This window comes from Procambarus clarkii, chromosome 44 (assembly GCF_040958095.1).
Source record: "Procambarus clarkii isolate CNS0578487 chromosome 44, FALCON_Pclarkii_2.0, whole genome shotgun sequence".
Taxonomy (NCBI): domain Eukaryota; kingdom Metazoa; phylum Arthropoda; class Malacostraca; order Decapoda; family Cambaridae; genus Procambarus; species Procambarus clarkii.
In genome coordinates this window covers 14314040-14386128 of record NC_091193.1, presented here as the reverse complement: position 1 = coordinate 14386128, position 72089 = coordinate 14314040, and the positions used below count along the sequence as shown (strand labels likewise).

General features: G+C 42.6%; 2 protein-coding genes across 2 annotated transcripts; both read right to left on the bottom strand.

Moving 5' to 3' along the window:
* Positions 1-55251: 55251 nt before the first annotated feature.
* LOC138350147 (uncharacterized) lies at positions 55252-56247 on the bottom strand. Its single transcript, XM_069300467.1, has one exon. The coding sequence runs from the start codon at positions 56245-56247 to the stop codon at positions 55252-55254; it is 996 nt and encodes a 331-aa protein (XP_069156568.1).
* Positions 56248-60801: 4554 nt separating this feature from the next.
* LOC123745130 (monocarboxylate transporter 13-like) lies at positions 60802-65630 on the bottom strand. The gene is made up of 5 exons (XM_069300432.1): positions 65077-65630; positions 63872-64142; positions 62088-62696; positions 61733-61924; positions 60802-61606 (listed from the first exon to the last, which is right to left on the bottom strand). Exons 1-5 carry the CDS (start codon positions 65518-65520, stop codon positions 61365-61367), a joined length of 1758 nt encoding a protein of 585 aa, XP_069156533.1. The 5' UTR covers positions 65521-65630; the 3' UTR covers positions 60802-61364.
* Between the last annotated feature and the right edge of the window lie 6459 nt (positions 65631-72089).

Below are 72089 nucleotides of genomic sequence, written 5' to 3'. Positions count from 1 at the left end.
GAGAGAGAGAGAGAGAGAGAGAGAGAGAGAGAGAGAGAGAGAGAGAGAGAGAGACGGACAAGTGTGAAACACACATATTAGTTACAAATAAATAAAAAAAAAGTATTACAGCAGAATTCCAACAGTCTAAAAAAAAAAAAAAAAGAGTACCATACCAGAACAATACAACAATAGTTCCACAACCCTACCAAAGAATTACAACTACAACACCTCAAAAAAAAAGAACTACACCACAACCAAAACAGTACCACAACCGAATCACAACAGCAGCTACCACGACACCAACGGCCTAAATAAACTCCAAGCTCGCCGACGACTCTCATTGGCGCCGGAAGATTTGCGTTTTCACAACGTGCGTTTCCATTTGTCATTCCGAGCGAATATGAGGCCCGGTGGCCCCCCACACGGCTCATGTTCGGCGGTGATTGGTCCCCTTGTGTGGGCAGCGCGTGACCCATTACTCGCTATTCAGACTTTTAGCGCTAATTTCCGCGAATGAATCGCAATACGGTGCCGTCGTGGTCATTTTACAGTGAAATTCTGCGTTAGTTTTAAGGTAGTTTTAGTCTTTGTAAACCCCGGAATATTCCCCACCGCCCTTTTCTCTTAAACCCTTTTTTACGTGGCATAGTGGAGAGACCGTCACTTTTGGGTGTGTGATGAAAAGCGTTCGAATCTCAGCCTTTATGGGAGGTACAATTCGTTGATCTGTTCGAATCTGTTTGAGAGGAAGTGTAAGAAACACTTGTAAGTACAGCCATAAGTGGTTATGTACAACCAAGAGTAGGTTAAATACAACCACATGCTACGTAAAGTATAACCCACATGAACCATACACACACCGAAGAGCACTATAAGTATAAACAGGAACAGAATAAGTGTAACCCAGGAAAGTGTCAATAAAATCAAGACAACTGTGAGTAGAAACAGTTTTTTGTATCCAAAAAATAACATTATACTACTAGCAACTGTGTATAACCACCAGTATAATTATAACCAACAGAGGTTGTAAGAACAACCAAATGTACTTAAATAAAACCAACAGCACAAATGTATAACCAAGAGAAATTTAAATTCAGCCAGACTTAAAACAAGTAATATAAATCAAAGTTGTTAATCCTCGTCACGGCCCTTGTGGACTTGTTCATTAAAAAAAAGTTAAATTAGAAACAAGTCAGAGAATTACGAGTTCCAACCAAGGGTTTTACTTGATAAGTAGAACCAAGAATACAAGTATAACCAGGAGATAGTGCTACCAAGAATATTTGCAAGTACAACCAGCATCAATGCAAGAATAATAAAAACACGTTCAATTACAACCAAGAATACGAAGAACCAGTAACAATATAAGTATAACGGAGAGATGCAGGTGATGAGTCACAATAACGTGGCTAAAGTATGTTGACCAGACCACACAATAGAAGGTGAAGGGACGACGATGACGTTTCGGTCCGTCCTGGACCATTCTCAAGTTGATTGTCTTGAGAATGGTCCAGGATGGACCGAAACGTCGTCGTCTCTTCACCTTCTAGTGTGTGGTCTGGTCAATAACGAAGAGATGTATAAGGTACAACCAAGAGACGAATAATGACACCACGCAGCTACATAGGTATAACCACAGAGCTGGAACAGTAACAGACAACCTGAACCTACAGTATACTTATATAACCAAGAGAGTGGAATTACAACCCTGGTTTGTATAACCAGGAAGACCGTAAGTATAACCAAGAGTAATGTAAGTACTACCAGGCGTTTTATATGTATAACCGAGATACATTTACATGCAATTAAGTGTCCAGCAAGTAAGTATAACTTACAGAAACGTATGTATAAGTGACAAGTAAAGTATAATAAAGAGTACTGCAAGTACAACCAACAGTTGTGTGCACTAATAAAAGAGTAATTTTAAGAGCACACTGTAATTACACACCTGTGTGAAGAGGAGATGTGTAAGTACAGTTGTGAGTACTATAAGGTCAAAAGCAACTCTGTATTGATAACCAATAAAAACAAGCAACTTTGTATTTATAACCAATAAAAATGTAGGCACCACCAGCATAAGCATACACTTCGCTTGGTATGTGTAAAGTAAGTGTAAGTGCATCCAAGAGCAAGTGTAAATGTAGCCAAGATAAATGTAATCACAACCAATTGTACAGTCAGCACATCCAGCTCGAAAGTAATTATAGCCAAGGGAAATGTAAATGCAACCAGGAGTTCTGTTGGTATAACCAAGCAAAGTGTATATGAACAACCAAGAGTAGTGTAAGAGCAACAAACACCACTTTAATTATAACGAAGAGGAGTGCCAGAACAACCAATAGGAAATCAGTTGAGTGCCGCATTTGATTAGCAATTGTGAAAAGACAATTTCTAAAATAGTAAATGATCCTAAACCATTTATTTTATTAGTATGAAACAGTTTCACTGAATAATAACGGCTTGATTCTCCCTTTATTGATAACTAGAAGCGTGTAGCTCCTTTTCGTTTCAATTACTGAAGTAAAGGTAATGCTCACCCCATGACCTTTGTTTGGTCTGAATTTATTAGTATTTAAATTTGTACTTTTTTGCTGTTTTTGTTTTTTCATTTGACTAGATGCAAAGCACTGTTAAAAAAACTTTTAAACACATGTGCTTCCCTCCTCTTCCTCTCCTGCTTGGATCCTTCCAGTTCCTTAATTCCTTCTCCTGCTATTGTCTTGTTCCTTTTAAATAGCTAGCTAGTGCTTCCTGCTGCTTCCGTCCGCCGTGGCTGCTTTCATTGCTACTTCCGGCAGTGCTAACTTTGCTTCTGGACTCCTTGGTTAGCGTTTTCGCAAATGAGGTTTCTCCTGTGAGAGGCCCATCCATGGTTTATTTACCAGCTTCTTGGGGTTTGGTTGTTAGGTCCGGGATGAGTTTTTCTTCGGTCTCATGATCATCATCATCATCTGCTGAACCAGGTTCTCACTCGGGGTTGTTTATGACTTTCCTCATTTCATATAGTTCTTCCCTCATCTCACACCTGGTCATTCCCCCTATACTTGACTGACAAGTTCGGCCATTCTTTACAGTTAATGATCTCCTGTTTCTAGCTCCAGTCCGGCCCTGTTATGGCGTTGACCTGGTCCATATCTTTCCACGCGCTCGATTTAAGGGGGGGGGGGGGGTTTAAAAATACGAAAGACATGAATGAACATTGTGAGAGGGAACGAAATAGACGGGTAAACGAGACAGTGGCAATAAGAGGTGCGAGCGAGACTGCCTGTCTCTCTCTCTGTCTCTTGGTCTCTTGGGGGGTTAGAAAATAAGGGAGAGGAGCGTGTAATTCCTTGTAATGCTGCCTGTCGTCAATATGGGCGTCACCCCCCTCAGTGATACAGACATTAGTATGCCGCTGACGTTATGCTTCGGAGCTCAGTGCCGCTGTTGTTTTTGTTGGAGAGAGAGATGGTGAGGAGGGAAGAGGTCGGTGGTGTGTTGCCTGCGCTGAGGTAGAGGTAACGAAAGCGTAATTGCACTTGCCTATCAGTGTCTACTGAGAAGTGAGGTCTGGCTCAATATGTCCTTCCTACTAGCCTTGTTATATGTGTTACGTTATAATTGAACTATTCTGGCGTTCGAACGTTTCGGGAGGTGCCTAACACTACTTCTTCTTTAAGTGCATTTTATTTGTTTACTAATCGTACAGGGTACGAGTATTTCCATTCATTTTTAGACACATTTGTCTTTCCAGCTTCAACTTATGTCATTTTGTCCTATATTCTCTCAAAATAAACCGGCTGCTCTGATCCACCAAGACTATTTCCCCTTTCTTGTATGTTTTGATCAGTAACTCTTCAGTTACTTATCCTTTAGGGATGAAATATTCATTTACCCTCTTAGCTCAGGCACCAAGTTTGTTGCAGACCTGTATACCTTATTCATTTTTTATTTATGCTTCATATTTTGAAGAAGTGGCTATGTTTAGCTCTTTTATGACAGATCGTTGGCCACATTGAAAAGAGGCAGGGTTGCAGGAACGTAGGTGTGTGTTTGTGTGTTGGACGAGCGAGAGAAAATATTGGAGGGGGAAAAAAGGCATTGCTGGAATGAAGAAGGCAGTGGTGGAGGAATGGAAGGGGAATAGTTGGCGAGGCAAAATGAGCTGGAGCTCGCTCGCCCTTAGTCATTTTTTTTTTTTAGGAAAGAACTGTTAGGTATAAGCAACACTTTCCTTCGCAGCACCACTACTCCAGCAGACCCCCCCACTCACCTTCCTAACAAGAGAGACTGGCAGACACCCACTCACCTTCGTAACAACAACAAAAAAAGAGACTGCAGCAGACCTTCGCAACATGAGAGACTCCAGCAGACCCCCACTCACCTTCGTAACAAGACACACTCCAGCAGACCCCCACTCACCTTCACAACAAAAAGACTCCAGCAGACACTCACTCACCTTCACAACAAAAAGACTCCAGCAGACCCCCACTCACCTTCACAACAAAAAGACTCCAGCAGAAGCACTGACACGCGACACTGACTCATCGAGGCACACCGAGCCCCATCCCGGCTAATGACGCCTACAAATTAAATTTGCACTTCTATAATTGGACACATTTCCAAGAAATTATTTGATTATCGGAAGAATTAGTGGAATTCAAAAACAAATAGATGAAAATGTTGCTGAGAAATGTCTGTCGTTTGTATGTGAATATTGATGCCATTAATTTGATATTAATTTGCTTATCCTTATTTTCGTTTAATACAATAACATAAACAAAAATTCCTCTCCCTCAATATATTTGGTTTTGTTAGTTTTATATATATTTTAGGCCTGGATGTTGTGTTTATCCAAATATGTTTTATATACAATAATTAATTACAATAAACACGTGATTCACCTAACTATAAGTATCCACGACGGGAAAATTAAACGAAAGTAATCCGAGCGCCTTCGTGTTTCAACACATTTGAAATTCGTGTTGAAACGCCAAAGCGCTTGGATTATTTTTTTTTTTTATACGTGGATACTTATGCAAATCTTAATATACAATGGACGATTAGCGAGCATCCTTAAGTCACCCGTCTCTCTCTCCGGCCTCCGCTATCACACACGATAGCCAAGTTGCTCTCTGTGACCTTAACTTTCCTCCCCTTTCAGCGTCGCTATTCATTTTTCTCTCGCGTTTAACATTTGTAATCATGGCATCTATTATAAAATTCATTAACACTGTTTTAAATGTTTTTGATAATTTAGATTATTTGTTGAGATTAATAGACTTATTCTAGAATTCTTTGGATAAATATTGGTAAGATTTCCGACAGACTGAGGGGAAAGGGGAACTATCAGGAGAAAGCGCCAAGCCATTTCGTCTATATAGCACTGGGAAGGGATCAGGATAATCAATTGGGATGGGCCGGGGGAAGGAATGGTGCCCAATTAATTGGACGGTTGGGGGACTGAACGCCGACCTGCTTAAAACGAGACCGTCGCTCTACCGTCCAGCCCAAGCCCGACTCATCAAGGAAAGTAAAACCGACTCGAATTACAAGACACTAAAACCCTACCTTAGAGCAGAAGGGAAACGTTTAAGACCTGGGAGTAATCATGTTGGTAGTTTTTGTACATAAAGATCACAATAAAGTTACCACTTCAAGAATAAGAAGTTGGACGACGATGGGTTGTTGTATGACAGATACAGTGGCATTGATGATACTTTTTAAATCACAAATACTTGTACGTATTCATACCTAGTAATTAACTGCTTCATTCAAAGCTATCAAACGCTAACCTGGAGTTCAGAATAATAAATTAAGAACTAGCTAAGTCTGTCATTTCTTAATAACTTTAATGAAATTCCTAATTTACTAACATTAAAAAAATATTAATCGTCAAGGAATCTTGATTTACAATAAGGTCGGATTAAAAATTTCCCAAGTGATTCTAATGTTTGAGTTTACAAAATTCTTTGAAAAATTTGTAATAAATTCTGTGAGACAAACAGGCAAACACCTTAATCAGAGAATTAAAGAACGCCAATATACCATAAGGGCAGGTTTAGCGTCAACCACATTGTTCATTTAATAGAATTTAACCACTCAATTATTGGATTAATTTATATTGAATTATTGAATGTAAATCTGTTACTGAAAGAGATTAACTGAATCTTCATGTATTGAAAGTAGTAAATTGGGTAATATAAATTAGGTTCAAGATTGTACGAGTTACTTAACTTCATTATTGGTAAGATTTGCAATAAGTATTAAGTTATATAAATGTGAACATAAAATGGGTGAAACTGAGTGAAATTTGTCCATTTTTACCATTGTTCAATTAACGCATTACTATCTAATGTTAATCTACTCATATGTGGTTTATATATCTAGAAAAACACACTTGTATTATCTATACGTAGTGAACTTCAAAATGAGTTACGTAGCGAAAGCAATCGTTGTTTTCGTTCAAGTGGATACTAACAAGTAACTAAATCCAGTGATTTATTTGTTCGATTCTTCCTTCATACATGCATACAAGTAATATGTATCTTATTCAATAACTTAGCTCTTCATACGTAACAAAGAATTTTTTGTGTTTCTTGGTAATGACTGCTACCAGGAGCCACGATTAAACACTGGGGGATATCATTCGAGTCTGGGAAGATTACGAATCTCAAGAAACGGAGATAATTCCCTACCTGCGCCTTCCCCATAGCACCAGGAGCAGATCTTCACTTCTGTATGCTCTTAACTTTTCCACGCTCTCAATCTACCTGATGAAAAACAGGCTACGTTGGCTGGCTCAATGGTCGTCGGCCGGCCGTGGTCAGCGCTGTTTACTTCCCCTTTCAGACGCCAGATTGCGGGGAAAATACCGCCCCTGATCCTACTGCTGGCAGGAGAAAATCTCCTGTGGCGGGTAGGAGCCCATCACCGCGCGTAAAGGATGTGGAGGAGAAGGAACCAAGTGATCAGCTGTAAACGTTCCGAGATAAGGCGCAGGGGAGGGAATAAGAAGGACGTGTATAAGGTGATGGGAGAAAATAAAGGAAAATGGAAGAACGAGCATTAAGAGACGATATGGTTCTTGGAATACACGAGAGATAGATGATATGAAGAGGGAAAAAGTTAGAGGAGCACGTATGTACGTTTAACGGGGGGAGGGAGAGAGGGAAGAGGGGGGGAGAGACGGGGGGAGGGGGGGGGGAGACGGGGGGAGGGGGGGGGGGGGCTGGGGGAATCGTGCTGATAGTGGAACTTAACAAACAGTGGTGGTGCGAGGCTTCCGGTGCTCCGGTGCTGACTCTGAAGCTGCCACCATTGCCACGGGAAAATCTGTAAACAACATTACCTCCTCGCTGAAATTTTGTGCCGCGTTAAGATTTGCAACAACATGAATTCCGTCTGCGATAAAATTGCAGGAAACTCAACACGACCTCGAACTCAAACAGCACCGTAACCGGGGACTCTCGACTAGGACCTGACTTGGGACGAAGGAAAAAAATCACGCCGGACTCTCATCCACGAGCCGCAGCAAATCGCAAAAACGAGATAGACTCAGAACAACGAAACAAAGGATTCCCCCAAAACAAGACGTAGCTAGGACATATTACCACAAGACAAGAGGCTCTTAGCCTCCTCCACTTCCCACGCCCCCAAGACGACACGGGGCTCTCGGCCCCTCCCCTAAACGACACGGGGCTTTCGGCCCCCTTCCCCCCAAGAGTCGGAAATGGCAAAAAAACAAAAAAATCGCGAACGCGAAGAATGAAGTGAGCTCGCATGGAACTCTCACACGGTACTGCACCGAGCCTGCATGCCCAACAAGCGAATGGAAAGGGTGATGGAGGAACGGGGAGGACGAAACTACAGGCAGGTTGGTGAGGGTCAGGTGGGGTAGAGGGGAATGGGAGAGGAAGGGAAGGAGGCAGGAAGGCGGACCTATGTTATTGAGGTGGACGTATTTGATGTTGAGATTTTTCCTTACACTTGAGCAGGCAGGCGACGATATTGGTCGTGGCGACGGAGCCATCCCCCCTCCCTTTTCCCCTCCTGTTACCTTCTTCCCCATGTATCCTTTGTTAGTCCTCTTTCCTTTCCCCTTCTCCTACTTCCAACGCCCTCCCCTCCCCCCCCCCACCTTTACTTTCCCATTAAAATTCGCATCTCGATGGCTAGTTTCTTAACTCTTATGGAAACAATAATGATAATGCTAGATACAGCATAATGAAAAACAGTAATATTTACCGAGAAGCTGTATTCGGCACGGTACTTTCAAGCCAATACAGGTCAAAGTTCCAAGAGAATGTTTGCATAGTATGCATGAAGTACACAACAGGGAGAAAGATCAAAATGGTCGGATATATTGAAATGGAACGCAAACAAGACAACAAGAGAAAGAATTGGGTTATGTTATTGATCTTCTCAAATGAGTCCAATATCACGCACACAAAAAATATTAACCAAAATACAAATATTAAGAATAAAATGAATTATACAGCTGAAGAGGAAGTTTATAAACAAGTTATATATATATATATATATATATATATATATATATATATATATATATATATATATATATATATATATATATATATATATATAAGAACAGCTGATTTTCGTGAATGATCCAACCCAATAAACAATCTTAACTGGTACATTTAATGAACCAGGAGGGGTAACCGGTAGTGCCCGGGTGCACTCTCTCGGATCCTCTTCCTTTATCCTTCCCCCTTCTTCCTCCACTCTCCTCCCCTCATCCTCCACTCCCCCCCTTCCCCTCTCCCGACCTAAACACTCTCCCCTCCCGACAGTCATCCTCCCCACTCCCCTCATATCCTCTCGTCCTTCCCACCCTCCGCTTCTCCCTCCCTCCACTCTCGTATTATCCCCTCCCCCATATTATCCCATCTCCCCGGTCATAAAATATATTGGAGGGCAATGAAACTACTGTATGGGGGGAAAAACAAATTGATGACAAACTCTTCGAAAAACTCAACCAATATTTCACACTTGCCTCCCCCCAACCGAATGGGGGAAGGCATCCAATAATTACTAATCAAAAATTACTAATATTTTTTAAATCATTTAACTTAGGCCTACTCTGACAAGCCTATGCCCGTTTCATACCCCAGACTATTTCTCCTGCAAATTTAGAGAAGCGAAGCTCCCAGCTCCAACTTTTATCCTACATTCTCACTTGTAGGTGTAAGGTATACAGATTTATAAGAAAAATATAGATAGCTAATAATAGTATACTGAGGTATACTGAGGTATACTAGCTTCGTCTTTCATTGGATCACTTATAGAATGCTAACTTGGCAACTTTATATTAAAACTCGAGGCAACGCGACTTCAGGAACACGGTGGTCTGGCCTGTCGTAAACACGTGACTGGTAAAATCACAAAGCCCACTGAAGGTAATTAGAATACAAAATGTACTGGACGTATTATTGACCGGTTTACCTAAACAGTCGTCGTCTGCACTTAGCATCAACGGACACATACACCGAAAGGTATACGTAGCTTCTTGATGTGTGAGTATACACTAAGAGTATACTTTAGCCCTGGATAATGTTCAGAACTAAAGCATAAGTTGATGTTTGATGAGTCGGGTGCTTACTAAAGACCATAATAACCCTCTCAGAGGTTAATAAGCTTAGGGCTCACCATAGCCCGTGCTACATGGAACTTCTGTTCCAGTAGCTGAATCTAAAGCAACAACAACAGTTGATAAGTCCAAACGAAGCTACAGAGTTAGGCAACACCTCATCTATCCCTGAGGAGGATAGTAGGTGGTGGGAGGGGATTTACGTGTGTAGCTCTACATCTATTATTCACGGTTACTCTCAATAGTACAACCCCCCTCCCACCCCCCACCCCCAAGCCCTCTCCTTTGTCGTTATGTCTATTGTTGGGGGGGGGGGGGGGGAGTAGAAATAGCCTAAGCCACTCTATCCCTTTGAGAGGTATTTTTTCTTGTCTCAGTAAACATACTTAAATGTCTATTGTCAAGTTCACACACACAGGATTCAGGACCTTTTTGGCCTCCTAATGTATCCTCAAAAATTAGGTTTTTCATTCTACTGCCGTTTTTACGAGTTCAAGAACAAGTTCAAAGAACAGTTCAAGAACAAGTTCAAAGAACAGTTCAAGAACAAGTTCAAAGAACAGTTCAAGAACAAGTTCAAAGAACAGTTCAAGAACAAGTTCAAAGAACAGTTCAAGAACAAGTTTGTATTTTTATTAATGTTTGGTTATTTAGAGGTTAGCTAATTTTGTTGAGTTTGTTCTTGTTTAAATATTTACGGTATGTGTCTAAACAGTTTTTGAAAGGTGCGAGAGACACGTAAATTCAACCACATCCTCGAAACATTGTCCAAATGGTCGTTAACCCAGCAGTCGTACCACCTGTCTGTGATCATAACATTACTACGAATAGCTTGTTACTCTTCAACAGTAAACAAACACCGTACCAGAACGGTAAACAAACACCGTACCAGAACGGTAAACGTTACAGAACGGCGCTGTAACTCGTCAGAGGTGGTTGGCGTATTCTTAAATGGGGCCCCTGACATTGAAAATGTTTAGTGGGAAGTGAGGAAAAAGGAATTTGATGTTGAGAGGGAAAAAGAAAAGAAGGGAGGAGGAGAGTTTGTTCTCTCCTAAATTCAAGATGCAGCCGTCAGAATGCCACTTAGCAATACAATTTTCTCTAATCTCACTATGAATATATCTACTTCCACCACACTATCACGTTACCCTTTTCCCCACCTCACTGTAAACCTCCTCCCCACATTCACTATAAACATCCCCCCCACATTCACTATAAACATCCCCCCCACATTCACTATAAACATCCCCCCCACATTCACTATAAACATCCCCCCCACATTCACTATAAACATCCCCCCCACATTCACTATAAACATCCCCCCCCCTTTCATCCCACCATTCCCTCCAACACATTAAACAAATAAGAGGAAAAAAAAACTCTGGTATCCTTTGTTAGAAATATCAGTGGACTAGGAGGGGGGGGAGGAGGCTAGGGGGGATAGGAGGCTAGGGGGGATAGGAGGCAAGGGGGAATAGGAGGCAAGGGGGGGATAGGAGGCTAGGGAGAGGGGAAGGGATACCGGGGTTGGCCCAGGAAAAATTTGCCTCCCCTCATCTCCAGCGTTAAACATTTTGTGAGGCATCGCGGGCCTCATTCTTCTTCTAGAAATATTAAACTCATTGAATGGTGTGCAGCGGTGTGGCGAGTGTGGCCGGCGGAGAAGGGGGGGGAGAGGGGGGGGGAGAGGGGGGCATTTGGAGGGATGGGTGCGGGGGGAGGGGATCCGGCCTGTGTCGGCGCATACAAATTGCTCTTTTGGCCAGGCCGACTACTAAAATGTGTTTGGTTAGCTTGTTATCTAGAGTGTGTCTTGTGTGTTCCTCCCTGTCCGTCCGTCCGCCCGCCCGCCCGCCCGCCCGTCCGTTTCTCTGTCCGTCCGTACCCCCGCCCGTCTCTTCCTCCGCTTTCTTCTTGCATGCGGCGCCTGAACACGGACCTCCGCCCGCGCTGGCTACCGTCAATCACCTGGTCCCGCTACTGTACCGTCAATCTCCTGGCCCGCTACCGTCAATCACCTGGTCCCTCTACCGCCAATCACCCTGGCCCGCTACCGTCAATCACCTGGCCCGCTACCGTCAATCTCTAGCTGAGTTAACGTCAATTGATAAATTACCAACAATCTTTAATCTTCGCCAATCGGTAGGACCACAGAGTTAATGAGTGTCTGTGTGTCTATCAACATTATCTCAATTCTGGAATGACTTATACTGACAAAGTACTTAATGTACTACAACATAATCCCCCCACTCCCCCCCCCCCCCCCTCCCGAGTTGTCGATCTTACATATCAAATATTTTGAATCTTTCACTCTTCCGCAGGATAAACTTCATGTTGTAACTTAACTAAGCTGTGTTGTGTATATATTTACGTGATGAAGCGCGACAGTCTACAGGCAGCCAGAACTCTTGATTTGCCACAAGATATAAAAATGGAAAAATGCTAATCCTACCAGAAACGTACAAACCCGAGCAACCCACCTAACCCAACCGGGCCCCATGCATAGAAAACCCGGATATGGGCTGCTATTTTTTTTCATATTTGTATTTTGAACGTTGGCGACCAGAACATGGACAAATGTGAAGGGTATTTAGCCGAGATGACCATATGGAAGGACTGACACCAACTTAGAAAACGATGTTAGTAATCAGTGAGATAGATATTATTAATGGGTCAACTTACAAAATAGGTTACCCTAAGGGAGTTCCTTCTAACATGATCCACAAGGGCATTAATGAGGGTTCGAACCCCATGCCCTGGATGTTCCCAAGCGTGCTCTAGTTGCGTATGGACACGCGTAGGTTCGAACGCTCATCGAAGGCCCTTGTGGATTTGTTCATTTGATATATACACTACGGTATCCGGCGGTGCCCGGGTGTCTGTCTCTTCCCATCTGTTCATCTATTTAGCAATAGATCCATGTATCTATCCACCCATCTCTCCTATTTCCCGATCTGTCCATTCATCCGTCTGTCTATTCATTCATCCATCTATCCATATATCAATCCAACTATCCATCTATCTTTGTCTATCTTTGTCAACCTATCTATTCATACATCTATTCATCCTATGAATTCATGTATACGTCTATCAATCCATCTATCCGTCTGTTCATTTTTATCTATCCATCACCCCATTCATCTACTCATCCATCTATCCATCCATCCAACTATGTATTTCTCCATCTATCCATTTTTATTCATCTCTCAATCCATTTATGTACTTATCCATCTATACATCCATCTATCCATCCATCCGTCTATTTCCGTCTATCCATCCATCTATGCACTTTATCCATCCATCTATCCACTTTATCCATCCATCTATCCATTTTATCCATCCATCTCTCTATTCATTTAGTTGTGTAGTAGGCGGGAAGTGCCAAAAGTAGTCGTGGGGGTCAAAATGTGACCCTGACACGCTGTTCTTTTGAATTCAGGCGACCCCTGGACCAGCCTATGTTCATCCCGTACCCCAGATCATTCCCCCTGCAAAGTTGGGTGAAACTAGGCCCAAGCGTCTGGCCTCCAACTTCGAACAGACATACATTCTTACAGTTTAAATATGCATATGCATATGTACATGTAAGTAATGACAGAATTACCGAGATAAGTAATGTGAAAGCAAAATAAATGTGAAGGAAATGTTTCCAAGGATTTGTTAAAATAAGGCTATCAGCACCAAAATGGTGAACAGAAACAGAGACAATAGGCCATTAGATGTAGCAGAAGCACTTGACGTCAAACATTCGTCCATTAATCGGCAGCTAGCGTACACGTAGAGTACATCTTGCTTTGTATAGTTAGGAGATGCCCCTGTTCCGTCTCTTGAAGTGGACGTGAGGTCTCGCGCCCACAGCCTTCGGAAAACAGATTGCTTCAAACCTCGGGACTGTGTCTAGTTTCCATGTTAACTCTGCCACATGTATCTATAGCAGATGTATTTACTTGGGGCCTCTTCGTCATTATAATGCCATACCGTGAAGAAGAAACGAGAAGGGTCTTCAAGGTTCCCATCAAATGGTAAGAGAGAGACCGTGTAACCCCAACACCACACACTTGAGAAAAGTAAAGCAGCGAAGTGCAAAGATATATGAGAGTTCGCAATGCAAATTAGTACAAGAGATTCCGAGGCAAATATTTCCCCTCACTTTCCACTCTCCACCAATTGCTCACATCCCCCTTGACCCTCACCTCCCCTCACCTCCCCTTGACGCCTCACCACCATCAAACCCCTCACCCAACCCCCATCCCCCCCGACCCCCCTATTAATTTGAACCTGATCTTTCTAAACTCGTCAAAATTCCGATTTATTTTTATCGACTCTGCATTAAAATTCATCTCATATCTGGCAAACTTCTCTTGTTAAACTTCACGTTGCTAACATATTTTTATATTTTTTTATAGGTGAGAGTAGGAGGGGGAGAGTGCATACGAGAGAAGCCAGCAGTGTGTGTGTGTGTGTGTGTGTGTGTGTGTGTGTGTGTGTGTGTGTGTGTGTGTGTGTGTGTGTGTGTGTGTGTGTTGGTGTGTGTGTGTGTGTGTTGGTGTGTGTGTGTTATTTTTAAGTTCACGTGCGTCCATGCTTGTATGAATATCAACCCAGATGTACATCTGGGTTGATATTCATACCAATATTCATACTGGGTTGATATTCATACCAATATTCATACTGGGTTGATATTCATACCAATATTCATACTGGGTTGATATTCATACCTTTGAGAACTATATGCGTTCTCAAAGTCGAGCATTAGCTCCCTAGCTCCGCCTTTCCAGCGTCTGGTGTCAATAAATGCCAATAACGTCCATTCATCTTGTGTTCACTGGTGTGCAATCTTTCCTAAAGCTGCTTATTGAACTCTCATCAACTTTTTCTTTCATTCCTTTCCATTTTCTTTATTATATATTTTCCGGGTAAGAAGTTCTCCCAGTCAATCCTAGTCGAGGTTTAACAGTCAAGATCAACTACCTCGTGGAACCATCAGGAGATGGATTATTGCTCCTAACAATACACTTTTTTTATATAATTGTTTAATACAAGTGTTAGTGTTGTTTTTTAATTTTTTGGTTCTCCCGGAATGGAAATGAAATTCTGATTTTTTTTTTCAAAAGAATTTTAAAATTGTATTGCGTATTTTTCGTAATATCAATGTGAACGCACTTGTTCTCTCGCTCTTGCTCTGTTTTGCTCTCGCTCTCTCTTGCTCTCGCTTTCTCTTGCTCTCGCTCTCTTGCTCTCGCTCTCGCTCTCTTGCTCTCGCCCTCTCTCGCTCTCTTGCTCTCGCTCTCTTGCTCTGGCTCTCTCTTGCCCTGGCTCTCTCTCGCCCTCGCTTTCTCTCTCGCCCTCACTATCTCTCTTGCCCTCTCTTCTTCTCGCTCTCTCTGTCTCTCTCTTGTTTTTGCTCTCTCGCTCTCGCTCTCTCGCTCTTGCTCTCTCGCTCTGGCTCTCTCGCTCTGGCTCTCTCGCTCTTGCTCTCTCGCTCTTGCTCTCTCGCTCTTGCTCTCTCGCTCTGGCTCTTTCGCTCCCTCGCTCTTGCTCTCTTGCTCTCGCTCTCTCTAACTCACTCTCTCCCTCTCGCACACATTCATACATTCATCCTTTTATGCCCACCTCTCTTATTTCTTTATCCCTGTTGCAAGCGCCGCTGCACTGTCTCTATGATTAAGTCCGTGGTCTAATTTCGTCCATGCAATTGAGGTGTTTGTTCGTGGTGGCTTTATACTTTGACAGACAGACAGAAAAGAGAGCAGGCGGGGACTCAGACACGTATGAAACAAGACAGTGAGAGGGACAGACACGTCAGACGAAAGGAACGGGAATGATCAGAGGGGGAAAGTGTCAAGCCATTACGACTATATAGCACTTGGAAGGGATCTGGTTAAAGATTTGGGATGGGACAGAGGGGGGGGGAGGGGGGAAGAAATGGTGTCCAATCACTTGGACGCTCGGGGATTGAACGCAGACAGGCAAAGAGGTACCAGAAAATTCAACAAACGAGAGTTTTTTATTATCTCGAGGTGTAGACCTACCCTATCATAGGGAAACGGTGAAGGTTATATATTCTATTGGTTAGTCACGGTGTCGGAAATATTTCTCACTCTGATCTGGCAACAATGTAGGGTTCTTTAATATTTTACAGATGTAAAAATTAAAACGGTAGCCATAGGTTAGTTTCGTGCTTGCTGGCCATGGTCCGTTCCGTATAAGTGGGTCTTGGGCGACGCCCGACAGGAAGATCAGAGAACAAATGCGTGAAGGATAAGACACACACTTACGTAGCTGGAAGAAAGACACATTAAATTCATTTATTTATTACTTATGTAATGTGTTTTGGAAGCACTCGTTTTTATAGACAAGTGGTACTGAATCCAAATGAGTGGGATAAGTGAATGATTCTAGCACGAATTATCTTTTGTATGTCTTAATTTAAGCTGTTCTTCAATTGGGAAGGAAAATTTAACAAAAAATTAACTCTCCAAAGTTTATTTTACAATTTTAATGGACATGACGCATGTTTTCCTAGGACACTTATTAACATCTTCGGAGGCAAAGGGAAAGTAAATATTAATTTGCACAGGTGACAGTATATGTCACAGGTAGGACGAAGGAGCAGCGAGATGTTATCCAATCAAATGGACTATGCAGTATGTCCTTTCAATCTTACTGGTCGACTGGGACAGCAAGTATTGTGTAAACTGATAGATTGGTTTTGATCGTGTTGATGGTAGGACGCACATGAGGGTAAGCTGGCTCTTAACAATTGGATGGGTGATGATATTTAGTACTTTGGCTATGTCTAATCTTCTATTATCGTTGTATCCATTATAATGTTGTTACTGGTCGGGATATCTCTGGTGAGGGTCCAGTTGAGCAGAAAGGTGATCTGTGAGATTGTTCATTGTGCATTACCTGGAGCTTTGATGGCTATTGTAGCTTTGTCTATGTGTTTAGGTCTTTGGGGCTGACTTACTTCAAGATCGCTCATAAGGACATAAACGACATTCGTCTTTTTCAAAGCGTTCCGTTTGGTATAAAAAAAAATCTTCATGGACCAATTTGTTCATCAATACAGCTGTATACGAGACAGGCACCTGTAATCCTGGACAACTACAACTCCTACAATCAACAGAAGCAGTCTCGCCGGTCAGACAGACAGACAGTTGCCAAATACAGCGGGGTGGGGAAGGGAGGGGGGAGAGAGCAAGGTGAGTGTGAAGATGGTGATAGAGCGCGTTTCTTCATGTGAAGAGCTGTCACAAGTGTAACGACCGCTGCCCCCCCCACACCACCACCACCCCCCACCCCCACCCCCACCCCCAACCCCATCCCCACTCCACCCCACCCCACCCCACCCCAGCCCCCTCCCTGGTGCAGATCGTGCTGTTAAAACATCCCAGATTCTTGTGACCATCATAAGGTTCTAGCCCCATGCTCACCTTGTCAGCTAACATTCAAATTGGTTTCATCTAACTAGTAGCATTAGAACCAAGGCTGCGCAACCAATCTATTATAAGGCCTGTCCTCATTGGTCTCAAAAAGCGTGTATACATTTTGGGGTGTTTTCATTTTCCTAAACCACTGCAATTTTAACGTTCTAGTCGATAGTTTAACACTAGTGTATAGTGGGCGCATAATTGAATGCTTCATTGAACGTCGATATGCTTTCGGGAATATCGATGAGACGGGAACTGAAAGAGACTTCTTTCAACACGCCTATAAACAGTAGCTTTTTTCGTGGGGGTTTCTTGGTCAGTATTTAATCTTAGGATTAAGGATAGTGGGGCTTGGTCGCCCTCGAGTAAATCTAAACTCTTGAGGTACCAGCTGTGGGAGTAGTCCTTCTGGCATTGGGTTCTTCTAAAATTTCGATCGTATTCAGCATCCTGATTGCTTGATGTTGTGGTCTGATGTTCAATGGCTATATAATCAGGGATTTACGGCGCTCCTGAATGATTCGATCATATGATAAAAGGTGCTTTACTGCTCTATAGTTACAGCCTTATTTTGCATTTTTTATAGTTTTTTCCATTTTAGTTTTCATTAAGATGCAGGCATGTAGCGGTACTGGAGGCAATATGACTTGTGGCCGAATGGAAGTCTTGCTGTGTGCTTGTGTCAGGGTCATGGTGTCTTCTCAGTTTGGTTAAGGCTTTTACTGATTAGCTTATTCCGTCATTCAGGTTAATCTTGGCTCCTGTTCTGCCATTTTCTCGTCGAAGTATTCTGCCTGCAATGTAATGTTACACTGGGTGGATGTCAAGGATAATGGGCTCTGGATTTCCTTCTGCAATGTGTGTTAGTTAAAACTTTCGTTGGTTTGAACTTATTTTCCTTTTTATTCAAAGTTAATGAATTCAGTTGCACCTTTGCTTTTGTTAGCCAGTTAATCTTTGTCCTGGGCGGAAGATTATTTGAGCTTCCTCGTCAGTATATGTGATACATACTATAATAGGGGAACTTCATCTGTATTTATGTGTGAAAGGAAGTTTCCTTTTCGGCATTCACATTTTCAGTTTGAATTCGCCCCCCCCCCCCCCGACTAGCTGCTAATGCTGAACTTAGCTGTTCAGCTGCCTGTACAGCTTAAGTGGGACAGTGAATCTGGGGAGAACCTTAGTTACGACATATAAGGCCGGTGTGCCAGACTTTGTCGAAAGCGTTCGAAAAATCTCTTTAAGAACTGTTACACTGCTATTGTTTCGTCATCGGCTCATAGATCATGGGTCAGAGCTATAGCTGAATGGGCACCTCTGTGACTTCTGAATCTATGTTGTCCGATATTATACTTTTAGTCTCCTATTCGAGCTGTTGGTGTTCTTGGCTAAGAAATTAATCTGATGGTGTCATATTTTCTGTAGGTTGGAAACGGTTAGGATGCCAGAGGGAAGGGAGGGAATTATGAGGGGAAAGCACCAAGAATTGCGACTATATATCATTGGGAAGGGATCAGGATAAGGATTTGAAATGAGACCAGAGAAAAGGAATGGTGCCCAACCCCTTGGACAGTCGGGGATTGAACGCTGACTTGCATGAAGTGACGGTCAGCCCAAGTGGTTGGAATGCCATAGCTGCATTAAATATTCGTGAATGTTGATGGTAACTGTGGTACACTGGAGGGGAGAGAGAGAGGGGAAGGGGGGAGGAGAGAGGGAGAAATGAATGGTGGGGAGAGGGAGAGGGGAAGAAAGGAGAGGGGATGGCCCACCTGGGTGCCCTCCGCCGGCCCATCACACTCTCACCTCTCGCCATCTCACGCCCGCATGAACATTTCCCTGACGGGGTTTTAGGGTTGCTTTTACGGTTATTGTCGTGCGTTCCATGTGCTTGTGTCCCGTGGAGCCGGGAGTCCTCACGTACCTGTGCCTGGTATCAAAGCTTCGTGCTGTTGAGTAAGTGGCAAGAGACTCGTGTCTGGTAATCAGAGCAAACTCTACAGTTTCTATTAATTTGTATGTATGCATTTCAGTATATATATAAATTGTTCTGGTTGTTAATTGTTTGTTGAGATTGTTTGATATGTAGTGATTTGTCGATGTCTAATCTTTTATTGTTGTATTTGTCGATTATTTCGTTGCTGTAGGTTAGGATATCTCTGGTGACGCTCTGCTTGTGTGAAAAAATTGGAGTATTTGGATTCTTGTTATTTATGCATTTTCAGACGTCTATAAATAAAGATTGTCTAACCTAGTTTTTGTGATTGCTGGAGCTGACAGTCCGTAAGTGAGCATATGAAATTATTAGCAATATTAGCAATCTTACGAGCAATATTAGCTCGTAAGACCGAACATCAGCCTTGATACTTAGTGTAGGTTGACAAGGCTCTTACGCTTTTAGTTAAGCTAAAGCACTTCAGAATTTTAGGCAGGTCAAATCGGGAGAACTGGCTGTTGGGAGATGTAGGTATTGGGATATCCAGATGAACGCAGCCTGCGCTACAAGCCGCCTCTTCCTCACTGGCAGGTAGGATTAGCTCTCACTCTTGGGAAGATATTGAACATTAGCTATTCAATAGTCAATGAGCCACACAATAAAAGAATTTCAGACGTGTAATGGTAGACAGGAAGTTTTCAGTCTGGAATGGTAGATTGATATGCTCATTCCCAAAAATCTTAACAGACTGTAGGCGTTATAACCTTGATATACGATGAAAGGAATGTCGATAATATACATATCTCTGACGAAACAGTAATTTCGGTAAATAAAACGATCAGTAAAGGGGGGAAAATAGAGACAGAAGAAGAAATAGAGATACAGGTGGGAGGGAGGTGGAATGAAGCCCTTGGCAGGTGAAGTATTGAAGGAGGTGTGTGATGGAGAGGGCCTTTATGACTAGGTCTTGCCGGGTTTACTGCCACGTCTCGTTGGCTTTACGGCTCCTGTCTGAGCTTCAACACGTAATAGGGAGAAAAATTTGAGGCGCGCCAGGTAAAAATATGAGACAGAATAGTTCTGGACAAGTATGTAATCGGCCAGCGGGAGGAATTTCATTAAATCCCAGAGTTTTCCTTAATTTCCGTTCTCGACTCCAGTAAAAAGTTTTGTCAAGTTTTTTACAACAATAAACCTCAAGATTACTCTCACTTTTGATGCAGTGGGCAAACCTTCATACAAGCCTTGACGCGAGCCTTGACGCAAGTTGTTGATGCAAGCCTTGACGCGAGCCTTGACGCAAGTTGTTGATGCAAGCCTTGACGCGAGCCTTGACGCAAGTTGTTGATGCAAGCCTTGACGCAAGCCTTGACGCAAGTTGTTGATGCAAGCCTTGACGCAAGCCTTGACGCAAGTTGTTGATGCAAGCCTTGACGCGAGCCTTGACGCAAGTTGTTGATGCAAGCCTTGACGCAAGCCTTGATGCAAGCTCTGATACACGCTTTGAAATGAGCCTTGGTGTAAGCCTAGACACAAAATATAAAAGCCTAGATAGAAGCCTTTGCAACCCTAATACAAGCCAGATTTGACTTTTATTAGTAAATCATCTTCTTCGTTGATCTACTTGTGACAGAATTATCCATAAAACGTTTTAGGGGTAAATATTACACGATAAACTGCAATGTCCAAGTACCTTGAATTTTTGTTAAACTAGTTATAATATGTGATTGTCCTGATCTCTCCCTATAATTTTTCTCCTGAAACTCTTTTACCTCCTGCAATTTTTTTTTTTTTTTTTGCCTCTCTTCCTACTTTCATTCCGTCTTCAGCATCTACTCTTTTAGCCATTTTTACTGTCATTCCTTCCAAACACGGTTTCCCTTCCTTATTTTAATGTTTATATTTATTCTCCTCTTCCTAGACTTCCTCTGCCTCTCCTAATTATCTAATCTTCCTCATCGTCATCTAGTTGCTTCGTGTCTCATTTTCATGTTCTCCTTCCCCCTTTTTTTTCTGTCCCTCATTTCCCTACTTCAACTCCTCACTTTTTATCCTTTACATCCCCCAATTCTCCTTCCTTCTTCATCACCTGCTGCCATTCCTCCTCCTCCTCCTCTTGACTCGAGAGCTGCTGCTTCCTGGTACAGTAAGGGAAGTGGGTGTTCACTATTGGAGAACACGGAGAAGGGGGAGAGGGGAAGGGAACCTGAAAGTTCTTGTGACGGGAAAATTAGGGAGAGAGTAGAGGAGGAATAAAGAGTGGGGGGTTGAGAGTAGGAAATAGAAAGGAAGAGGAGAGTGATAGTAAGGGAGGGAGGAAGATAAAAGGGCTGGAAAGATTAGTGAAAAAGAAACCGGTAAATATTTAATTCAGCTGGAAAAAAAACTTGCGTTCACTAAACGCTATTGAAAGCCTCACGAGGCCGACTTAATGAAATATTTATGTTCAGGGCAATGACGTAATTAAGAGTTTTAATTAAAGCATTTTATCATATAATAAGCTTCTTTTATAATGAGGTTGATACTTTATTCCTGTTAAATATCTGAATGAAGACAATTGGCGCTTTAATCAGTTTGGAAATATAATTATTGTAATTTTATTTATTGAGAGAGAAGTGGATACTTGTGTGGTGAGGGGTGGAAGTAGTTATGATCGTGTGGTGGTGGTTAATGGTGGTGGTGGTGGTGGTTGTGGTTGAGTGATTTTGGTGGAAGTCGTGAGTGTATTAGTAGGTGTGAGTTTTGTTGATAAGGGTATTGGTGGTACTGATAGTTTGTGGTGAGGGATGGCGGCCTTGTTAACTTGCAAAGAGGATTAATGTTAGTTTCGATTGTTTGTGGTGGCAGTAGAGATTTATGGCGGATTTAGTGTTGATTGTGGTGGTGGTGGTGGTGATTGTAAGGGTTGTGTTGGTTAGATGTGAAGATGGTGGTAAGAGTTTGTGTTGGCATGGGATAATTTCTGGTTGTGGTATTATTTCAAGTGTTGTTGGTGTTGATAGTCTGCGGTGGTTGTTATGGTATTAGTAGGCTGTGGGAAGGTTGTCATGGTGTTCATCGTCTGTGAAGGTTGTGAAAAAGATGGTGATCTTTGACCATTGTGATGTTAACAGTTGTCATCCATACACAATGGTTTTTTCATCTGATTCATCTATGCTTCATTTTCCTCCAGCGTCTAGTTTCCTTCATTTACCATTCATTCCATTCTCATAATTTATTCCTCATTATAATTACCATACCTCTCTAAATGTAGATAATACATTTTTAACGTCTTCATTCACGTACATTCCTCAATACATTATAATTTAAGCAAAATATTTTGCATTAACATTGTTGTTAAACATAGCTCCAAAAACTACGTGAATAAAGGTTAGAATTTCAATCCACCGCAATATCCACCAGCACTAAGGCAACAAACCCAATACAGATGCAGGACTTCCTTGCGTGTGGGATTTATCCCCCCTTTCCCAATACATTTATCCCAAACACAGCTCGAACGCGACTATAGTGGCAAATCCCTTGATCTGAACTACGTCAGAATTAAATTGCATGAGCAATGTTGCGTGTATAATATAAATATGAATATATATATATATATATATATATATATATATATATATATATATATATATATATATATATATATATATATATATATATATATAGTAGGTTATTGAAAGTATATATAAAATATATAGTAGGCTATATAATATATATAATGTGTGTGTGCATTTCTGTATCGCCACACTGAGGCCCTGGAAAAGGAAGCTGGCAGCTCTAGGGTCTCTTGTTGTTTCAATTAGCCTAGAACCCAGTTCCTTCAAAAAACTGGCGGCACTCTTACCCCAGGTGCCGAGTGTCTCAGAAGCAACGGGAATATATATATATATATATATATATATATATATATATATATATATATATATATAATATATATATAAGCCTATACTTGCATAAACCACAAGTGAAGATAAACAATCTTTGGACAACACCCACCAGTGGGACTCGAACCCAGAAAGCACAACTACCTTCCAGTAGCTGGCATAACTAGTATGCTTTAACCCACTACGCCATCAGACCTTACAAAAGAAGTAGATAGTTCGAGATATATATCTCAAACATCTCTACCTCCCGAAGGCACCAGATGAGTGAGGGGTCAGTCTGCATTTTTCGTCAAGCCACTGTCAATGTGAGAGAACTCGTGTCAAGCTTATAAGCCTATACTTGCATAAACCACAAGTGAAGATAAACAATCTTTGGACAACACCCACCAGTGGGACTCGAACCCAGAAAGCACAACTACCTTCCAGTAGCTGGCATAACTAGTATGCTTTAACCCACTACGCCATCAGACCTTACAAAAGAAGTAGATAGTTCGAGATATATATCTCAAACATCTCTACCTCCCGAAGGCACCAGATGAGTGAGGGGTCAGTCTGCATTTTTCGTCAAGCCACTGTCAATGTGAGAGAACTCGTGTCCAGCTTATAAGCCTATACTTGCATAAACCACAAGTGAAGATAAACAATCTTTGGACAACACCCACCAGTGGGACTCGAACCCAGAAAGCACAACTACCTTCCAGTAGCTGGCATAACTAGTATGCTTTAACCCACTACGCCATCAGACCTTACAAAAGAAGTAGATAGTTCGAGATATATATCTCAAACATCTCTACCTCCCGAAGGCACCAGATGAGTGAGGGGTCAGTCTGCATTTTTCGTCAAGCCACTGTCAATGTGAGAGAACTCGTGTCCAGCTTATAAGCCTATACTTGCATAAACCACAAGTGAAGATAAACAATCTTTGGACAACACCCACCAGTGGGACTCGAACCCAGAAGGCACAACTACCTTCCAGTAGCTGGCATAACTAGTATGCTTTAACCCACTACGCCATCAGACCTTACAAAAGAAGTAGATAGTTCGAGATATATATCTCAAACATCTCTACCTCCCGAAGGCACCAGATGAGTGAGGGGTCAGTCTGCATTTTTCGTCAAGCCACTGTCAATGTGAGAGAACTCGTGTCCAGCTTATAAGCCTATACTTGCATAAACCACAAGTGAAGATAAACAATCTTTGGACAACACCCACCAGTGGGACTCGAACCCAGAAAGCACAACTACCTTCCAGTAGCTGGCATAACTAGTATGCTTTAACCCACTACGCCATCAGACCTTACAAAAGAAGTAGATAGTTCGAGATATATATCTCAAACATCTCTACCTCCCGAAGGCACCAGATGAGTGAGGGGTCAGTCTGCATTTTGAGATGTTTGAGATATATATCTCGAACTATCTACTTCTTTTGTAAGGTCTGATGGCGTAGTGGGTTAAAGCATACTAGTTATGCCAGCTACTGGAAGGTAGTTGTGCTTTCTGGGTTCGAGTCCCACTGGTGGGTGTTGTCCAAAGATTGTTTATCTTCACTTGTGGTTTATGCAAGTATAGGCTTATAAGCTGGACACGAGTTCTCTCACATTGACAGTGGCTTGACGAAAAATGCAGACTGACCCCTCACTCATCTGGTGCCTTCGGGAGGTAGAGATGTTTGAGATATATATCTCGAACTATCTACTTCTTTTGTAAGGTCTGATGGCGTAGTGGGTTAAAGCATACTAGTTATGCCAGCTACTGGAAGGTAGTTGTGCTTTCTGGGTTCGAGTCCCACTGGTGGGTGTTGTCCAAAGATTGTTTATCTTCACTTGTGGTTTATGCAAGTATAGGCTTATAAGCTGGACACGAGTTCTCTCACATTGACAGTGGCTTGACGAAAAATGCAGACTGACCCCTCACTCATCTGGTGCCTTCGGGAGGTAGAGATGTTTGAGATATATATCTCGAACTATCTACTTCTTTTGTAAGGTCTGATGGCGTAGTGGGTTAAAGCATACTAGTTATGCCAGCTACTGGAAGGTAGTTGTGCTTTCTGGGTTCGAGTCCCACTGGTGGGTGTTGTCCAAAGATTGTTTATCTTCACTTGTGGTTTATGCAAGTATAGGCTTATAAGCTGGACACGAGTTCTCTCACATTGACAGTGGCTTGACGAAAAATGCAGACTGACCCCTCACTCATCTGGTGCCTTCGGGAGGTAGAGATGTTTGAGATATATATCTCGAACTATCTACTTCTTTTGTAAGGTCTGATGGCGTAGTGGGTTAAAGCATACTAGTTATGCCAGCTACTGGAAGGTAGTTGTGCTTTCTGGGTTCGAGTCCCACTGGTGGGTGTTGTCCAAAGATTATAATATATATATATATATATATATATATATATATATATATATATATATATATATATATATATATATATATATATATATATTCGTTCATACGGAAACCATATATGTATCGCTGTAAATAAATCTGGTACTCTGAGATTGTCCGTCTGTCCACGTAATTAATATTCGAATTTCTCCAAAATTTTCAATAACAAATATTTTGAATTATTTTTCTCATCGTTTTCATTCAGTTTTGTCTTTCGTTGCAACTGTTAATGATTGCAAGTGTTGCATATTGCCTTGATTCATGTTCCACGATCATATTTACTTGTCCATTTTATTAACTTTTCTGAAGTTGTGTTAGCTTGCCTTAACCTTAGTTAGGCTCCGCCGGGAGCTTTTGTTTTGCTGTTTGGAGCTTTGTTAGGGTACCTGTAGTTGGGTCAGGGTGAGTGTAATTGGGTCACGGGTGACTGTAGTTAATTTAGGCTTTCAGGAGCTTCGGAACGGCCGCCAAGATATATCTTTTAGGCCTGCCTCGAAATTTGGTAGGATAAACTTGAGCTCTTATTAGCGCTCTCTGGCGTTTCCAGAGAGTTGTGTGTGTGTGGCGTTTGAGAGCTGAACAGTAAGAGCACAAGGGTGCACTCTACGGCTCTACCTGAGGCGTTCATTGGTAGGTCTAGTACTCGCCTAGTTATACTTGCGGGAGCTGATCTTCAGCTCTTTGGTCCCGCCTCTTAAGAGGTGGAGCAGTAGTGGTGATATGGGGTGGTGGTGGAAGTAGAGATGGTGGTGGGAGTGGGCGTCGGGGGTACTGGTAGTGGGTGAACGTGTGTGGGGGGGGTGGGAGGAAAACACTGGGAGGAGCTGTGAGCAAAAATTCCAGTCACTTCCAGGTTAGTTGATGGCGGGGGCCGCCTCCACGCTCCCAACCGCAGAATTTAGCCATCAATTTTATGGTTGACAAGCTTAACTCAATCTCTGGACGAGTGGCCACAGCGCGCCTGAAATAATAATGATCGCCCCCCCCCCCCCCTCCTCTCTCCCATTCCTCCAACCCTTTACCCATTCATCTCTCGCTCCCTCTCGCTCCTTCTCGCTAGCTCTCTGGCCCGCTCTCGCTCTTTCTCGATCTCGCTAGAAAGGGGCACTGCTCTCTCTGGGGATGCCATCCCTACTTCATCTGTTGCAAAGTCATTAGTACCGGCCTGGTACACTCTAGACTCTAGCCTAGGTACTATAGAATCTAGCCTAGGTACTCTCTTAAATCTCTTGCTCTCGCTCTCTCTCGCTTGCTCTTGCTCTCTCTGGCTCTCTCTCTCGCTCTCGCTCTCACTCGCTTGCTCTTGCTCTCTCTGGCTCTCTCTCTCGCTCTCTCTCTCGCTCTCTCTCTCGCTCTCTCTCTCCTCTCCTTCTAGCTCTCTCTCTCGCTCTCTCGCTCTCTCTCTCGCTCTCTCGCTCTCTCTCTCGCTCTCTCTCTCGCTCTCTCGCTCTCTCTCTCTCTCTCTCTCTCTCTCAGAAAAAAGGCGTAGTGCTCACACCATGCTTTACTTCCAGCGACCTACGGGAGTCTGTTCGGCCAAAGAGCTGCTTTTTATTTTATTTAGACAAGAGAAAAAGAAATAGCCTGTGTCGTATCGTAAATGACAGCAAGTGTATAGGTCGGTGTGGGAGAACGTAACAATGCGAACAATGGGGATCGTTAGAGTAAAGCATACGTGTAAAAGTTATGCTGAAAGAGTCAAAGCTAATGTAAACCTCGAAAAAAGGGTTTTGCTCACTCAACTCTGAGGAAGATTGATTGATTGATGAAGATTAAGCCACCCAAGAGGTGGCGCGGGCATGAGTATAGAGCCCATAAGTGGGTAGATATTTTTGGAGTGAATGTGATCTTTGGTCGTGAGGAAGAGCATCTGGGCCTCAGTTATATTCTTGAACGTCATCTCTCAGGTACTCCAAGTCGGGTAGCGTGTTGAAGTCCGCCCAGTATGGCTGAACAAGTGGGCGTGTGAAGTGTTGTAATGCTGGCACTTGAGCAGGTGCTTGATGTAGAGGCTGAGCTTCCGTTTGTCGATGCTGTCCTTAAATGCAAAAGGCTGGGCCAGGCCGGGCCAGGTCGGGCCAGGCTGGGCCAGGCTGGGCCAGGCTGGGCCAGGCCGGTACTAATGACTTTGTCACAGATGAAGTAGGGATGTCATCCCCAGAGAGAGCAGTGCCCCCCTTCCCCTTCCCAACTCTCTGGGTACAATACATTATCTACTTCTCAAACATCTGTTTAACTGAGAGAGCATGGAATTATTTCATGATAATATACTCTACTAATTTATGTGGATACATATCTATATTAAATATTATTTAATATCAATAACATATGGCTACACCATGCCTTTCTAAAAGGTTCAGCTAAGCATATCGGGGAAACCATTAGTAATAATTAAAACGTCAATTATACCTTGATTAAATATCAGCCAAACCACAACTTACAGTAGATGGTCTTACACTGGTCTCTGTTGACGTTTTCCTGTAGGTCTTCTATGGCATAAGTAGAGAGATGTTTGAAGACGTCTTGAGAGGGAAGACACCGTCTTGGAAAGGAAGTAGAATCAGAAGGAGGCGAAGATGTCACTCAGTCAGAAAACATGTGGTAGAGAAAGAAGGGAAGACGTGCTATGAGAAGCTAGAAGGTAGCTAGATGATTAGAGGCGAAGAACATAAGAATTCAAGTGACTGCAGATGGCCTATTGGCCCATACGAGGCAACTCATATCAAAGGGATTAAGGGAGGGGGGGGGGGGGATTAAATGGAGGTCGGCGTTGTGGTGTTAGGAGGATTTTTTTTCATTTTATTTCTTTATTATGTATACCCATCCCATGAGCGGTGGTGGAAAGGGTTACAGAGGCACATTGCCGATTCAGGAACTGAAGCCCATAGTTAGGGTGTGATGTAGAGGTGTTGTGGTAGGAGGAGATACAGCAGGTGGTGGTGGAATTACAGTGGCGGGGAAATGCAGTTAATGGTGGTATGATAGTGATGGTGGTTGGTTGGGGGCTGTAGTGTCAGAAACCTGGATACAGAGGAGGTATAGTGGCTTTCAGAGTAGTGGTGCATGGTTGGTCAGGAGGGCGATGTGGTAGATGAAATAGTTGTTAACAGCTGTAACAAGAGCAGTGTGTTTGATGGTGAGATTTGCGGTAGTAACCATTCTAATTAGAATTAAATGTTATTCTAAATGCTGTCATTTTACTGGGTACAGCGACAACCCTGCTGACGATGATTGCTGAGTCAACGCTGCTGACGAAGGATTAAGTGTAATATCATCCTCTCTCCTGCTGGCGCGAGCGAGACAAGGTAGCTGGGATTAGAGAATGATCAATAGAGTGCTTTAGAACAGAGAAATTGAGAGAAATAAAGAAAAAGATAAAAACAGGTAGAGTGCGAGAGGGAGGGAGAGAAATAGAGAGAGAATATCAAGTGACGAGACAGCAATGAACGTAAACATAAGAAGAGGGAAATCGAGAGCAAGATTGAATGAAAGAAGACAAGAACGAAGAGTTGAAGCAAACAGGTTGAAAGAAAAATACTAAAAGTTAATAAGCAAGAGAAAGAGAGTGAGACAACGGAGAAGAGAATACCGATGAAAAGGAAAAGTAGCATAGAAGAAAGGCGGAGACAAGCAAAGACAGAATAAAGCAAATTAAGGGAGAGGGAAGGAGGGAGAAAGGGGAGCAAACGTGGTCTCCAGGGAGGTGTATTGGACGAGGGGAGAATATCGCATGTGGGGGACTGGATGAGACGGTAAATAAGGGGACATGTACTCAATGACATCATTATATATATGAGGTTTGATCCAGAGGGAGCCTATTCGTCTAAGATTACTGTGTCCGAGGGGACTTGTACTAAAAGGAAGAACCTGATGACTGAGGGGAACCTACTGCATGGGGGGGGGAACGCTTGCTGACCGAGGGGAAACGAATGGGCCGATGGGGAGTTTAATGACGAAGGGGAAACATGAAAGCCGAAGGTGGAACCTGCTGACCAAAAACGGAACTTATTATCCAAGGGGAAAACCTGCTAACTTGGGGTAGCTCACTGGTGGATTAAAAACCTAATGGCTAAGGTGAAATAACCTCTTGAATGAGGGGGGAAACCCCTCTGCCTAATGGGACACCTCCTTGCTAAGAGGAAACTAGCTGAAGGAAAACGTATTTAAGGAATAAACCAAAATCCCGACAACAACTAATCCAGGCTAGGATCGGCGAGGAATATGTTTGGTCGGGATTAGGGCTTGTCGGGAAATAGAGCGTGTCGGGATTGTTACCGACATTCATCTGTTTAATGGAGGTAAAATCTACTAACGGAAAGAAATCTATTAGCTGAAGTAGCGTCTCCTAATGCCGGAGAAATAAATACCCAGTTGGATTTAAACACCTTTTCCTGCATTTGTTATAACGTCATACTAATGACACTTATCTCGATTGATAGAGATCAAGCCACCCAATAGGTGGTACGGGCATGACTAACCCGTAAACACTTACCTCGCGCACACCATACATAAAACACATTAGATCTTAGGTTGGGTTGAGATGAGTCTATTTACTAAGGATGATGTAGTGTAATTTTTGTTTCGTTTATTGTAGACCTTAGTTGAAATACGAAGCCAATAAAAAAATCTGCTGGCCAAGGAGAAAAGCTTTACCAAAGGGAAAAAATCAGGGAGAAAAGGAAAGGTACCATATCAAAAGGGAATCTGGTGACGGGGAAGATGTTGGTGCCTAAGGCACCAAATGTATGTTAGAGGTTTATATAGCATGATACACTGAGAAGATGAATAGACACGTCACACCAATGACAATCAAACTGGGCCGATGGGTCTCTGCCCAGACCACGGAAAATGAGAGGTCTCACTCAACTACCATGTCTCGGAAACCTTCTGAAGATTCCCTTAGCGGCTTTATTAGCCTCCAGGGATCTATTGTGAAGGCTGTGATAAACTGCGGTGTGCTTCAAGAAAGCTAGAGTTTGACTTCTGCAGAAGTTCGAGCCGGAAAAGTTGTAGCAGGTCTCAGAGTTCTCAAGAGGCTTTCCAGGAGAGTTTCCAGAGAGATTTCCAAATTCAGATCGATGTATCTGAAGTCAATCAATTTGCAGTAAAGCTACAGATGTTTCGGTAAATGTTATTAGTACTCTCCACTCATTTTACATGTTCAATTCCAACCATCTTCCAGTCAGCCTGGAAAACACTCGCTTGCATATTGCTGGAGCTAAGAGACATCATGCAGGCTATCTCCCTCACATGGATAGACACCAAGGAACTCTTCAGCAGACTCTGAAAGCTTTAGAACAATGCTATAACTTTCAGAAAACTTTCAGAGGGACTACAGAGGAAATATGTCAGTTCGTCGTTTGCCGGATGTAGCTGAAAAATAAAAAGTTTTGGGGTTCATAAATTTCCAGATTAAGTTCTAGCCAAGTTCTGGCTATTTTCAAACCACTTCCACTGTAAAACTTCTACCAAGTCCATGCGAAGATTCACTCGCTTTGCCAACAATGTCCAAGGCACGTTTTCGCCAAATTTCAGAAAATAATTCTTGGCCAGTTCCCGCCGGCTTCCAGGCAACCTTCAGCTCAGGTCAGGTAGTGAGAGGAAAGGGGGACATGGAAGAGCTGTTAGCGTGGCGAATAGCGCCCCGCTGTGGCTACTGGGGGAGGCTGAAGCCTGCTATTAAGGTTCGTTGCCCTAGCACGGCTACTCTCTCTGGATTATAACTTGGTAACTGCACTAGCAAATCCACGCAAACTTAGGCGTACTAACGCATACTCACTAACCAAGCAGTACTAACTTATGCTCACTAATGTATTATCACTAGCTTTCTAGTACTATCTTGGAAGTACCAATCTAGCCACACTAGATCAGCAGTACTAGCATAACAATGGTAGCTAATCAGAGACGGGGCTAGGAGGGGGGCAGTGACCCCCGGAACCCCTACTAGACACACACAGGACAGCCACACTGTAACACCCGTATTAAAACAGCGAAATAGATTTAACAAAACTTACATCAGCAAACAAGGCTTTTTTTGCTTATGGCTTATGCCATTCTTGGTATATTTTCCCCCACGAATAGTGCTAATAATTAAATGAAAAGAAAGAACATGTTTGTTGACAAGCAGCTGCTGTACACCGCAGCCTCCACTGCCTCCCACAGCGCGCCCCTCTCGCCAGCAATATTGAGCGGGTAATTAAGGGGGCCAGTATATAATTAGTCCCCCGTCACGGTTTCTGTGGTGATATTATCGACCGCGCGTCTATATGAGGAACGCAGTAAGTGGTCAATACGTGCGCGTGTACGCTAAATAAGGGAGAATAAGGCCAAAGAAAACAAAGTGATGTCCAAAAATGGATATTCCAATTAGTATTGAGACTGGAAATGGAAAGTATATCAGATATAAAGAAAATGAATGGTAAACAATGCAGTGAACATGTGAGATTTTGGTATCTGCAGTCCTAGACATATCTCCCAGGCTACATCACACACACCTGGAGGAGAAACCGTGTGAGTGTGTATTGAACCTCGCCACAGTTCTGGTGCCAGGCTGGAGAACGTGAACCAGGCCTTATATCTCGCCACCACAACCCACCTCTCTCCGCCAGAGACGGAATACAGTTTCCACCGTGGCAGGTTCCTGGGACAGCCTTGCCTCAAGATACATATTGAGTACTTAACCATTCCATGTCAAATATGACGGTGTGGGCTCCTCTGGTCAGTCCCGTTTTCCCATAGGCTTCACTCTCGTGGTAAGAGCTATCAAACTCCATCCTAGTACTTGCATTATTTACTTATAGTACAACTTGTTTATGTTCTCTCGTACGTAATCGTCCTGCACCATCGTTGCTACATATTCCCGGCTGAAGTGCCTTGTTAAAAGACATTAACACCCATTGGCTAGATGGTTGATATCTAAATAAGTGGTGGGTTCTGAGTGGGTGGGCGATGACTGTAGGAGGGGGTCGGGTGGGGGGGGCGGGGTCTTCTAGCGACTTGATTGACTGGCTTGATGCCATGTTTCTGACTGGTTCTCAATTGCTTCTGGGTGACTGGGTTCCGACTGCTTATTTGTGTTCTAGATTGCCTAAATTCTGCCCAGCTGTGTTGTTTATCTAGTTGACTAAGTTATGTATAGCTGGCATGCTGTGTTTTAGCTGTTTGAATTACAAACGCTTGAGTCGATGACTTCTGGCTGGCTAGCTATCTGGCCGACTGTCAGAAAGGCTGGCTAGCAAGAAGGCAGGCCGAATGACTGGCTGGCTGACATACAGATGATGCTAAGCACCTGAGCGCTGGATGCTGGCTAGGCAGACATAATCCCGTGAATGTAATAACAGCAACAATGCATAAGAATGCATTAGTTTTCCCGGCCAACAAAGTAATCAAAAGTAACGACAAGTATGTGTGGAGCGAAAAACTCAAAAGTAATTACTGTGGCTACACGAATTTTTGCCACACTTGAAAGGACAAAAAACCCAAATTTTTTCCCCAACTACGAAGAAAATATGTATGAATGGTTTTATGCTCTGTAGATCAACGACATAAAACTAAATACCGGATATGAGATAAAGAAATGTTGATACAGGTACATGGCTCTCAAGGGATACAGAGAAAAAGAGATACAGTTGCTTTCAAATTAATTTATATCTTCTTCGTTATCTCTATCGCCTGCTATCCTGCTGTAGCTCGAGCTTTATTAATATTTATAATACTTTTGGTTTTTCTTTTTCATTCTCCTTGACTACTCTATATAGCTCTTTGAATATCCTCTCCTATCTCTTCCTGAAATAGGTAAGGAATGAGTAGTAGTAGTAGTAATAGTAGTACTCCTTGTGTAGTACTGGTACTCCTAGGGTGTGTAGTATTGGTACTCCTAGTACTAGTAGTACATACAGTAGCGAGAGGAAGGATGGAGGGCGGTAGGAACTATTAGGTATGGAGGGATTGAGAGCAAGAGTGGGTTAAAGATTTCAAATGTGACGTAAGGGAGAGGAATGCCGAGAAGGGGGGAGTGAAGCAGAAACAATGGAGGGGAATGGAATGGTGTGATGAATAAATGATAAGGAGAAGGGAAGAAAGAACGGAGGGAGGAAGGAAGGGGAATATACAGTAAAACAAAGTGGGAGGGTTACCGGGAACTGAGTAGGGAAGGGAGTGAGAAGCGAAAATATAGTGAAGAGTATGGAACGGTGAAGGGAAAAAGGGAGAGACGAGAAAATGCCGGGGGGGAATATGAAGAAAGGAAAAAGAGGAATAGCGTTGGTAATGCTGGGAAATGAAATATACGGGAGGGAAGAGGGGAATTTTCGCCACAAGTGGGATTAAGGACAGCGGGGGTTTAATGGTGGGGAGGGATAGCAATCAGGGAGTGGTTATATCGTGGTGGTGAAGTGGTAGGGTGTTGTAGGGCCGGCCTGGGTGTGGCTGTAGTATACTCTTATTGGACTGGCGAGGGTTTGGGGTGGCGAGGGTGTGGGGTGGCGAGGGTGTGGACTGGCGAGGATGTGGGGTGGCTGGAACGTGTTAGACGAATATGGCCACGGAAACGTACGAGACTGGAATGAAAGAAAGGGTTGTGGTGCTATAGTATGGGTGGCGCAGCTTCACGGGATGGACACGTGGCGTTATTTACGAAAGGTGAGGAGTGTGTGTGTGTGTGCACCCCGTTCACTTGATTTGCCACTCCGTCAAAAATCCAACTTTTAACTCTGACTATAAGCATACGAACCCCCCTTCGGAGTCTGTCCATGCAGCAAATCCATTATCATGAGAAACAGTTTTTCCTTTTCAACACCTGGATAGTTGTCAAGATATTTGTGATGATCTGACAGCATATTACGGTTCCAGTAATAAATGTAAATTACTATATGAACCTTTATCGTAAACAGATACTTCGCTTTGATGTCCAAAGGGTTTGGAAAGGATGGGGAAGGTAGAGGGATGGGGAGATATAATTCTGGAAGAGGGCGCGGGTGTAGAGAGAGAGCAGGTTTGAAAGTTCGGGATTTTCAACTTATAACGTTAGTGTATTTTAAATCATTGGTTTAAAATATAAAAAGAAATGTATGCTGAAAACGTTCATTTTGAAGAAATTTTGTTTTCTGTAAACAGAATTCTCGGACACACTGAAATAGTTTTCGAATTCCATATTTCACATGATCAACAACAATACACCATACTAACGTAACAGAGCGTAATGAAACTTAACCCAACCTAATCAAACCAAACCTGACCCTAAAGTAACCTTAACCTAACCTAACCCTGGATAGAAGGTAGATAATAGGACTAATTATGTAGACGTCTCCAATCCATTTCCTTGAGCGGATCCCCTCCCTGAAAACAGGTTGGTACGCAGTGAAGAATGATCCTTGGTAATGCAAGTTCGAACTCTGCTCGGGTCATAGAGTTCTTAAGTGTTTTATTGCTTGGGGGGACCAATCAAGCTTTCTTTCTCATTATAGAAAATATATATTATCCCAGATTACATTACTTTTGTGGTGTATCATGGTCCTTAAGGATGTGTGCTTGGGAATACCCAGGGTGCAGGTTCGAATCCTCCCATTGGCTCCAACTGATATTTCAATTGATACATCGCGTTAATGTGATTCCTCTGTGCTCCTTGATGAACTTCTGCTATGGGCAACCCTTAATAGGGATATTCCGGCAGTAAGTAAGGGGGCCCTGAATATAATGGACGCTACCTCACTTGCCCCAATAGGTTTTCTAAAGCGGCCTCTACTCTTGTGTTACGTTCCAATTGAATATATATATATATATATATATATATATATATATATATATATATATATATATATATATAAGCCTATACTTGCATAAACCACAAGTGAAGATAAACAATCTTTGGACAACACCCACCAGTGGGACTCGAACCCAGAAAGCACAACTACCTTCCAGTAGCTGGCATAACTAGTATGCTTTAACCCACTACGCCATCAGACCTTACAAAAGAAGTAGATAGTTCGAGATATATATATCTCAAACATCTCTACCTCCCGAAGGCACCAGATGAGTGAGGGGTCAGTCTGCAATTTTCGTCAAGCCACTGTCAATGTGAGAGAACTCGTGTCCAGCTTATAAGCCTATACTTGCATAAACCACAAGTGAAGATAAACAATCTTTGGACAACACCCACCAGTGGGACTCGAACCCAGAAAGCACAACTACCTTCCAGTAGCTGGCATAACTAGTATGCTTTAACCCACTACGCCATCAGACCTTACAAAAGAAGTAGATAGTTCGAGATATATATATCTCAAACATCTCTACCTCCCGAAGGCACCAGATGAGTGAGGGGTCAGTCTGCAATTTTCGTCAAGCCACTGTCAATGTGAGAGAACTCGTGTCCAGCTTATAAGCCTATACTTGCATAAACCACAAGTGAAGATAAACAATCTTTGGACAACACCCACCAGTGGGACTCGAACCCAGAAAGCACAACTACCTTCCAGTAGCTGGCATAACTAGTATGCTTTAACCCACTACGCCATCAGACCTTACAAAAGAAGTAGATAGTTCGAGATATATATATCTCAAACATCTCTACCTCCCGAAGGCACCAGATGAGTGAGGGGTCAGTCTGCAATTTTCGTCAAGCCACTGTCAATGTGAGAGAACTCGTGTCCAGCTTATAAGCCTATACTTGCATAAACCACAAGTGAAGATAAACAATCTTTGGACAACACCCACCAGTGGGACTCGAACCCAGAAAGCACAACTACCTTCCAGTAGCTGGCATAACTAGTATGCTTTAACCCACTACGCCATCAGACCTTACAAAAGAAGTAGATAGTTCGAGATATATATATCTCAAACATCTCTACCTCCCGAAGGCACCAGATGAGTGAGGGGTCAGTCTGCAATTTTCGTCAAGCCACTGTCAATGTGAGAGAACTCGTGTCCAGCTTATAAGCCTATACTTGCATAAACCACAAGTGAAGATAAACAATCTTTGGACAACACCCACCAGTGGGACTCGAACCCAGAAAGCACAACTACCTTCCAGTAGCTGGCATAACTAGTATGCTTTAACCCACTACGCCATCAGACCTTACAAAAGAAGTAGATAGTTCGAGATATATATATCTCAAACATCTCTACCTCCCGAAGGCACCAGATGAGTGAGGGGTCAGTCTGCAATTTTCGTCAAGCCACTGTCAATGTGAGAGAACTCGTGTCCAGCTTATAAGCCTATACTTGCATAAACCACAAGTGAAGATAAACAATCTTTGGACAACACCCACCAGTGGGACTCGAACCCAGAAAGCACAACTACCTTCCAGTAGCTGGCATAACTAGTATGCTTTAACCCACTACGCCATCAGACCTTACAAAAGAAGTAGATAGTTCGAGATATATATATCTCAAACATCTCTACCTCCCGAAGGCACCAGATGAGTGAGGGGTCAGTCTGCAATTTTCGTCAAGCCACTGTCAATGTGAGAGAACTCGTGTCCAGCTTATAAGCCTATACTTGCATAAACCACAAGTGAAGATAAACAATCTTTGGACAACACCCACCAGTGGGACTCGAACCCAGAAAGCACATCTACCTTCCAGTAGCTGGCATAACTAGTATGCTTTAACCCACTACGCCATCAGACCTTACAAAAGAAGTAGATAGTTCGAGATATATATATCTCAAACATCTCTACCTCCCGAAGGCACCAGATGAGTGAGGGGTCAGTCTGCAATTTTCGTCAAGCCACTGTCAATGTGAGAGAACTCGTGTCCAGCTTATAAGCCTATACTTGCATAAACCACAAGTGAAGATAAACAATCTTTGGACAACACCCACCAGTGGGACTCGAACCCAGAAAGCACAACTACCTTCCAGTAGCTGGCATAACTAGTATGCTTTAACCCACTACGCCATCAGACCTTACAAAAGAAGTAGATAGTTCGAGATATATATATCTCAAACATCTCTACCTCCCGAAGGCACCAGATGAGTGAGGGGTCAGTCTGCAATTTTCGTCAAGCCACTGTCAATGTGAGAGAACTCGTGTCCAGCTTATAAGCCTATACTTGCATAAACCACAAGTGAAGATAAACAATCTTTGGACAACACCCACCAGTGGGACTCGAACCCAGAAAGCACAACTACCTTCCAGTAGCTGGCATAACTAGTATGCTTTAACCCACTACGCCATCAGACCTTACAAAAGAAGTAGATAGTTCGAGATATATATATCTCAAACATCTCTACCTCCCGAAGGCACCAGATGAGTGAGGGGTCAGTCTGCAATTTTCGTCAAGCCACTGTCAATGTGAGAGAACTCGTGTCCAGCTTATAAGCCTATACTTGCATAAACCACAAGTGAAGATAAACAATCTTTGGACAACACCCACCAGTGGGACTCGAACCCAGAAAGCACAACTACCTTCCAGTAGCTGGCATAACTAGTATGCTTTAACCCACTACGCCATCAGACCTTACAAAAGAAGTAGATAGTTCGAGATATATATATCTCAAACATCTCTACCTCCCGAAGGCACCAGATGAGTGAGGGGTCAGTCTGCAATTTTCGTCAAGCCACTGTCAATGTGAGAGAACTCGTGTCCAGCTTATAAGCCTATACTTGCATAAACCACAAGTGAAGATAAACAATCTTTGGACAACACCCACCAGTGGGACTCGAACCCAGAAAGCACAACTACCTTCCAGTAGCTGGCATAACTAGTATGCTTTAACCCACTACGCCATCAGACCTTACAAAAGAAGTAGATAGTTCGAGATATATATATCTCAAACATCTCTACCTCCCGAAGGCACCAGATGAGTGAGGGGTCAGTCTGCAATTTTCGTCAAGCCACTGTCAATGTGAGAGAACTCGTGTCCAGCTTATAAGCCTATACTTGCATAAACCACAAGTGAAGATAAACAATCTTTGGACAACACCCACCAGTGGGACTCGAACCCAGAAAGCACAACTACCTTCCAGTAGCTGGCATAACTAGTATGCTTTAACCCACTACGCCATCAGACCTTACAAAAGAAGTAGATAGTTCGAGATATATATATCTCAAACATCTCTACCTCCCGAAGGCACCAGATGAGTGAGGGGTCAGTCTGCAATTTTCGTCAAGCCACTGTCAATGTGAGAGAACTCGTGTCCAGCTTATAAGCCTATACTTGCATAAACCACAAGTGAAGATAAACAATCTTTGGACAACACCCACCAGTGGGACTCGAACCCAGAAAGCACAACTACCTTCCAGTAGCTGGCATAACTAGTATGCTTTAACCCACTACGCCATCAGACCTTACAAAAGAAGTAGATAGTTCGAGATATATATATCTCAAACATCTCTACCTCCCGAAGGCACCAGATGAGTGAGGGGTCAGTCTGCAATTTTCGTCAAGCCACTGTCAATGTGAGAGAACTCGTGTCCAGCTTATAAGCCTATACTTGCATAAACCACAAGTGAAGATAAACAATCTTTGGACAACACCCACCAGTGGGACTCGAACCCAGAAAGCACAACTACCTTCCAGTAGCTGGCATAACTAGTATGCTTTAACCCACTACGCCATCAGACCTTACAAAAGAAGTCGATAGTTCGAGATATATATATCTCAAACATCTCTACCTCCCGAAGGCACCAGATGAGTGAGGGGTCAGTCTGCAATTTTCGTCAAGCCACTGTCAATGTGAGAGAACTCGTGTCCAGCTTATAAGCCTATACTTGCATAAACCACAAGTGAAGATAAACAATCTTTGGACAACACCCACCAGTGGGACTCGAACCCAGAAAGCACAACTACCTTCCAGTAGCTGGCATAACTAGTATGCTTTAACCCACTACGCCATCAGACCTTACAAAAGAAGTAGATAGTTCGAGATATATATATCTCAAACATCTCTACCTCCCGAAGGCACCAGATGAGTGAGGGGTCAGTCTGCAATTTTCGTCAAGCCACTGTCAATGTGAGAGAACTCGTGTCCAGCTTATAAGCCTATACTTGCATAAACCACAAGTGAAGATAAACAATCTTTGGACAACACCCACCAGTGGGACTCGAACCCAGAAAGCACAACTACCTTCCAGTAGCTGGCATAACTAGTATGCTTTAACCCACTACGCCATCAGACCTTACAAAAGAAGTAGATAGTTCGAGATATATATATCTCAAACATCTCTACCTCCCGAAGGCACCAGATGAGTGAGGGGTCAGTCTGCAATTTTCGTCAAGCCACTGTCAATGTGAGAGAACTCGTGTCCAGCTTATAAGCCTATACTTGCATAAACCACAAGTGAAGATAAACAATCTTTGGACAACACCCACCAGTGGGACTCGAACCCAGAAAGCACAACTACCTTCCAGTAGCTGGCATAACTAGTATGCTTTAACCCACTACGCCATCAGACCTTACAAAAGAAGTAGATAGTTCGAGATATATATATCTCAAACATCTCTACCTCCCGAAGGCACCAGATGAGTGAGGGGTCAGTCTGCAATTTTCGTCAAGCCACTGTCAATGTGAGAGAACTCGTGTCCAGCTTATAAGCCTATACTTGCATAAACCACAAGTGAAGATAAACAATCTTTGGACAACACCCACCAGTGGGACTCGAACCCAGAAAGCACAACTACCTTCCAGTAGCTGGCATAACTAGTATGCTTTAACCCACTACGCCATCAGACCTTACAAAAGAAGTAGATAGTTCGAGATATATATATCTCAAACATCTCTACCTCCCGAAGGCACCAGATGAGTGAGGGGTCAGTCTGCAATTTTCGTCAAGCCACTGTCAATGTGAGAGAACTCGTGTCCAGCTTATAAGCCTATACTTGCATAAACCACAAGTGAAGATAAACAATCTTTGGACAACACCCACCAGTGGGACTCGAACCCAGAAAGCACAACTACCTTCCAGTAGCTGGCATAACTAGTATGCTTTAACCCACTACGCCATCAGACCTTACAAAAGAAGTAGATAGTTCGAGATATATATATCTCAAACATCTCTACCTCCCGAAGGCACCAGATGAGTGAGGGGTCAGTCTGCAATTTTCGTCAAGCCACTGTCAATGTGAGAGAACTCGTGTCCAGCTTATAAGCCTATACTTGCATAAACCACAAGTGAAGATAAACAATCTTTGGACAACACCCACCAGTGGGACTCGAACCCAGAAAGCACAACTACCTTCCAGTAGCTGGCATAACTAGTATGCTTTAACCCACTACGCCATCAGACCTTACAAAAGAAGTAGATAGTTCGAGATATATATATCTCAAACATCTCTACCTCCCGAAGGCACCAGATGAGTGAGGGGTCAGTCTGCAATTTTCGTCAAGCCACTGTCAATGTGAGAGAACTCGTGTCCAGCTTATAAGCCTATACTTGCATAAACCACAAGTGAAGATAAACAATCTTTGGACAACACCCACCAGTGGGACTCGAACCCAGAAAGCACAGTGGCTCACAGTTGACAGTGGCTTGACGAAAATTGCAGACTGACCCCTCACTCATCTGGTGCCTTCGGGAGGTAGAGATGTTTGAGATATATATATCTCGAACTATCTACTTCTTTTGTAAGGTCTGATGGCGTAGTGGGTTAAAGCATACTAGTTATGCCAGCTACTGGAAGGTAGTTGTGCTTTCTGGGTTCGAGTCCCACTGGTGGGTGTTGTCCAAAGATTGTTTATCTTCACTTGTGGTTTATGCAAGTATAGGCTTATAAGCTGGACACGAGTTCTCTCACATTGACAGTGGCTTGACGAAAATTGCAGACTGACCCCTCACTCATCTGGTGCCTTCGGGAGGTAGAGATGTTTGAGATATATATATCTCGAACTATCTACTTCTTTTGTAAGGTCTGATGGCGTAGTGGGTTAAAGCATACTAGTTATGCCAGCTACTGGAAGGTAGTTGTGCTTTCTGGGTTCGAGTCCCACTGGTGGGTGTTGTCCAAAGATTGTATATATATATATATATATATATATATATATATATATATATATATATATATTTATATATATATATATATATATATATATATATATATATATATATATATATATATATATATATATATATATATATATATACCTCTAGCTGGAAGAAGGGGACCCATAGCCTCGGAGGAAACCACGCATAACGCATTAGAGGGAATGTTTAGATCTATATATAAATATAATATATATATATAAATATATATATATATATATATATATATATATATATATATATATATATATATATATATATATATATATATATATATTGAGTCACCGTTTAGATAGATAATTCGACACCCGGGGTTCCAGTCGCTGCAGCAGTGTACTCCGCAAATTCAGCAGCACGCCACACCACAGCAGTAGCAGCAGTAGTAGTCTGGGCACGTCTCATCACCACCTCTCCAACATGCACCTCCGTGCCTCCGACAGGCATTTTCCTGACGCAGCACCAGTAGGCCTTGCACGTCCCCTGTAATCAAGTGGTCAGGGTGTTGACTCGCTCTTAATGTTGTTTGTTGGACGACAGCTGGTCAAAGGTCCTCGGCCGCCGCAGGAAGGGGCCCCTGGGAGGCCGGCGAAGGTGGTCCTGGTCAATGTTAGGTCTCTTGGAGGTGGCGAGGGGCAGGAGAGTGGTGGGTGACGGGTGTGAGGGGTGTGGGTCACGGGTGTAAGGGGTGGGGGGGCGGCGGGTGTGTGGGGGACGGGTGTGAGGGGGGAGGGTGACGGGTGTGTGTGGGGGGGGGGGGGGTGACGGGTGTGAGGGGTGGGTGGGAGAGAGGGGTTATATATTTAAGAGACGAAGAAATATATAATGACGAGATGGAAGACCAGGCTGTGAATATCTATCATTATATTGAAGGGTAAATAAAGCAGGTCAGTATTGCGAAATGTAGTTTCTTACTTATGCCACGATAGTTAACTGACCTTATGTTTCATTTATTCAGTGCTGGACCCCGTACTGGAAGCATAATGGTATAAAACAAAATACTAGATATGTTATTTCTCTTGACATTTCCTCTTTATCTATGAAGATAATTCACTGGCAACAAAAATTTTGCATTCTAAAAAATACCCACTAATAATTAAATATTTTACACATGTATAAACCCCGCAGAGACTTTACGTACAGGCAAACACTTAAAGATCATGAAATCGGTTCAGTGAATTCAACTTTTATATAAAATGTATTTCCAGATCTAACCAAAAGACGTACAGATGCCCGCCAGAGCAGCTGGCAAAGAGGCTTTCTACAGCCACACTGTTTCATCCCTGGAGGCTCCAAGCTCCTCGGATATCAGTACAACATTATCTCGGAATTTTTAAAAAGGTGGGTTGTAAGATCATTAGGGACCCCAGAGTGGCCATCTCTCCATTACAATAATAATGTCTTGGTTCAAAGAGTTGCTAAGAATTAAGAATTTCATAAAAAAATTGTATTAAAAATATTTAAGGATCAAAATAGCCCATATATGAAGGAAAATTAAGGGACCTCCCTTAGCTTAAAAAAGTACGTGTATGAGAAGAAAACCTGGAAAAAGAGTATTTTAAATTCCGGTTCAAACTAGCAAGAAAATTAATAGGAAAACGGCAAGGAAACTAAATGTATATGAAGTATATTGCGTTGGCGACGAGAGAGGTACAGTCCTATTCCACAGGGTTCTTCCAAATCTATCAAGAGATGGTCAAAGAGAATTGGACCATTCCAAGCGGTCAGATCATTTTAACAGATAATGAAACAGAAATGGGTAGTATTCTAAATAATATTTTATATTAGAATTTACCATAAATTAACTTATCGACATTTGTTTTACGAACTGCCTGCATTTTGACGTTATGAATGCAGGCAGACTAGACATGCATAAAACAATGCAGGTTCTGCCTAAAAAGTAGAATATTTATGTCTACACAAAACATATGTGCATCACAGGCTCTGGGTCAAGTTCTTATATCCACGGTAATTTTTCTATTGCAAACAAATTCAATGTTGGAAATGTATTGACATTAACCATAATTTCACAAGAGGTGGGGGGAAGGAGGTCATCTCAAGGATCCTCTTAGCGTTATAAGAATCATGGCCCCGAGGGTGGTATCCCTGTGTTTCTCAATGCTGTTTTGGTTCGTTGGGTAACCCGTCCTCTCAACTGATGGGTCGTGTTTTCGACGTTATTATAACGAACGTTACAAATGTATCCTATTAAGTTACAACTCACAAATATTCACGTTATCTATACACCGAACAATCTGTCCTCCAGGTGGAGATCCACTCAAGGAAATGTATATATATATATATATATATATATATATATATATATATATATATATATATATATATATATATATATATATATATATATATATATCACGAAAATAAACACGTGATTAAGAATGTGACAATGTCAGACCACGGAGGAAAATGAAACAGGAAATTTCCTTAAGTACTTTCGTATATTAAATACATCTTCAGAAGGAATGAAGGAATTCCTTCTGAAGATGTATTTAATATACGAAAGTACTTAAGGAAATTTCCTGTTTCATTTTCCTCCGTGGTCTGACATTGTCATATATATATATATATATATATATATATATATATATATATATATATATATTATATATATATATATATATATATATATAATATATATATTGTGACGGTAACGCGTTGGTGTTCGGCTGTTCAAAAGCTAGGGGTATGGCCTCGTCACATATAGAAAAAAAAAATAGAATCTGGAACTTCGTCTGTGGTAAGGTAAGGTAAGGAGAAGACACACAAAACACAAGTAAATTTTAACAATGAAATTTTAATTACGTTAAAGAAAGCAAAGCATGAATAAAATGGACATACAAATTCGTATAATAAAATCAATCAAAGTAATAAGAATAATCAAATGACAAAATGAAAAGTTACGTTAAGACAAATGAACAAATAACAAGTGTGAAACAAGTAAATAGGTGCCGGAATATTGGCTTCAAGCTATCACTTCTCTTAGTACACGTAAGCCTGGGGCTTTAGTCTACCAACAAGACGTGTTAACCTGTCGAAAGCACGGAATATTCTGAAGACTGAGGTCGTGGCGGCCCCAGACATCAAGTAGTATGGTGGGTGGAGTGCAGTTGCAGCCGGACCTGCGGCCAATCAGCGATGAGCCGGCGACAAGACAGGTAGTTTGGCGGTTTGAGGTGGAGCAGGTGTTCCTGGCTGCATACGTTTTGCGCTCTGGCAAACCTTGCTGGTGTTGTCGTTGTTGGATTTTTCTTCCATAGTAGTTTTATATAGATGTATCGACGTATTTTTGGAGGGAAGAGCAGGCTCAATCTCTTGAAGGAGATTATCGTCACAATATATATATATATATATATATATATATATATATATATATATATATATATATATATATATATATATATATATATTTATATATATATATATAAATATATATATATATGTATATATATATATATATATATATATATATATATATATATATATATATATATATAAATATATATATATATATATATATATATATATATATATATATATATATATATATATATGTCGTACCTAGTAGCCAGAACTCACTTCTCAGCCTACTATTCAAGGCCCGATTTGCCTAATAAGCCAAGTTTTCCTGAATTAATATATTTACTATAATTTTTTTCTTATGAAATGATAAAGCTACCCTTTTCACTATGTATGAGGTCAATTTTTTTTATTGGAGTTAAAATTAACGTAGATATATGACCGAACCTAACCAACCCTACCTAACCTAACCTAACCTATATATATAGGTAAGGTTAGGTTAGGTAGCCAAAAAAAGCGAGGTTAGGTTAGGTTAGGTAGGTTAGGTAGACGAAAAAACATTAATTCATGAAAACTTGGCTTATTAGGCAAATCGGGCCTTGAATAGTAGGCTGAGAAGTGAGTTCTGGCTACTAGGTACGACATATATATATATATATATATATATATATATATATATATATATATATATATATATATATATATATATATATATATATATATATATTAAACTACATTGGCAGGATCCCTCGGGCAAATACTTATATCTCATGAATCTTGAAAACTTTACTGAAGACGAAAGAATTTAATTAGACACACACCTGGAGGATAAGAGGGTTGGAAGCAGCGGCGAGGCCACACCACACACAGGCGACATACTTCTCTCTCAGCCAAGTATATAACATCGCCTCCTTCGTAAGAATTTATCTTAATTAAGCCACTTTTTGCGAGGAGGAACTTTGTCAGATATTAAGGTTGTGGAGCGGGGGAGGGGCGCTGTCCCTTTGTGCTCCCTCGGGTTATGGGGGTTTGTGAGCTGTCACTACTCCTTGTCCTCCCTCGGGTTGTAGAGACTGCCACTAATCTAGTCCTCTCTCATTCTCCTCTCACCCCTCTCCCCTTCCCTCTCTCCCCCCCTCCCTCCCTCCCTCCCTCCCTCCCTCCCTCTCCATTTCCTTCCCTCCCCCTTCCTTCCCCCTCCCCTAACCCTCTCTTTTCCCCTCACCCCTTTACAGTTGTCCTGGTTTAGTAATAATTCAAAATGCCGCTATGTGAAGTATGTACGTTATTTAAATATTCTCATCTTAACGTTGAGCGAATTTCTGGAAAATATCTCGGTAATGCGAATTTCATTATTATTTCTACTATTACACTTTTTAACATTTCATTATATAAATATTTTATTATATATAATTTTAACATGTCAATTTCGTTGCATTTGGTTGTTGCAAGCTAGACTTGCATCTTGTATAGCCCTATACTTCCTATAACCCAACAGTGCTTCGAATTATAAGAGTTAGAAAATTGATGAGTTGGTGTCAGGAGATTATTTTCACAAGCTGTGGCCTGGCCGTGGGTGTTGTAGCCTTGTACAACTTCACCCTCACGCGACAACAGGATGAACGCTAGCTTAGCCTAGCATTTTAAAAGCACTACAATCACCTTCTGTGGTTGATTGTTCAATAAATCCCTGAACTATATGTTTAACAAATCTCTAACCCTGTCCATGGAGGACAGAAGGAAATATATATATGCTAGTTAGTATTGTTAATGTGTGGCCACGTCTGTGGTAGAAAATAATAATAATAATAATAATAATAATAATAATAATAATAAAAAGTGCCTTACACAGCCATGTGGGCGTCGCTGATAGGTGGGAGATAGGAAAAATATCGTGCCTGGGTTACACATGATGCCAAGGAAGGAGGTAAAAGAATTGTGAGGTGGTAGCGATAAGCCCGTAAAACTACGTAGCAGTTCATGTCAAGGAGGGAATCAAGGAGCCTTATGTCCTTGAATCTAGGTATAGTTACAATTGAAGGAATCCATCTGTTTCCCCCCAATTCACCGAGGACTTTTCATCCATCAACTCTAGAGCAGCGTGGGACTTAACACACACAATCTCACGAGGATTTCCAGGGACATGTGTTAGGTCACAAATCTATCTCAAAGGGAGTTAGTGCTAGTAAGATGGTTATTTAGCCATATCATGTCAAGACATCTCGTCCTCTTAAAAGGATAGCGCTTAGAGCAAACACTTGACCGAATGTGCCAACATGCGCTATTGGATAAAAAAAAAAGTTCAAATTTTGTCAATAGAGTCACTCTCGCTCTTACTGTGTGAGTGTGTGGTATGGTGTGTGTGTGTGTGTGTGTGTGTGTGTGGTATGGTGTGTGTGCGTGTGTGTGTGTGTGTGTGTGTGTGTGTGTGTGTGTGTGTTTTGGAAGAAGCATCGTAGTGGTTTGCTACGAGATAATTTAATCCGTGAAAATATATATTAGAAAGCCCGCCTCAATGGCACTTAGCATGACGAAAAATTCACGGGTTGCACTCTGCAACATACCTGCTAAAGTTTACTTTTTTTATCTATTTGCAATGGATTTTGTTCTTGTTCTCGGATATAACAAGTCATGAGAGGTTATGTTCTTAGATATTTCAAAAATGGTTGCCTCCGACTATCAAATAATAATAATAATATTATTATTATTATTTGGTATTCCCATCATTATATTATTATTTTTTAATTTAATTATTTTATTTTATTATTTTTATACAATTAAACTTTAGAGAAGAAACATTATCAAAATACACGTAATTTTTTAATTTAAATTATTTTCAATTTGGTCGTATATTTCGGTGCGGAGTTTCCATGCTCGGTCAGTGCTTGACAAGAAGGATACCTGCTGACTGCGTTGGCGGATTACCCTGGCTGGGTGGGGGATTACCCGGGCAGGGTGTAGATTACTCGGCCTGTGTTGGGATTATTCAGACAAGGGAGGTGGAGGTGAACCCCGTAATGTTGATGAAAGGGAGTAGTTTGTACCCGTCGTCCGGAGGGGCAGTAATAGAGTTTGTGTGTTTTATCCCTGTCTGCCCGCTCACTCGTTCACTCATTCGTTCACTCACTCGTTCTGGCGTTCTGTTAATCCCACTCGTGCGGACTCTATCATTCCCTCAATTATGCTCCTAGTAGTGGCCAAACGCTCGTTAAACCAGCCGCTAAATCCACCATTTCTCAACTAAAAACAGTTTACACACGATTCAGAGCAGATAATGGAACGTTTCTTTAACAAGAACTCACCCGTGTTCTTCGAATCACACATATCTCGAAATACATATTGCAAATGCAAGTAATTGCCAACATATCCTGAACACCGAGCCCAATCTAACCTGGGCTTATAGCTATCCTCAAAGTTCTATTTTTTTTTAAATAATGGTTGAAGTTGAGGCAATACCGATTTTCAGCAGAATGTTGGCAGTAATGAATGAGTCTTTATGGTCGGTGGCAGCATGGATACGCGAAGCCTTGAGGAACGTTGGCGTCATCCTGTTTGAGGATTCACTCCGGAGGATACCACCACATAACCTCCTCCCATCAATCTCCACCTTTCACCCCATAAACCTCCACATAACCCCACCATCAACCTCCATCTTTCCCCCATAAACCTCCACCTTTCCCCATCAACCTCCACATGCCCTCATCAACCTCCACATAACCCCCCCCCGTCAACCTCCACATAACCCCCCCCCATCAACCTCCACATGACCCCCCCCCTTCAACCTCCACATGACCCCCCCCCCTTCAACCTCCACATAACCCCCCCTCCATCACCCTCCACATGACCCCCCACGTCAACCTCCACAACCCCCCCCCCCCCCCGTCAACCTCCACATAACCCCTCCACCCCCCCCCCCCCCCCAACACCCCAAGGAAGGCCGGACTGAAAGAAACAATGCTGGTGTGGATGGCGACAGATTAAATTTGCATAAGGAATCCATCTTGGCCGAGGTACCTTGAATGGAGTCATTTCCTGGCTGCTGGTTCCCTCCTGCGCTTCTTGGAGTGGCTGTTGTAAGTCTCCGCCAATGGGAGGCTTCACGCCAATCTTAACCACTGCCAGCATTGTTCCCGGGGGGGGGGGGAGGGGTGAGGGGGCAGTGTGTTTGCTTGGTGTGTGTGTGTGTGTGTGTGTTTAGAAGAGGGTTAGTGTGGATATTTGTGGGTAGGGGGGTTGGGTGAATGTTTGTGTAAGGTCGGGGGTGGATAGTGTTTTCATTCGTCCATGTCCACCGTCCTTCTGTTCTCCTTTCCTAGATACTGTTCTCTCTCCCTCTCTTCCTATCATTGCCAATGTTCTCTCATCCTCTATCCCTTTCAATTCATCCTTGCCCTTACTCGTTCTAAAGCTCGCTTTCCTTCATCTGTTTCTTATTCATCATTTTTACTGCTACACAAATTTTTCACTCCCCTTTCTTCCAATCCTCCTTCCTTCCCCTATCTAACATCTCCCTCCTTCCCTCCCCCTATATACACGTCTCTTGGATTATTTAGCATGATACCTGATCGGAAATGTACATTGTGTGGTGAGCTTTATTTCAATTGTTGTTCGGAAGTTTGTAACCTCTGAAATACACACCCCCCCCCACACACACACACACACACAATGTCCTAACTTTTGAGTATCTGGTGGAAGTTGGATTATCCCATCCAAGGAATGGACGGACAAGTAAATGGCTGGAATTCCGGAGGGGAAACTATGATGAGATTAGAAAATTCCTAACAGGAATACCTTGGGAGACAGACCTCAGGGAAAAGTCTGCATGAGGCATGATGGACTACAAGTCACTACATCACCCAGAAGGGTCAGGAAGGTTTATCCCGGCCCAGGAAGAAAAAAAACAGAAAAGCAAAATAGGAATTCATGGATCAATCAGGCATGTAAGGAAGCAAGGCAGCTAAGCACAAGGGCATGGAGAAAATACAGAAATAACAGGACATCAGAGAACAGAGAGAGATACCAGAGGGCCAGAAATAGGTACCTCACAGTGAAGAGAGAAGCAGAGAGGCAGTCTGAAAACGACATAGCAAATAAAGGCAAGACCCAACCAAAACTGCAATACAACTACGTCAGGAGGAAATCAACAATGAAAGAAAAGGTAATGAAACTGAAAAATGGAGAGGATGGGTACATAGAGAATGATTCAGGTGTGTGAAGAACTCAACAAGAGATTCTAGGTCTTCACAATAGAGCCAGGGGGAAGTCCCTGTACTATGACAGGTGGCGATAAACCAAGCTGACTTGAAAGATAATGAAATTACCAGAGTTGAGGTTAGGAGGTATTCGCTTGATCTAGGAGTGACTAAGGCTGTTGAACCTGATGGAATCTTACCATGGATGCTAAAAGAGGGGGGGGGGGTGGCAGAAGCACTTTGCATGCCACTATCTATGGTCTAGAACAAGTCACTGGAAACAGGAGACCTGCCAGAGTGTTTGAATTCAGCTAGCGTAATCCCATTCTACAAAAGTGGGAATAGGCAGGAGGCCCTAAACTACAGGCCGGTGTCCTTAACTTGTATACCATGCTAGGTAGTGGAGAAGATCGTGAGAAAAAGCCTGGAATGGACTTTGTAACACGTCACCAGCATGGGTTCCGGGAAGGAAAGTCGCATCTCACAGGTTTATTAGAATTCTAACAAGCATTAAGCAAGAAAGAGAAGGATGGGCAGACTATCAGACTTTCTTGGACTGTCAGAAAGCTTTTGACACAATACTCAATAAAAGACTGTTGCATAAGTTGGAGAAACAAGCTGGAATAAGTGGTAGGGTGCTCCAATGGATAAGGGAGTATCTAACCCTTAAACTGCGCAACGCGCCTGCAGGCTCACGTCTGGTTTGCGCAACGCGCCTCCGGGTATTTGTATTTTTCACGTTCCATTCAAAACTCCCGCGGCTACATGGGGTTCACATCAGCTTCCTCAGGGCTCTTGTAAACAGACGCCATCTTTAAAAAAAATCGTGGTCCACATTCCCGGGTGTGGGAGCCTCAGTAGTGTGTGAGCAACCAAGGCTGGCGCTCGCAGCATGAGCGCACAGCACTGCTGTTCAGCATGTGACCACAGCATCGCCTAATAATGTCAAAATATATATATAAATTGTATTATTTAGTGTTATATTAGAGCCTGAGTGTGATAATGACTGGGTACAATGTTCAAATATCAGTGATTCAATGCTGTTCACGATGTTCACAGCGCTAGCCACAGCACCAGAGCATTATTTCGTTCATCTAGGAATCTTCAAATGATTTCTTAGGTTCTTTTTCAAAATAAACGTGTGGTCAATTATTCATTTACAGGAATTAGTGACCAGGATTGTGATAATAGCAGGAATGTGGTTATAATTAGCGTTGTGCGTAGTATTGTGGAAGGAGGAATTTTGATGAGGGAGGGAGGGCGAGAATTGAGGTAGCCTCAATTGTGTGTGTGTGGCTGCCACTCTTGTTTTGCTCACCATACTAGCTTAGTGGTTCACTATGGGCAACACATATGTACATGGGTATATATAGTGTGTGTATATAGTGTAAGAACAGCAACAGGAGAATGTTGAGAGGAGCTATTTTGGTGAGGGAGGTGACGTAATCGTAGCGTCGTCTGCTGTGTGATTTTTCATGCAGTGTATGGTGGCCACTGTACTGTTTGGACACAATACCGGCTTACTTGCATAGTTCTGGTAAATAAAACATGTAGATAGGTATATAGAACATGTGTAATAAGAACTATAGCAATATGGTGGGAGGAGCAATGTTGGCGAGTAAGATGTTGGAGTGAGGGAGACTGGCTGGGTGTGGCTGCTCTCACTCAAGGTGTTCTGAATGTGTTCATGGCCCATACGAGGCAGCTGCTATTGGCACATACGAGGCAGCTGCTATTGGCCCATACGCGGCAGCTGCTATTGGCCCATACGAGGCAGCTGCTATTGCCTATACGAGGCAGCTGCTATTGGCCCATACGCGGCAGCTGCTATTGGCCCATACGCGGCAGCTGCTATTGGCCCATGCGGGGCAGCTGCTATTGGCCCATGCGGGGCAGCTGCTATTGGCCCATGCGGGGCAGCTGCTATTGGCCCATGCGGGGCAGCTGCTATTGGCCCATGCGGGGCAGCTGCTATTGGCCTATACGAGGCAGCTGATATTGGCCCATACGAGGCAGCTGCTATTGGCCCATACGAAGCAGCTGCTATTGGCCCATACGAGGCAGCTGATATTGGCCCATACGAGACGTATACTCTACCTAAGGCCAAAAACTGTCGTATTGAAAATGATAGCGACTCGCGAAATTGACATAATGTCCCGTTTTCTGTTGTGGGTTCTCTAGTAGGATATGGCACTTTAGAACGACAGTTTCTTGACGTTGAGTAATCTTAGGAGGACGGCATGGATTGAGACAGGGTACAGCAGGCGAGGGGGTATGCCTGGAGATGCCGTATTTTGGGATGACAAAAAGATATCAACACGGGTTGATGGATAGATTCCCGTATATGAGAAAATCCACTAGGTCTATGAGATGGGGGGGGGGCGAACCTACGACCATGACATTGCCAAGCCGCATATAGATTGCCAAGGAGATAGAAGCACAAATGTGTAACTAGCTTAACATTAGGATAAATACTCGTATAGCCAAGCTTAAATGCAGCTAATTAGGCAAGCAGGCAGACAAGTATGCAAGTACTCATGCAGGCTGGCAAGTAGGCAAGGTTTCAGGCAGGCAAGCAGGCAAGGAGGCAGACACACAGATATTCAACAAGTAGGCAAAGTCTGCGAACAAAAGAATCTCATTTCGTCCAAAGGCGTTCCGTTATTTTACGGCGCCCCATTCCCCTCATCCCGACATGATATACACACACCGTCCCCAGAGACGCACTACCTGCACCAACCAGTTCCACCACCATCAGTGCTTCACGGGATACACTGGGGAGGGTTCTCTGTATTTTTGTACCGAGGGCGAGATCCAGGCAGTAAATGGCAAGCTTGTCTCACACTACTTTGGGGTCTGGCCTTGCGTACTTTGGGGGGTCTGGCTTCACGTACTTTGGGGAATGTGGCTTCACGTACATTGGTGGGGGGGTGGCTTCACGTACTTTGGGGGTGTCGCTTCACGTACATTTTGTGGTCTGGCTTCACGTACATTGGGGGCCTGGCTTTACGTACTTTGGGGGGTCATGCTTCACGTACACTGTGGGGTCTGGCTTCACGTACATTGGGAGGTCTGGCTTCACTTACATTGGGGGGGGGGATGGGCCTTATAACCGAAAGCACCAGAGTTCAGTTCCTGTCCGGTACAAGAGTTTGGACATATTTCCTTCCATGGGATGTTGACCTAGATAGATACCTTGGGGTTTAAACATCGGTTGTGGTTACATGACGGAAAAGCTCAGCTTCGGCCTAGGGAAGTATTCACCAGCCTCCCAGGCGCCATGTCCCCCAGCAAGGGGAAAACAAAGCATTGTGAATCACTCTCATGAAAATACATTTTGCGCTCCGCTGTAGCATTGGCATGAGAGGCGAGGAACGACGCGAGATGAATTAAAAATATAAACATGTAAGCAAAACAGCTGAAACTATCCAGATTAAACTTTGAACAGCAGAATAAAATTGGGCAAGTTTACTTATCAAAAGTATATTGAAAAAACAGTAGAGTTGCAGGTGAGTAGAAGAATTATGAACCAAGTAATGTCACTGAATCAAGCAGTCGGAATCAAAGTCACTGAATCAAAGTTAACAAAAAAAAAAAGAATTTAGCAGGGACTTGTATATATGTATGGCAGTATCAACCCGTATTTTAACCTATTAGGGTCGCCTTCACCTGAAGACAGCCCTAATATAACACATATTATTAATTGCCTCTAATGATCTAGTATATCCTATATATATTTAAGTAATATTTTTAAAATCGAGAGCTCAACCAGGTTCATTACAGTCTCGACACTACATTGTTGCTATTTCATTGACCGTTAGGGTGCCACTGAGTTATACAGGACAAAAAAAAACAAAACAAAAATTGCGTTCTAAAATTTCAAGCCGAAATATTTTGGCCACAATGAGAGGAGAGGTATTGGCGAGATGCCTTTATTAAGCACTTCCTCAATAAAAATAGTTCTTATTAATTGAAATACAGGTTAGGAGCCGAGCGATAGACTCGATCGGTTACTGCTCAGTGCTTGTTCAACTGAGAGGTTACTCAGAGCTTGTTCGTCAAACTGTGTAATTATTCAGTGCTAGTTCTTCAAACTGAGCTGTAATTCAGCGATTGATCCTGAAACTGAGCGGTTATTCATTACTGCTTAAGGGATACCGTCTGGCCCCCAAAAGAGGAATAAGAGTCATGTTATTCAATATGATACTCTCCCCCCCTCCCCCCCCGACCCCCGACTATCTTATTGAAGAAGATATAATGTTTAATTCAAAACCTCTCTAGATAGACTCACCAGCCATCATCATCCTGCCGCTTCGATCAGCCCCACTCCTGTATCACACACGTTGTTGTTGTTTTAGATTTAGATACTCAGAACGAAGTGTCCATGTAAGAACATAAGAACATAAGAACAAAGGTAACTGCAGAAGGCCTATTGGCCCATACGAGGCAGCTCCTATTCTATAACCACCCAATCCCACTCATATACTTGTCCAACCCCAATGTAGCACGGGCTATGGTGAGCCCGTAAGGGTGTCACACACCTCGCCTGCTAAACTTAAGCTATACACACCTGACCTGCTCCTTGTAAACTACACACTTAAACATTTTTTTTTCCAGAGGACGAGAAAAAAAATAGCCCCAGATGCACAAATATGAACCTTTAGAAATACTCAAAAAAATAGCTCCTATTCAAGCTTTCACTTCTGGGAGGGGGGGGGGGGGTGAGAGGGGGGAAAAGGGACGGCGACAGCAATAGACGGCAGGAAAAAGTCGGGAACCTCGTAGTTCGCTTCCCCCGCAGCGGTCGCCTGACGTCGCAACGCCAGGCTGAAACCCGGACCAAAGAAATCCTTGACAGCTGGGAAAATGAAACCGCTGACTTCATAAGGGCAAGGGGAAATAAATTGGACCTAGTCAACCAAGTTAGATTGTGAAGTAAAAAGAAGGTTTGCAAGATTTCTCTCTTCAGGTTTATTTTGTTGGAAGGGGGAGAGAGAGAGAGAGGGAGAGAGAGGGAGGAGAGAGAGAGAGAGGGAGAGTGGGAGTAGGGAGGGAGTGTCAAAGATAGGAGGGAGGGTAAGGGGTCTGATGGAACCTGACACTCCTCTCACCTTCACAATAAGGCTGCTACTCTCCAGCATCACCTTTTGCGTGCTGTGTTGCGAGTGTAAGTTAGTGTGTTTTTAGAGGTGTATTAGTCTGTGTCTACAAGGCGAGTTTTAGCTCCTGGGCCCCTGTAAGTCAGTCGACGGTCGCCTAGTACATTGCCTTCAATCATAACTACCAACTCCTTTAGCTCATCACACTTGCTCAGTATTCTTACACTGCAGAGTGGCCTTCTTGCATCTCTGTGGCTCTTCAGAGTGTATAATTTCCAGCTTAGCACTCTCGTCCTTCTGTCTCGTACATCTGAACGTTCCGTTTTGATCCATTGTGTGTGTCAGTAGAGATCATATATTGAGATCAAGAGGCCATTGAGGTGAGACGTTATAGGCACCTGCACGAGTCTGCTCCGTCTCCAGATTGTCCGTCTTGTGATAATTCTTCTTATACTTGGGTTATTGTCTTGTCTTTTTTGGTTGTTCCTTGGCAGTCATGTGCGGGCATGACTAGACACAGTGTCTTGGTGGAGGCGGGTATAATGTCTTGGTGGAGGCGGGCACAATGCTTGGGTGGAGGCGAGCACAATGCTTGGGTGGAGGCGGGCACAATGCTTGGGTGGAGGCGGGCACAATGCTTGGGTGGAGGCGGGCACAATGTTGTGGTGGAGGCGGGCACAATGCTGTGGTGGAGGGGGGCACAATGCTGTGGTGGAGGCGGGCACAATGCTGTGGTGGAGGCGGGCACAATGCTGTGGTGGAGGCGGGCACAATGCTGTGGTGGAGGCGGGCACAATGCTTGGGTGGAGGAAGGCACAATGCTTGGGTGGAGGCGGGCACAATGCTTGGGTGGAGGTGGGCACAATGCTGTGGTGGAGGCGGGCACAATGCTGTGGTGGAGGCGGGCACAATGCTGTGGTGGAGGCGGGCACAATGCTGTGGTGGAGGCGGGCACAATGCTGTGGTGGAGGCGGGCACAATGCTTGGGTGGAGGAAGGCACAATGCTTGGGTGGAGGCGGGCACAATGCTTGGGTGGAGGCGGGCACAATGCTGTGGTGGAGGTGGGCACAATGCTTGGGTGGAGGTGGGCACAATGCTTGGGTGGAGGCGGGCACAATGCTTGGGTGGAGGCGGGCACAATGCTGTGGTGGAGGTGGGCACAATGCTGTGGTGGAGGCGGGCACAATGCTGTGGTGGAGGCGGGCACAATGTCTTTGTGGAGGCGGGCACAATGCTGTGGTGGAGGCGGGCACAATGTCTTTGTGGAGGCGGGCACAATGCTTGGGTGGAGGAAGGCACAATGCTTGGGTGGAGGCGGGCACAATGCTTGGGTGGAGGCGGGCATAATGCTTGGGTGGAGGCGGGCACAATGCTTGGGTGGAGGCGGGTACAATGCTTGGGTGGAGGCGGGCACAATGTCTTGGTGGAGGCGGAAAGAGTCATTATATTTGGTTGTCGACTTTGATAATGCTTCATAGTAGTTAATACTGTACGATCTACATGCTATAAAATGTGCGAAGAGTTGCGGGTGTCCAGTTGTCTTGTTTACATAGATGGCGTTCGTGACTGCACCAAGAAACACAGCGACAAATACGAACGGGCATCATTGTGTCCTTTTAATCATAACACTACTTCCTTCTGGAGTTAATGGATCAGTCTGACTGTGAAGATAATGTGGGCTGGCAGGGTTCTAAGTCAGACAAATTCGCGGGCATAGCAGTCATCAGGAAGTAGAATAACTTTTTAAATTGACGACAACAAAGGAAGGAACAAAACAGAACTTCAAAGAGACGGTGAGTTACATAAATTCTCAAAATCGTGCTGCGATATTGTTACAATCTAATATCCCTCCGCTCTATATATATATGTAGAATCTTCTACTTCAATTCTCGTAGTACAGTTGGCTTCGTGTCATGCAGGTCGGGGTTCAATCCCCGACCGTCCAAGTGTTCGGACACCATTCCTTCCCTCCCCGTCCCATCCCAAATCCTTATCCTGATCCCTTCCCTGAGCTATATAGTCGTCATGGCTTGGCGCTTTCCCGACAATTCCCTTCCCTTCGTTCTTGACTCACAATCGAGTATCCCGGGTTCTATTCCGAGGCGGGACAGAAAGATTTGGCCACGTTTCCTTTTCCCTAATGTGTCTGTTCATCTAACAGTAAATTGGTACTTAGGGAATTAGGCCACTGTTATGGGGTTGTATCCTGGGAAGGGTCAGCACGTCGGCACTGGGGAACGAGCATATATATATATATATATATATATATATATATATATATATATATATATATATTATATTATATATATATATATATATATATATATATATATATATATATATATATATATAATATAATATAATATAATATAATATGCGGTCGGGGATTGAACGCCGACCTGCATGAAACGAAGCCAACTGTACTACGAGAATTGAAGAAAGTAGAAGATTCTACATATAAATATATATATATATATATATATATATATATATTTTTTTTTTAATACCTAGAAGGGGTACCACCTCTGGTGCAAATGTAGGGACATATATAGAGCGAAGGGATATTAGATTGTAACAATATCGCAGCACGATTTTGAGAATTTACGTAACTCACCGTCTCTTTGAAGTTCTGTTTTGTTCCTTGCTTTGTTGTCGTCAATTTAAAGAGTTATTCTACTTCCTGATGACTGCTATGCCCGCGAATTTGTTTGACTTAGAAGCCTGCCAGCCCACATAACCTTCATAGTCAGAATGATTAACTCCAGCAGGAAGCAATATTTTTGGTAATGCACCTTAAGTATCAATATCGTTAATCCACATAAAGTACCCAGTATAATTAAATAAATAAAATATGATTATAGTGCAAGGGTTTATTTGGATTAGACTCTCCATGAATGTTTGGAAGTAGGAAACATTTTCTTTATCATGAATGTTAAAGAAGATGTAATTTTATAGGTAACTAAAATAATATTTTCCAAATTTTTTTTTTCTCGTAAATCGGTTACCATGAGGAATATCTTGCACGAGAGTGAGACGAAAGGTGAGAGATAAACGCTGAAGAATAAAATGAAAGGTAAAGATGAAAGAAAAAAGATGAAAAGGGGATTGAATATGTCGTAAAAGGCGGGCATGCTCCGGAAAAGGAGAACCCTAAGTGTTGAATTAAAGAAAGTGACAAGGAACGAGTGATCATGTTTCGCAAAACAGTCAAATTCTTGCACTGTATCAATGTTTTTGTTTATAGTAGATAAATTACATATGTATGTTTAATGTATGTGCTGTGTAGCATTTAGACAAAAATCATAAACAACAACTATTGTATTACCCTGTAAAATTAAAAATATTTATTAACCAAGGATTTACCTTCATTCTATAATATATTGAAAGTAAATGTACTGATGTTACAGTGCAAAATGTTTGTTACTTATTGTCATAATTACAAAGTATGCAGATGAGATGAAATTGCAAATGACACTATCCACTCAGGTCCGAACCCCTCTGAGTAATCCTTTTTGCCCTACCGCTCACAGGATGAGTATGGGGTTGTTATAACCCTTGACCTCTGGGTATGGTTCCTCTGCTTTTGCAGTTGTAAAAAGTATATAATAATACGGCCTTGTCTACTAAAAGTGTCAGGGGGTAAATAATTCAACTGCTTACTCAACAAAGCAATATACCTAGAGTAAGGGTAACAAGGAACATACAAACATATTAATGGAAATACAGGCAGCCAGAAATAATAATGCACCAGAATACAATAACACAATAGCATTATATAAGCACTGATCACTATTTTAAAACTTAAATGGATAGATGGGTATGCAAATAATGGCCTAACCAGGCAATTATAGCTATGTTACTAAACAATAAACAGGTACCAAAGACTTAACTCAACAACATGTCTACGCCAGCCAGCACCACCCACGCGACTGGCGTGCTCCCGCATGCAAGCATGGAGTCTACAGGTTACTAACTAAAAACCACATGAAATCTCTAAATACTCTGCTATCAGAGAGTAATACTTAAGAACATAATTATAACTAAACTAATATGCATATAACGCTCCTAAGATGTAATTAAGAAAGTACGTACAATCAATAAACAGGAATAATTACAGGGGGTGAATCAGTGACGTTAGCTTGATACACTGCAGCATTACTGGAACATCCCATATATGGTTATCCCCCCATGGATAATAGGTTAAGTAATAATTGTAATTACGAAGCAATAAGATGCTTATCTTAACATACTAAGAAAGTTAGGTAAGGTCGGTGTTTTCTATGAAGCTTTTCAAGGTAAACTAAAATAATCACAATAAATTAGTATATCGCATATGCACGTATTTAATAAGTCAATATTGATTATAAGAAAGTGCGAGAACGGGTTGCCAACCCATCCTCCCATGAGACGCCACGGTCTTCCCCTCCCCACAGGAATGAAAATGCAATAACATTAACAAAATATTACATACAGGCACACTACAGCATGCAACATATAAATCAAACATATATACTGGATAACAAATGGATATACTGTTTAATTTAAATAACTGAGGAAAGAAATAATGGACATACATGTTTATCATGATAAATGTTAGAATCAAATACATGGATTCGAAACAGGGGTGCACAATAAACTATTCACTTCTGGCGATAGTTAGACGAGTCGAGAACCATATACCTCTGTACTTCAGTGCTTGTAACGCAGGTTACAATTCAAATTAGCCTGCGTGTAGGCAATGGTTAAATATTTCATCACAAAAGAATGAGCAACATTACAAGAAATATCTATAATGGCTGATTAAAATGTTTTGCACGGTCGACGGCTTCAACTAATTTGATGTTTATAAATAATTATAAATATAAAGTATTTTTAAGAATACTTTAGTATTCTTACTTTCGTAAGAATACTTTAGTCAGTAAGCAACTACAGTGGCCTTAATTTTCTTCCAATTATAGATCTTTAGTGCCATAACCAAAAATATGTATTATTATTATTATTATTCAGCTTTACCTTGACCTTCACGGACTTCATTCATATCATAGAATGGACATAAACTCACTTGAGCGTTTACAGAGCAGAATGCCAAGATTAGAAATTAGAAACCTTCCTTATGAAGTTAAATCAATCTTAATTTACATTATCTTACGAGGCGACGATTAAGGTGTGATGTAATCATAAAGTATAGGAATGTATGACAGTATGACAAAGAAGAGATATATATAAGGTTTTAGATATATCAACACAAAAGAGAAAATATAAATTGAACAAGGCTTTGATTCGGGAACAATTCGTGAGTAAATATTGGTTTGGAAATGTAGCAATCGATTCATGGAACAAAATACTACCAGGTAGCAAATTAGACGTGGGACAGCTGAAAGGCTTTAAAGGTAGGTTAGACAGGAATTTGAATGGGTTTGGGTGGATATAAATAGTCGCTGCCTCATAAGGGCCAAGCAGTCTGCCTGCATTTTTTTGTGTACGTTCTTGTGTTCTTTAATCATACAATAAGTTCAGGAGGTTCATGTGCTTCCTTGGGTAATACCATGTAACATTTTGAATGCTTCAGCTGTACATTTATTGAGCATTACTGATAGTTCAATTTTAGTCCACATTCAATTACATAGTTCTGAAGTGGGCGAAACTGTTTGATGAAGGTATACTCTACTTCGAGCTTCAACAACAGGTGATGCAAACTCCCCGAGATAAAGTACTTAAGAATCGAGCCTAAGACTAGCAATAGGTAACATCTATATGAGTTTGCTTATTTTACTGGATGATCCCAACTAGTGGAAGATGCCACATAGGCTATCTAATATAGACTTCACATTCATCAATTTTGTTGAAGCTCTTGATTAGTGCTCTCTTGTTGTTAGTACTGGACGTTCTGATGGTTGTTTAATTTCACTTTTTCACGTAACTGGGTGATAATTTATTAAAAAAAAAGTTGTAAAAAGAACTGCATTTTTATGGTATATAGTTTAAAAACCCAAGACCTTCAGGGGAAACACTTTATTCACACAGACACAATGCATACATGAATGTTTGGCTTTGACTAGAGATAAAGAGAGAGACCGGTGATTACTGATGCTGCATCTCCTGCTGACAGTGCTGTTGATGCTGCATCACTTGCTGTTCCTTGCTGGTGGTGCTAATTCTCTACTCTTGTAACGGGTGCTAGCAGTAGTAGGAACACTGTTATTGAAGATATAACTGTTGTTGCTTGGGCTAACAAACTTTTTTTTTATTATGCTACTTATGTCATCTTGTTATTGCTACTAATTGTTAAACAGTCATGATTTTTCTGTTGCCTTGATGTTGCTGTTTCTGTTATTCATGTTGAAGATAATTATCCCAATGTTGATGATGGTGTTTCTCCTGTTTTAAGACTTTTTTTCAGTTTGCTGGATTTGTGGTCTGATAATTTTGTTGTTAATTATTCCGCAGGTAAGTCTGTTATTGTTTATGACTGCTGCTGCTGATCCTGACGACTCTGCTGCCTCTGATGGTGGTTGTTCTCTTGCAAACTCTACTGTTGATGGTGATGATTCTTCTCCTTTCTATGTTGCAGCTGCTGGTTCTCTTGTTAACGCTACTGATGATGATTCATCTGGTCTGATAGCTGGTGGTGGTGGTGCTTTCCCTGCCGACTCTGCTGCTGACTCTGCTGGAGGGGCCTCGTTGCGCTTATCGTAAGCTACGGCGGCGGGCATGAATAGCCAGATGACGAAGGTGATGAAGGAGATGCCTCCCAGGACACCGAGGCTCACCTTGTAGCTGCCACTCTCGTCCAGCACCAGACCTGAAATAAAATCATACACAAACATTTATGGTACATAAACACGAACTCGAAAATCCAAAGATTCTTGAGAAATTCCAGAAATTCCCCCTGGAAGGCCTTCTGGAGCGTCCATTATGAAGTTCTTACCAAACAGAGGACTGAAGACGAGGAGCCAGACACAGTTGATGACGCCACACACGGAGAAGAAGGGTAGAACGTTGTTGAGGCCCATGTAGTCAACTACGAGCAGGTTCATCACGCCAAAGAGCGCGCCCACGCCACACCCCCACGCCGCCAGCACCGCGCCCACCGCCCACACGCCCTCCACCCAGCTGGTCACTGACAAGGGGGGAAATAAACTGAAATGCGTGTATTATAACAACAGTTTTTGCGTCATTCCTACGTTAAATTTATACTGTAACTAGCAATATGATTTGATCATTTCGTATAGAACTAAGTTGCGGGAGCGGTATATTAGCCGCAGCGCTGAAGACTAACATACCAGCGATGGTGACGGAGATGACGAGGGTGCCGGCCATGAAGCTCGCCCGCATATTAAACTTGGGCAAGTCGGTCAGGGAGGACACCACCATGCGCGAGGCCAAGTTACACGCGGCGGAGACGGACATGCACCAGGAGGCCGTCTCCTGGGTGTACCCGCCCGCCTCCATCACGAACGGCACCAGCATGAAGAAGTTCAGGTAACCGCTCATGATGAAACAGCTTCCCAGGGAGATAATGCGAGCTCGGTATAACTTCAGAATCTTGAAGTTTCTGCCAATAGAGCAAATAACCTCAAAGAGCGCCGCACAGACTCCTGACGACGTCCTACTCTTGGACGTCTTATTACTTCGATTGGGAGCCTTACTATGCCACTCAACTGGATGGAAGACCGAACCGGCGACGCAGATGTTGAGAGAGAGGGCGGCAACAATGAGCGTTGCGCCCCTGAACCCGTACATCTGCTGCAGAAAGGTTATCAGCGGCGGCCCAATCAACTGGGCCGTGGAGACTCCTCCCATCAGGATGGCGTTCGCCCGACCCCGAAGCCGCTTGAAGTAATATGGCAAGATCACGTAAGCTATTAGTGTGGACATGCCGGTGCCGAAACCTGAAGAAAGAAGCTAGAGTTAAGAGATTTGAAATTTAAATACGTTTGACGTATAATTGATAATTATTAATATACAATTTCGTGGGTTTGTGGGCATGTACACTACACGAACTGTCCTAGGGCAATTCGATGTTGTCTTCAACTTCGTTCTGACTATTCCTGCAACGGCGATGAAACCAATCATATTGGCGTTTGCCGTTCCATTGTAAACAAGGGCTTTCTGTTGATAATTAATTCCTTTCGGCGCCATGGAGAGGAGGAACCTGCTTCATGGGTGACAGCTTCTTTCCCGAATCAACCTATCCTGGCTTTGAGCTCTGGAGAGGCCACTCCAAACCGACAACCAGAGTGCAACTTCATAGTCTCCTAAGACTGATGGATGCCTACTACTAGTACACTTACCCAAAAGTGCTTTCCAGTGACTTTGGGAAAGTGAAGACTAGCTCTTTGTGCCCCGGTGTGTGTGTGTGTGTGTGTGTGTGTGTGTCTTCACCTAGTTGTGCTTGCGGGGGTTGAGCTCTGACTCTTTGGTCCTGTCAATCAACACGTGTACAGATTCCTGAGCCTACTGGGCACTCATCATATCTACATTTGAAACTGTGTATGGAGTCAGCCACCACAACAACACTGCCTAATGCATTCCATCCGTTAACTACTCTGACACTGAAAAAGTTCTTTCAAACATCCCTGTGGTTCATTTGGGAACTCAGTTTCTACCTGTGTCCCCTTGTTCGCGTACTACCTGTGTTAAGCAGTTTATCTTTATCCACCCTGTCGGAGAATTTTGTAGGTAGTAATCATATCTCCCCGAGTTTTCCTGTCTTCTAGCGACGTGAGGTGCTTTTCACGCAGCCTTTCCTCGTAACTCATGCCTCTTAGTTATGGGACTAGTCTAGTGGTATACCTCTGAACTTTTTCCAACTTCGTCTTGTGCTTGACAAGGTACGGGCTCCATGCTGGAACCGCATACTCCAGGATTAGTTTTTACATATGAGTTATACAAGGTTCTGAAGGATTCTTTATACAGGTTTCTGAAGGCAGTTCCTCCCCCCCCCCATCTTACCCACCCCAATATATCCCCACCTCCCTACCAGTTCACTCACCCGCCACCAGCACACTCATTCCCCCAATTCCAGTACATTAACCCCCATCCCACATCCATCCAGTAGACTCGCCTCCAAGTATGGAATATGAGAAGAAGAGGAACGTCGCGGACGTGGCAAAGGCGGAGGAGGCGAGACTGAGGAAGCAGAGGATTCCGCCCGCGATGACCACCAGCCTCCACCCGTAGTGCTCCGCCAGCGGGGGCACTATGAGGTTGGACAAGCCGAACATTAAAGCTTGCATGTTGAAGATCCAAGAGACAGCTGTCGACGATGTACCCAAGTCCAGCAGGAAACTAGAGAAGAGGATACCAAAACACGGTCCGATGATATTGCAGATATTCTGGAAGGAGAAAATTAAGCTATGAATATGAAATGAAATTAGAATTTGTATAAGCGTGGCTGTGTGTGTGTGTGTGTGTGTGTGTGTGTGTGTGTGTGTGTGTGTGTGTGTGTGTGTGTGTGTGTGTGTGTGTGTACACGCGCACGAATATATAAAAATTTTGAACAATAACTGGTGATAAGGTGGTCATATATATATATATATATATATATATATATATATATATATATATATATATATATATAATATATATATATATATATATATATATATATATATATATATATATATATATATATATATATGGGTCACGTGCCAACACAGGTAGCGAGCTCTTCCAATGGAGACAGGTCACGTGACTACCAGAGTAAGCATGAAATATTATCTCTTAGAAAGAGATAAGGGATAGAATAAATATTTATTATATCCCCTTTTTAGAATAATTATTTATTCTGTCCCTTCTTTAGAATGAATAAATATTGTTTATCCCTTTCTTTAGACAGAATAAGCAACCTGCACATATCTATCCATTCTTTATGTGATTTTATACCTATCACAAATCCCACCAGTTATAAAACTATCTCTTTTATACAGTCCTGGACTTAAATTAAAAATTATATATTTATATTAATATATCAAAGACCGTCAATGTCATTTACCCAAGTAGTAATCCCAGAGCAGTATACCGACGTGACGTTTCTTTTATATGCAGTCTGCCCGGTTCCTTCCCTGGCTGCTGAACCCACTATGACCAGCTCTCTGACAACAAAATATATATCCACTACGGAATCAACTAGATCTTTGTAGCCCCTCCAACTCCCACCATGAGCTCTAATGATAAGCTGAGTGCCTATCCCAACCAGAGCAGCATCCATGCCTAGCAGTGTTCCCTTCCATTCAAGATGAGCATCTTTCCCAGCGAACAGCGCCTCACCGCAATGATGAAGCAGCCGGCGATGACCAAGTAACCCCAGCCTCCATCTAGAGCGGTATTCTCACTCTCTTCGTTTTGATCTTTCCTTCCAATGACGTCCTCCAATGATACGTTGATAGAAATGGTTTCAGTTATAATGTCTACTCCCGGTTTCTTCTCTGTAGCTATTGCTTCTTCAGTATTTTCAATGTTGCCGTTCCTAGTACCATAAACCATGGAGTCGTCACTTTTCATTTTCATCTTCACATCAGTGCCAGCAGGAGATTCTAGCGGAATACTTACGTTACCTTTCGTTGTCTCCAGGTCGATGCAAGTTATCTTTGCATGTCCACCAATAAATTCATTCGTATTCTCACCCGTATAACCTTTATTCCAGTATCCAGTAACCTTAACTTGTGACTTGTGATCCATCTTGGCATTTGCCGTCAATCTGAAATTGGACATTGATGTTGTAGGATGCTATAGTTGACGATAAGACGTTCTCAATCTCGAGGATATATCCTCTAGTTCGTCTCCCAAACTGATTCGTATTTTCCCAGTATTAGAAGGAGTATGCCGGAGAAAATCACTGCTATCAATCACTAAAACAGGCCTCCGTATACAAGACAATACTTTTTTCTCACAGCGGACTCCTGTATGCGTAACTACACTTTCTTTTTTTTAACACGAACAGGCGAGCGCGCACACGTTCAGGAAGTCTAAAGCATTCACTGTGGTAGTAAGCTCCCTTTAGCCTCTTTCTCACACTTATTTCTCACTACAGAGTAGACAATAACAGTCTTCTCTTGCTCCTGCCTCAGCGGTGAGTGGACTAAGATTGTGGTGCCGAGAGGATCAAAAGCAGGAGGTTATGGTGAGAAAACAATTTGGTATGGATGCACATGATGCAACACACGTCTCACTCTCCCTTGCCACGATCACCCTCCCTCCCTCATATTTCCTCCCTCCCTCATATTCCCCCCACTCCCTCCCTCATATTCCCTCCCTCATATTCCCACCACTCCCTCCCTTATCAACCCCCTCTTCCTGTGTACAGATTATTCTCCATCTAAACCTTCTTCACCAAACGCCATCAGACGTTTTATCTCATTGATCACGTTTAAACTTCACAAGATACAGAAGTATCTCGGGTACGAGAAGTAGAAAGTCTAGTTAAAGCGACGTAGAAGACAAACGTCAGTATCAATAAGTGTACGAAAATAGATCAGTTGCACTGCTCAACGGGGCACTGCCCCAGTCATCATCACATTGCTTTTCTCCTGAACGTGCTCTAACATAATTTTGTATATAGAAAACGGGATCGAGTTACCGGGTCGACCCAAAAAGGTTTCACAATGTGCAGATGATGAGTCGCAATAACGTGGCTGAAGATATGATGACCAAACCACACATTATAAGATGAAGAGACGACGACGTTTTGGTCCGTCCTGGACCATTATAAAATCTGTTGCACCATGCAGGCTGTATATGTATGTATATTCCAAGATTGCGTAAAATGATGAAATTCTAGGTGCTCGGCTGGCCATTATGCAACTCGATCGATATCATTGTGATAACCATAGGAGTCGATCCCCATTTAATTGGAGCATTGGGGCCATTCTTGACTCGTCCATCTTAATCGCCCCTGATGCCCTTTCCCCTCACTAGTCACCCTGAAAAGTTAGGTGAGGCTTGAATCTAGCCAGTGAGGGTGAAGTCTGTCCAAGATTAGAGGTCTAGCCTCTAGTTAAATCTATTCTAGCCCACCCGCCTGCCAAAAGCCACCCACTCGCACAGAAACCCACCCACTCACTGAGAAATAACCCAAATAATAGCCGGTCTGCCCAAACCAACCCACCCAGCTCGCCCGCCCACTCACCTAACCATGTTGTTGTTGTTATAGATTCAGCTACTCGGAACACGTTCCAAGTAGCACAGGCTATGGTGAGCCCGTAACTTACCTGGCACAGGAGCGGGGCAAGAAGCACGGGCTATGGTTAGCCTGCGTACCTAACCAGTCTGCCCAGCGATTTATATCCACCCCACCCGCCTTCCCGCCAGCCACCAATCCATCCACATACCTACCCATACATCCACTACCCACCCTAATAATATTAATTGTTGCTAATAATATTTTATTATTAGCAATTATTAAAACAATTTTTGTACCTAGCGAACTTACCCAATATGCTGGGCCGGAAAAACGAAACAAAAGGATTATGCTTTATTTCATTCTATTATACATTTTAAAATTCTAATAGTACAAAACGATAACAATTGCTTCTATTTTTTTATAGCGGTTCATATATTGTGTATTCTGTCCATAGTAACTACAGGTTAGAACATATTTGGAAGATTGTTTGGTTTCCAGACGTATTCATTTAAATAGACTTTTCTTAACACCAACGCTGATATAAGTTGAGAAGTACTGATTTGTCTGTGCCGTCTCTCCAGGCTTAGACAAATATGTATAGTATTCTTAATTAATTTCGTGTCGACACATGTAGTTATATAATTAATAATGGGGTGAACCATTAGGTACGATTATGCTATTGTATGGATAGACGGGAAACTATTGCCGCTTGAGCTATTAATGATGGTAACAGAGTATATTTCATGTGGACGTCATCTCATGGTGGCCTCCAAATGCATGATAGAGCTGATGAGTTAGTCAAAGGAATCTGCTTTTAAATGAGAAATTGAGTATGATTGTCAATAAGCAGCCTGAGAGCAAAAGTACACCAGAACTTCAACAAAATCTTGTAGATCTGAGGCAAAAGGAAATCGACACCAGTAATTCCATCTATCATCATACTATCATGCAAGAGGAGCCACACATCTATGGATCATCCAATAAAATCAGCAGACTTTTAGTAGTTACTACTGCTCGGCTTAGACTCGGTTTCAAGTATCTTTGGGAATTCTCATTATCTGCTGATGTAGACCTGACCAAATGTAAACTGTGTCAACAAAATTATTCGCACACCCTTCGTCACTATGTGATGGAGTGCGAAAAAGATACGTGAATTCAGAGACAGTTCTATAACAAATGTTCCAGAGATGTCTAAATATTTTATTCAAAATTATCTGCTACCAGAAATTTTAGCCAAATATCCCCAGTTTGCTAACTGTAGGTAGTAACTAAGGGATTGTAACCTATCCTCCGCTGCCCACTGGATGGGGGGCGGTGTGCAGGACAAACATATCAATTGTGACACTAGCTCTCCACATATGTCAGTTGCTTAATTTAGAAACTGTATTTGTGGTCGATCTCGAACCCATTGATGATGTGATGATGTGCATTGAATTTTTTTAACTAGCTCATTAAGATTGTATCTTACTTAGCTAAATGAATTGTGGGGTTCAGTCCCAGAGCCCCATCTGTGTCTCTGGAACCCTTTCCACTACCGCCCACATGATGGGTATGGGGTGTATTATATACGAACTAAACTAACTTGAGCTTCTTGTGAGATTAACGAATGTGTTCTACATCATACAAGTCGTTATTCTCTATGTTAAAAAAATATTATGTCAATAGGATTCAACTTGCATCTCTTAAGATAATATTTCCTCCTGAGTACATCACGAAGTAGAAATTGTGGGTCTGCATTTTTGTGGAAAGTCATTAGTTGGATTATGGGGACCTAGGAATTGAAGGAACACAAGGGAAACCTCGGAATGAGGCACCAGGATGATTGATTCTTTGGTGTTTCTCCACAGACACGTATAGCTGGGTGCCTCAGTGTGCCACAGTATGCGGATTTCTCGATCATTTAGGTCAGGGCCGGATTACCCAAAGGGGCAACTGAGTAATTGTGCAATTCCTGTACTGTAGAAGTTGTCGTGCGGATTTTCACCGTCTCACATGAAGTTTCACACAACTGAGCAGCAGCAGCAGCAGCAGCAGTGCAGACTATTTGTTTTTGCTTACTATTAATTCAAGAAATATTCTGTTTGCACAAGTGTTTGTTTAGTTGCCGGAGGTCTATAGCTGTTATGATTTATGTTTGCTTTTATTTTATTTATTTTTTTTTTGAGATATATACAAGAGTTGTTACATTCTTGTACAGCCATTAGTACGCGTAGCGTTTCGGGCAGGTCCCTGGAATACGATCCCCGTCGCGAAGAATCGTTGTTTCAACCAAGTACACATTTTACTGTTGCGTTAAACAGAGGTTATAGTTAAGGATTTGCGCCCAGTAAATCCTCCCCGGCCAGGATACGAACCCATGACAAAGCGCTCGCGGAACGCCAGGCGAGTGTCTTACCACTACGCCACGAAGACTGAATGTGTATTGTTATTGTCTGGGAAAAAAAGGAATAAAAACTTACATAAGTATAGAAATATGGCCTCAGTGTATTATTCCTCTGTAAAACTATGCATAACATAACTTTGATAATTAATTATACTACATATTATGACACGAGTTTAGCTACAAGTTTCGCCTTTGAATATCCACACTGACGAGAGGGGTGGGGCCCAAAAGCAGTTAGATGCGGCCCTGATTTAGGTTAATGGCAGCACTAGTTAGGTGACCGCTAGAGTAGCCTCGACCTTGACTAGGCCACCTCGTAAAGATTATAGGTTTTCTGTCTTCGACAATAGTACACAGTTTTCTACCCAATACGAGGGATAAGTTAATGCATGGGTCCTGTAATACGATTATTTACATTCTTTTTTTTTAATCAGTGATCCCCGGCTCGATGTTCTGGATGAACAGAAATTTATATATTTATTTATGTATATGTACAAGAAGGTACATTGGGTTTATGAGAGTACATAGCATTGATGTTTTTACATTCTTGTAAAGCCACTAACACGAAATGATTGAGTACGCTTTCTTTCACCTGATGCCTCTGTTGACTTTGCAGTAAATTGGAACCACGGAGTTAGGACCCTGTTGAGGGTTGCATCCTGAAAAAGGTCAGTAGTTTGACCTACTCTTTCCGACTTAAAAAAAAAAAAATGTTCTTTAGTCTCCCATAATGTAGTTCTCTCAAGTAGCATATTTTTCAGAGAAAACGAAGTATTTTGATGGTAAACAAATTTGTTTTTATTATATATAGGAATAGTTAACTAGGGGTTTTCCACCCATCCCAGATAAATCTGGTTAAATGACGTTGATGTAATATTAAATCGACACTCATAACACTGATATATATTGATTTAACGTTATTTAATAGTGTATGCTCGCTGGGATATCCAGGGACAGGAAACCTTTCAGGCGATGAGTCACAATAACGTGGCTGAAGAATGTTGACCAGACCACACACTAGAAGGTGAAGGGACGACGACGTTTCGGTCCGTCCTGGACCATTCTCAAGTAGATTGTGACGAAACGTCGTCGTCCCTTCACCTTCTAGTGTGTGGTCTGGTCAACAACAAAAAAACTTTCAGGCTTCCGAGGTCCCACTGAGTTACAAGGAAAGCCTTCATGAATTAATCTACAGCTCAACCAATTTCTGGAACCAGACGAGGTACGTTTTAGTGTGCTAAAATAATGAAGAAATGATCTCCGTCAATTCTTGTCTTATGTAGATATAATGAGCGTTAGATTTGAGCAAAGTACCTGAATCGTGGAGGGTTGTCAAGAACGGGAACAAATCACTTACATTGAATTGTAGGCCAGTTTTTTTTTTTAACCTAAGCCTTTTGCTGGTCCATTAAGTCAATTTAGCTAAACGTCTAAAGCTGGAGAATTACGTAAATGAATATAATAACGGTTATTTTTGTCTTTATTAATACTAGAGGGAGTTCCTGGTGCGGTGGTCGGGTGATAGAGGACACATCTTCACTACACAATATCCTCATCACTGTCACTATCGTCAATACACACCATTAGCATCATTGAAACCATTCACGCTACTCTCTACCATCTTCAACATCTCTACTGCCCTGGCTTCGTCGGGTACTGCCCTGGCTTCGTCGGGTACTGCCCCTTCCTCAACCATCACATACCTTACCTTTACTTCACTCCACCCCCTTCGCTCATTCACCCCCACGCCTCCTACACCCTTACATCTCCCCTCTTCTTCATCCCCCACCGCGCTCCTTCACCCCCTACCTTCCTCCGCCACCCCCCTCCTTCCTTCTTTATCCCCCACCACCCTTCTTCACCCCCCCCCCCACTTGTATCTACAAGTACATAAGTAGCTAATATGTTAATTAATACTTCTCTATACTCAACGACTCTCTCAATATTTTGACCAAAAAGGAATAGACTAAACTATATCTGCAAGTCAAGTTGCATAAGTTTACAAAGAAACGAACGCCAAATTAAATCACCGAACCTCGATTGTACAACAAGGGAGACTTTCCCTCCCCCTTCCCTTCTAAATCTAATGACGATATACCATCGATGCCAAGCCGAGCAAAATTGAAAGTTGCGAGTGAAGACCTCGAACCAGCAATGACCACAATGACTAGTGAATTACACTAGGTATTCACGAAGCCAAATAACACAGTTTTTAACGCTGCTTTTTATTATCTATGCTCTTCTCTCTCTCCCTGAAGCTCGTGTACACCACGAGCCGATCAGATGGAGCGCCATCGTCTCTCAGCTTAACCCGGAACTGAGTCAGATCCCCCCATGATAAACGCCCTAGAATCGAAGGCAGTCGGTAAACACTATGTGAGAATAGCTTGAGCTACCACCTTCCCTTTGTGTGCATTTATTCCTCCATATACTTACTTCAATTTCACGTACATTTACGTCAAGGCACGGGATATGTATTATATTTACGTCAAGGAACAGAATACGTGTTATATTTACGTCAAGGAACAGAATACGTGTTATATTTACGTCAAGGAACGGGATACGTGTTATATTTACGTCAAGGAACGAGATACGAGTTGTATCCCGTGCCTTGACGTAAATGTGCGTTATATTTACGTCAAGGAACAGGATAAGTGTTATATATACATCGAGGAACAACCATATGTGGTTATAGTTAGGTCACGGAGCCTGGGAGGTCGGTGTCGTCTGGTCATGTTACCCGCACCTGGCCTCTTCGTTCATCAGACGTAGAAAAAA

Bases quoted from the DNA above. Each gene is read 5' to 3' on its own strand.
- LOC138350147 (XM_069300467.1), bottom strand. From the start codon at position 56,247: ATGACTCTTTCCGCCTCCACCAAGACATTGTGCCCGCCTCCACCCAAG.
- LOC123745130 (XM_069300432.1), bottom strand. From the start codon at position 65,520: ATGTCCAATTTCAGATTGACGGCAAATGCCAAGATGGATCACAAGTCA. The intron at 64,143-65,076 runs GTGAGGCGCTGT...TTCTCCTTCCAG, and splicing joins CCGGCTGCTTCATCATTGCG to AATATCTGCAATATCATCGG. The intron at 61,925-62,087 runs GTATGTTAGTCT...CCCCCTTGTCAG, and splicing joins CATCTCCGTCACCATCGCTG to TGACCAGCTGGGTGGAGGGC.